The following is a 72,089-nucleotide window of genomic DNA, read 5'->3' as shown; positions in this document are numbered from 1 at the left end:
CTCAGTGATTATATACTGAGCCTGGTGCTGATGCTGGGAAAGCTGGGTTACAGCTCAGTGATTATATACTGAGTCTGCTGCTGATGCTGGGAAAGCTGGGTTACAGCTCAGTGATTATATACTGAGCCTGGTGCTGATGCTGGGAAAGCTGAGTTACAGCTCAGTGATTATATACTGAGCCTGGTGCTGATGCTGGGAAAGCTGGGTTATAGCTCAGTGATTATATACTGAGCCTGGTGCTGATGCTGGGAAAGCTGGGTTACAGCTCAGTGATTATATACTGAGCCTGGTGCTGATGCTGGGAAAGCTGGGTTACAGCTCAGTGATTATATACTGAGCCTGGTGCTGATGCTGGGAAAGCTGGGTTACAGCTCAGTGATTATATACTGAGCCTGGTGCTGATGCTGGGAAAGCTGGGTTACAGCTCAGTGATTATATACTGAGCCTGATGCTGATGCTGGGAAAGCTGGGTTATAGCTCAGTGATTATATACTGAGCCTGGTGCTGATGCTGGGAAAGCTGGGTTACAGCTCAGTGATTATATACTGAGCCTGGTGCTGATGCTGGGAAAGCTGGGTTACAGCTCAGTGATTATATACTGAGCCTGGTGCTGATGCTGGGAAAGCTGGGTTACAGCTCAGTGATTATATACTGAGCCTGGTGCTGATGCTGGGAAAGCTGGGTTAAAGCTCAGTGATTATATACTGAGCCTGGTGCTGATGCTGGGAAAGCTGGGTTACAGCTCAGTGATTATATACTGAGCCTGCTGCTGATGCTGGGAAAGCTGGGTTATAGCTCAGTGATTATATACTGAGCCTGGTGCTGATGCTGGGAAAGCTGGGTTACAGCTCAGTGATTATATACTGAGCCTGGTGCTGATGCTGGGAAAGCTGGGTTATAGCTCAGTGATTATATACTGAGCCTGGTGCTGATGCTGGGAAAGCTGGGTTATAGCTCAGTGATTATATACTGAGCCTGGTGCTGATGCTGGGAAAGCTGGGTTATAGCTCAGTGATTATATACTGAGCCTGGTGCTGATGCTGGGAAAGCTGGGTTACAGCTCAGTGATTATATACTGAGCCTGGTGCTGATGCTGGGAAAGCTGGGTTACAGCTCAGTGATTATATAATGAGCCTGGTGCTGATGCTGGGAAAGCTGGGTTACAGCTCAGTGATTATATACTGAGCCTGGTGCTGATGCTGGGAAAGCTGGGTTATAGCTCAGTGATTATATACTGAGGCTGGTGCTGATGCTGGGAAAGCTGGGTTATAGCTCAGTGATTATATACTGAGCCTGGTGCTGATGCTGGGAAAGCTGGGTTATAGCTCAGTGATTATATACTGAGCCTGGTGCTGATGCTGGGAAAGCTGGGTTATAGCTCAGTGATTATATACTGAGACTGCTGCTGATGCTGGGAAAGCTGGGTTACAGCTCAGTGATTATATACTGAGCCTGCTGCTGATGCTGGGAAAGCTTGGTTACAGCTCAGTGATTATATAGTGAGCCTGGTGCTGATGCTGGGAAAGCTGGGTTATAGCTCAGTGATTATATACTGAGACTGCTGCTGATGCTGGGAAAGCTGGGTTATAGCTCAGTGATTATATACTGAGCCTGCTGCTGATGCTGGGAAAGCTGGGTTACAGCTCAGTGATTATATACTGAGCCTGGTGCTGATGCTGGGAAAGCTGGGTTACAGCTCAGTTATTATATACTGAGCCTGGTGCTGATGCTGGGAAAGCTGGGTTACAGCTCTGTGATTATATACTGAGGCTGCTGCTGATGCTGGGAAAGCTGGGTTACAGCTCAGTGATTATATACTGAGCCTGGTGCTGGTGCTGGGAAAGCTGGGTTATAGCTCAGTGATTATATACTGAGTCTGGTGCTGATGCTGGGAAAGCTGGGTTATAGCTCAGTGATTATATACTGAGACTGCTGCTGATGCTGGGAAAGCTGGGTTACAGCTCAGTGATTATATACTGAGCCTGCTGCTGATGCTGGGAAAGCTGGGTTATAGCTCAGTGATTATATACTGAGACCGCTGCTGATGCTAGGAAAGCTGGGTTACAGCTCAGTGATTATATACTGAGCCTGGTGCTGATGCTGGGAAAGCTGGGTTACAGCTCAGTGATTATATACTGAGCCTGGTGCTGATGCTGGGAAAGCTGGGTTACAGCTCAGTGATTATATACTGAGTCTGCTGCTGATGCTGGGAAAGCTGGGTTACAGCTCAGTGATTATATACTGAGTCTGCTGCTGATGCTGGGAAAGCTGGGTTACAGCTCAGTGATTATATACTGAGCCTGGTGCTGATGCTGGGAAAGCTGGGTTACAGCTCAGTGATTATATACTGAGTCTGCTGCTGATGCTGGGAAAGATGGGTTACAGCTCAGTGATTATATACTGAGCCTGGTGCTGATGCTGGGAAAGCTGGGTTACAGCTCAGTGATTATATACTGAGCCTGGTGCTGATGCTGGGAAAGCTGGGTTATAGCTCAGTGATTATATACTGAGCCTGGTGCTGATGCTGGGAAAGCTGGGTTACAGCTCAGTGATTATATACTGAGCCTGGTGCTGATGCTGGGAAAGCTGGGTTACAGCTCAGTGATTATATACTGAGCCTGGTGCTGATGCTGGGAAAGCTGGGTTACAGCTCAGTGATTATATACTGAGCCTGGTGCTGATGCTGGGAAAGCTGGGTTACAGCTCAGTGATTATATACTGAGCCTGATGCTGATGCTGGGAAAGCTGGGTTATAGCTCAGTGATTATATACTGAGCCTGGAGCTGATGCTGGGAAAGCTGGGTTACAGCTCAGTGATTATATACTGAGCCTGGTGCTGATGCTGGGAAAGCTGGGTTACAGCTCAGTGATTATATACTGAGCCTGGTGCTGATGCTGGGAAAGCTGGGTTACAGCTCAGTGATTATATACTGAGCCTGGTGCTGATGCTGGGAAAGCTGGGTTACAGCTCAGTGATTATATACTGAGCCTGGTGCTGATGCTGGGAAAGCTGGGTTACAGCTCAGTGATTATATACTGAGCCTGCTGCTGATGCTGGGAAAGCTGGGTTATAGCTCAGTGATTATATACTGAGCCTGGTGCTGATGCTGGGAAAGCTGGGTTACAGCTCAGTGATTATATACTGAGCCTGGTGCTGATGCTGGGAAAGCTGGGTTATAGCTCAGTGATTATATACTGAGCCTGGTGCTGATGCTGGGAAAGCTGGGTTATAGCTCAGTGATTATATACTGAGCCTGGTGCTGATGCTGGGAAAGCTGGGTTATAGCTCAGTGATTATATACTGAGCCTGGTGCTGATGCTGGGAAAGCTGGGTTACAGCTCAGTGATTATATACTGAGCCTGGTGCTGATGCTGGGAAAGCTGGGTTACAGCTCAGTGATTATATAATGAGCCTGGTGCTGATGCTGGGAAAGCTGGGTTACAGCTCAGTGATTATATACTGAGCCTGGTGCTGATGCTGGGAAAGCTGGGTTATAGCTCAGTGATTATATACTGAGGCTGGTGCTGATGCTGGGAAAGCTGGGTTATAGCTCAGTGATTATATACTGAGCCTGGTGCTGATGCTGGGAAAGCTGGGTTATAGCTCAGTGATTATATACTGAGCCTGGTGCTGATGCTGGGAAAGCTGGGTTATAGCTCAGTGATTATATACTGAGACTGCTGCTGATGCTGGGAAAGCTGGGTTACAGCTCAGTGATTATATACTGAGCCTGCTGCTGATGCTGGGAAAGCTGGGTTACAGCTCAGTGATTATATAGTGAGCCTGGTGCTGATGCTGGGAAAGCTGGGTTATAGCTCAGTGATTATATACTGAGACTGCTGCTGATGCTGGGAAAGCTGGGTTATAGCTCAGTGATTATATACTGAGCCTGCTGCTGATGCTGGGAAAGCTGGGTTACAGCTCAGTGATTATATACTGAGCCTGGTGCTGATGCTGGGAAAGCTGGGTTACAGCTCAGTTATTATATACTGAGCCTGGTGCTGATGCTGGGAAAGCTGGGTTACAGCTCTGTGATTATATACTGAGGCTGCTGCTGATGCTGGGAAAGCTGGGTTACAGCTCAGTGATTATATACTGAGCCTGCTGCTGATGCTGGGAAAGCTGGGTTATAGCTCAGTGATTATATACTGAGACTGCTGCTGATGCTGGGAAAGCTGGGTTACAGCTCAGTGATTATATACTGAGCCTGCTGCTGATGCTGGGAAAGCTGGGTTATAGCTCAGTGATTATATACTGAGACCGCTGCTGATGCTGGGAAAGCTGGGTTACAGCTCAGTGATTATATACTGAGCCTGGTGCTGATGCTGGGAAAGCTGGGTTACAGCTCAGTGATTATATACTGAGCCTGGTGCTGATGCTGGGAAAGCTGGGTTACAGCTCAGTGATTATATACTGAGTCTGCTGCTGATGCTGGGAAAGCTGGGTTACAGCTCAGTGATTATATACTGAGTCTGCTGCTGATGCTGGGAAAGCTGGGTTACAGCTCAGTGATTATATACTGAGCCTGGTGCTGATGCTGGGAAAGCTGGGTTACAGCTCAGTGATTATATACTGAGTCTGCTGCTGATGCTGGGAAAGCTGGGTTACAGCTCAGTGATTATATACTGAGCCTGGTGCTGATGCTGGGAAAGCTGGGTTACAGCTCAGTGATTATATACTGAGCCTGGTGCTGATGCTGGGAAAGCTGGGTTATAGCTCAGTGATTATATACTGAGCCTGGTGCTGATGCTGGGAAAGCTGGGTTACAGCTCAGTGATTATATACTGAGCCTGGTGCTGATGCTGGGAAAGCTGGGTTACAGCTCAGTGATTATATACTGAGCCTGGTGCTGATGCTGGGAAAGCTGGGTTACAGCTCAGTGATTATATACTGAGCCTGGTGCTGATGCTGGGAAAGCTGGGTTACAGCTCAGTGATTATATACTGAGCCTGATGCTGATGCTGGGAAAGCTGGGTTATAGCTCAGTGATTATATACTGAGCCTGGTGCTGATGCTGGGAAAGCTGGGTTACAGCTCAGTGATTATATACTGAGCCTGGTGCTGATGCTGGGAAAGCTGGGTTACAGCTCAGTGATTATATACTGAGCCTGGTGCTGATGCTGGGAAAGCTGGGTTACAGCTCAGTGATTATATACTGAGCCTGGTGCTGATGCTGGGAAAGCTGGGTTACAGCTCAGTGATTATATACTGAGCCTGGTGCTGATGCTGGGAAAGCTGGGTTACAGCTCAGTGATTATATACTGAGCCTGCTGCTGATGCTGGGAAAGCTGGGTTATAGCTCAGTGATTATATACTGAGCCTGGTGCTGATGCTGGGAAAGCTGGGTTACAGCTCAGTGATTATATACTGAGCCTGGTGCTGATGCTGGGAAAGCTGGGTTATAGCTCAGTGATTATATACTGAGCCTGGTGCTGATGCTGGGAAAGCTGGGTTATAGCGCAGTGATTATACACTGAGCCTGGTGCTGATGCTGGGAAAGCTGGGTTATAGCTCAGTGATTATATACTGAGCCTGGTGCTGATGCTGGGAAAGCTGGGTTACAGCTCAGTGATTATATACTGAGCCTGGTGCTGATGCTGGGAAAGCTGGGTTACAGCTCAGTGATTATATAATGAGCCTGGTGCTGATGCTGGGAAAGCTGGGTTACAGCTCAGTGATTATATACTGAGCCTGGTGCTGATGCTGGGAAAGCTGGGTTATAGCTCAGTGATTATATACTGAGGCTGGTGCTGATGCTGGGAAAGCTGGGTTATAGCTCAGTGATTATATACTGAGCCTGGTGCTGATGCTGGGAAAGCTGGGTTATAGCTCAGTGATTATATACTGAGCCTGGTGCTGATGCTGGGAAAGCTGGGTTATAGCTCAGTGATTATATACTGAGACTGCTGCTGATGCTGGGAAAGCTGGGTTACAGCTCAGTGATTATATACTGAGCCTGCTGCTGATGCTGGGAAAGCTGGGTTACAGCTCAGTGATTATATAGTGAGCCTGGTGCTGATGCTGGGAAAGCTGGGTTATAGCTCAGTGATTATATACTGAGACTGCTGCTGATGCTGGGAAAGCTGGGTTATAGCTCAGTGATTATATACTGAGCCTGCTGCTGATGCTGGGAAAGCTGGGTTACAGCTCAGTGATTATATACTGAGCCTGGTGCTGATGCTGGGAAAGCTGGGTTACAGCTCAGTTATTATATACTGAGCCTGGTGCTGATGCTGGGAAAGCTGGGTTACAGCTCTGTGATTATATACTGAGGCTGCTGCTGATGCTGGGAAAGCTGGGTTACAGCTCAGTGATTATATACTGAGCCTGGTGCTGGTGCTGGGAAAGCTGGGTTATAGCTCAGTGATTATATACTGAGTCTGGTGCTGATGCTGGGAAAGCTGGGTTATAGCTCAGTGATTATATACTGAGACTGCTGCTGATGCTGGGAAAGCTGGGTTACAGCTCAGTGATTATATACTGAGCCTGCTGCTGATGCTGGGAAAGCTGGGTTATAGCTCAGTGATTATATACTGAGACCGCTGCTGATGCTGGGAAAGCTGGGTTACAGCTCAGTGATTATATACTGAGCCTGGTGCTGATGCTGGGAAAGCTGGGTTACAGCTCAGTGATTATATACTGAGCCTGGTGCTGATGCTGGGAAAGCTGGGTTACAGCTCAGTGATTATATACTGAGCCTGGTGCTGATGCTGGGAAAGCTGGGTTATAGCTCAGTGATTATATACTGAGCCTGGTGCTGATGCTGGGAAAGCTGGGTTACAGCTCAGTGATTATATACTGAGCCTGGTGCTGATGCTGGGAAAGCTGGGTTACAGCTCAGTGATTATATAATGAGCCTGGTGCTGATGCTGGGAAAGCTGGGTTACAGCTCAGTGATTATATACTGAGCCTGGTGCTGATGCTGGGAAAGCTGGGTTATAGCTCAGTGATTATATACTGAGCCTGGTGCTGATGCTGGGAAAGCTGGGTTATAGCTCAGTGATTATATACTGAGCCTGGTGCTGATGCTGGGAAAGCTGGGTTATACCTCAGTGATTATATACTGAGACTGCTGCTGATGCTGGGAAAGCTGGGTTACAGCTCAGTGATTATATACTGAGCCTGCTGCTGATGCTGGGAAAGCTGGGTTACAGCTCAGTGATTATATAGTGAGCCTGGTGCTGATGCTGGGAAAGCTGGGTTATAGCTCAGTGATTATATACTGAGACTGCTGCTGATGCTGGGAAAGCTGGGTTATAGCTCAGTGATTATATACTGAGCCTGCTGCTGATGCTGGGAAAGCTGGGTTACAGCTCAGTGATTATATACTGAGCCTGGTGCTGATGCTGGGAAAGCTGGGTTACAGCTCAGTTATTATATACTGAGCCTGGTGCTGATGCTGGGAAAGCTGGGTTACAGCTCTGTGATTATATACTGAGGCTGCTGCTGATGCTGGGAAAGCTGGGTTACAGCTCAGTGATTATATACTGAGCCTGGTGCCAATGCTGGGAAAGCTGGGTTACAGCTCAGTGATTATATACTGAGCCTGGTGCTGATGCTGGGAAAGCTGGGTTATAGCTCAGTGATTATATACTGAGCCTGGTGCTGATGCTGGGAAAGCTGGGTTACAGCTCTGTGATTATATACTGAGGCTGCTGCTGATGCTGGGAAAGCTGGGTTACAGCTCAGTGATTATATACTGAGCCTGGTGCTGGTGCTGGGAAAGCTGGGTTATAGCTCAGTGATTATATACTGAGACTGGTGCTGATGCTGGGAAAGCTGGGTTACAGCTCAGTGATTATATACTGAGACTGCTGCTGATGCTGGGAAAGCTGGGTTATAGCTCAGTGATTATATACTGAGACCGCTGCTGATGCTGGGAAAGCTGGGTTACAGCTCAGTGATTATATACTGAGCCTGGTGCTGATGCTGGGAAAGCTGGGTTATAGCTCAGTGATTATATACTGAGTCTGCTGCTGATGCTGGGAAAGCTGGGTTACAGCTCAGTGATTATATACTGAGCCTGGTGCTGATGCTGGGAAAGCTAGGTTACAGCTCAGTGATTATATACTGAGCCTGGTGCTGATGCTGGGAAAGCTGGGTTATAGCTCAGTGATTATATACTGAGTCTGCTGCTGATGCTGGGAAAGCTGGGTTACAGCTCAGTGATTATATACTGAGCCTGGTGCTGATGCTGGGAAAGCTGGGTTACAGCTCAGTGATTATATACTGAGTCTGCTGCTGATGCTGGGAAAGCTGGGTTACAGCTCAGTGATTATATACTGAGTCTGCTGCTGATGCTGGGAAAGCTGGGTTACAGCTCAGTGATTATATACTGAGCCTGGTGCTGATGCTGGGAAAGCTGGGTTACAGCTCAGTGATTATATACTGAGTCTGCTGCTGATGCTGGGAAAGCTGGGTTACAGCTCAGTGATTATATACTGAGCCTGGTGCTGATGCTGGGAAAGCTGGGTTACAGCTCAGTGATTATATACTGAGCCTGGTGCTGATGCTGGGAAAGCTGGGTTATAGCTCAGTGATTATATACTGAGCCTGGTGCTGATGCTGGGAAAGCTGGGTTACAGCTCAGTGATTATATACTGAGCCTGGTGCTGATGCTGGGAAAGCTGGGTTACAGCTCAGTGATTATATACTGAGCCTGGTGCTGATGCTGGGAAAGCTGGGTTACAGCTCAGTGATTATATACTGAGCCTGGTGCTGATGCTGGGAAAGCTGGGTTACAGCTCAGTGATTATATACTGAGCCTGATAATGATGCTGGGAAAGCTGGGTTATAGCTCAGTGATTATATACTGAGCCTGGTGCTGATGCTGGGAAAGCTGGGTTACAGCTCAGTGATTATATACTGAGCCTGGTGCTGATGCTGGGAAAGCTGGGTTACAGCTCAGTGATTATATACTGAGCCTGGTGCTGATGCTGGGAAAGCTGGGTTACAGCTCAGTGATTATATACTGAGCCTGGTGCTGATGCTGGGAAAGCTGGGTTACAGCTCAGTGATTATATACTGAGCCTGGTGCTGATGCTGGGAAAGCTGGGTTACAGCTCAGTGATTATATACTGAGCCTGCTGCTGATGCTGGGAAAGCTGGGTTATAGCTCAGTGATTATATACTGAGCCTGGTGCTGATGCTGGGAAAGCTGGGTTACAGCTCAGTGATTATATACTGAGCCTGGTGCTGATGCTGGGAAAGCTGGGTTATAGCTCAGTGATTATATACTGAGCCTGGTGCTGATGCTGGGAAAGCTGGGTTATAGCTCAGTGATTATATACTGAGCCTGGTGCTGATGCTGGGAAAGCTGGGTTATAGCTCAGTGATTATATACTGAGCCTGGTGCTGATGCTGGGAAAGCTGGGTTACAGCTCAGTGATTATATACTGAGCCTGGTGCTGATGCTGGGAAAGCTGGGTTACAGCTCAGTGATTATATAATGAGCCTGGTGCTGATGCTGGGAAAGCTGGGTTACAGCTCAGTGATTATATACTGAGCCTGGTGCTGATGCTGGGAAAGCTGGGTTATAGCTCAGTGATTATATACTGAGGCTGGTGCTGATGCTGGGAAAGCTGGGTTATAGCTCAGTGATTATATACTGAGCCTGGTGCTGATGCTGGGAAAGCTGGGTTATAGCTCAGTGATTATATACTGAGCCTGGTGCTGATGCTGGGAAAGCTGGGTTATAGCTCAGTGATTATATACTGAGACTGCTGCTGATGCTGGGAAAGCTGGGTTACAGCTCAGTGATTATATACTGAGCCTGCTGCTGATGCTGGGAAAGCTTGGTTACAGCTCAGTGATTATATAGTGAGCCTGGTGCTGATGCTGGGAAAGCTGGGTTATAGCTCAGTGATTATATACTGAGACTGCTGCTGATGCTGGGAAAGCTGGGTTATAGCTCAGTGATTATATACTGAGCCTGCTGCTGATGCTGGGAAAGCTGGGTTACAGCTCAGTGATTATATACTGAGCCTGGTGCTGATGCTGGGAAAGCTGGGTTACAGCTCAGTTATTATATACTGAGCCTGGTGCTGATGCTGGGAAAGCTGGGTTACAGCTCTGTGATTATATACTGAGGCTGCTGCTGATGCTGGGAAAGCTGGGTTACAGCTCAGTGATTATATACTGAGCCTGGTGCTGGTGCTGGGAAAGCTGGGTTATAGCTCAGTGATTATATACTGAGTCTGGTGCTGATGCTGGGAAAGCTGGGTTATAGCTCAGTGATTATATACTGAGACTGCTGCTGATGCTGGGAAAGCTGGGTTACAGCTCAGTGATTATATACTGAGCCTGCTGCTGATGCTGGGAAAGCTGGGTTATAGCTCAGTGATTATATACTGAGACCGCTGCTGATGCTGGGAAAGCTGGGTTACAGCTCAGTGATTATATACTGAGCCTGGTGCTGATGCTGGGAAAGCTGGGTTACAGCTCAGTGATTATATACTGAGCCTGGTGCTGATGCTGGGAAAGCTGGGTTACAGCTCAGTGATTATATACTGAGTCTGCTGCTGATGCTGGGAAAGCTGGGTTACAGCTCAGTGATTATATACTGAGTCTGCTGCTGATGCTGGGAAAGCTGGGTTACAGCTCAGTGATTATATACTGAGCCTGGTGCTGATGCTGGGAAAGCTGGGTTACAGCTCAGTGATTATATACTGAGTCTGCTGCTGATGCTGGGAAAGCTGGGTTACAGCTCAGTGATTATATACTGAGCCTGGTGCTGATGCTGGGAAAGCTGGGTTACAGCTCAGTGATTATATACTGAGCCTGGTGCTGATGCTGGGAAAGCTGGGTTATAGCTCAGTGATTATATACTGAGCCTGGTGCTGATGCTGGGAAAGCTGGGTTACAGCTCAGTGATTATATACTGAGCCTGGTGCTGATGCTGGGAAAGCTGGGTTACAGCTCAGTGATTATATACTGAGCCTGGTGCTGATGCTGGGAAAGCTGGGTTACAGCTCAGTGATTATATACTGAGCCTGGTGCTGATGCTGGGAAAGCTGGGTTACAGCTCAGTGATTATATACTGAGCCTGATGCTGGGAAAGCTGGGTTATAGCTCAGTGATTATATACTGAGCCTGGTGCTGATGCTGGGAAAGCTGGGTTACAGCTCAGTGATTATATACTGAGCCTGGTGCTGATGCTGGGAAAGCTGGGTTACAGCTCAGTGATTATATACTGAGCCTGGTGCTGATGCTGGGAAAGCTGGGTTACAGCTCAGTGATTATATACTGAGCCTGGTGCTGATGCTGGGAAAGCTGGGTTACAGCTCAGTGATAATATACTGAGCCTGGTGCTGATGCTGGGAAAGCTGGGTTACAGCTCAGTGATTATATACTGAGCCTGCTGCTGATGCTGGGAAAGCTGGGTTATAGCTCAGTGATTATATACTGAGCCTGGTGCTGATGCTGGGAAAGCTGGGTTACAGCTCAGTGATTATATACTGAGCCTGGTGCTGATGCTGGGAAAGCTGGGTTATAGCTCAGTGATTATATACTGAGCCTGGTGCTGATGCTGGGAAAGCTGGGTTATAGCTCAGTGATTATATACTGAGCCTGGTGCTGATGCTGGGAAAGCTGGGTTATAGCTCAGTGATTATATACTGAGCCTGGTGCTGATGCTGGGAAAGCTGGGTTACAGCTCAGTGATTATATACTGAGCCTGGTGCTGATGCTGGGAAAGCTGGGTTACAGCTCAGTGATTATATAATGAGCCTGGTGCTGATGCTGGGAAAGCTGGGTTACAGCTCAGTGATTATATACTGAGCCTGGTGCTGATGCTGGGAAAGCTGGGTTATAGCTCAGTGATTATATACTGAGGCTGGTGCTGATGCTGGGAAAGCTGGGTTATAGCTCAGTGATTATATACTGAGCCTGGTGCTGATGCTGGGAAAGCTGGGTTATAGCTCAGTGATTATATACTGAGCCTGGTGCTGATGCTGGGAAAGCTGGGTTATAGCTCAGTGATTATATACTGAGACTGCTGCTGATGCTGGGAAAGCTGGGTTACAGCTCAGTGATTATATACTGAGCCTGCTGCTGATGCTGGGAAAGCTGGGTTACAGCTCAGTGATTATATAGTGAGCCTGGTGCTGATGCTGGGAAAGCTGGGTTATAGCTCTGTGATTATATACTGAGCCTGGTGCTGATGCTGGGAAAGCTGGGTTATAGCTCAGTGATTATATACTGAGACTGCTGCTGATGCTGGGAAAGCTGGGTTATAGCTCAGTGATTATATACTGAGCCTGCTGCTGATGCTGGGAAAGCTGGGTTACAGCTCAGTGATTATATACTGAGCCTGGTGCTGATGCTGGGAAAGCTGGGTTACAGCTCAGTTATTATATACTGAGCCTGGTGCTGATGCTGGGAAAGCTGGGTTACAGCTCTGTGATTATATACTGAGGCTGCTGCTGATGCTGGGAAAGCTGGGTTACAGCTCAGTGATTATATACTGAGCCTGCTGCTGATGCTGGGAAAGCTGGGTTATAGCTCAGTGATTATATACTGAGACTGCTGCTGATGCTGGGAAAGCTGGGTTACAGCTCAGTGATTATATACTGAGCCTGCTGCTGATGCTGGGAAAGCTGGGTTATAGCTCAGTGATTATATACTGAGACCGCTGCTGATGCTGGGAAAGCTGGGTTACAGCTCAGTGATTATATACTGAGCCTGGTGCTGATGCTGGGAAAGCTGGGTTACAGCTCAGTGATTATATACTGAGCCTGGTGCTGATGCTGGGAAAGCTGGGTTACAGCTCAGTGATTATATACTGAGTCTGCTGCTGATGCTGGGAAAGCTGGGTTACAGCTCAGTGATTATATACTGAGTCTGCTGCTGATGCTGGGAAAGCTGGGTTACAGCTCAGTGATTATATACTGAGCCTGGTGCTGATGCTGGGAAAGCTGGGTTACAGCTCAGTGATTATATACTGAGTCTGCTGCTGATGCTGGGAAAGCTGGGTTACAGCTCAGTGATTATATACTGAGCCTGGTGCTGATGCTGGGAAAGCTGGGTTACAGCTCAGTGATTATATACTGAGCCTGGTGCTGATGCTGGGAAAGCTGGGTTATAGCTCAGTGATTATATACTGAGCCTGGTGCTGATGCTGGGAAAGCTGGGTTACAGCTCAGTGATTATATACTGAGCCTGGTGCTGATGCTGGGAAAGCTGGGTTACAGCTCAGTGATTATATACTGAGCCTGGTGCTGATGCTGGGAAAGCTGGGTTACAGCTCAGTGATTATATACTGAGCCTGGTGCTGATGCTGGGAAAGCTGGGTTACAGCTCAGTGATTATATACTGAGCCTGATGCTGATGCTGGGAAAGCTGGGTTATAGCTCAGTGATTATATACTGAGCCTGGTGCTGATGCTGGGAAAGCTGGGTTACAGCTCAGTGATTATATACTGAGCCTGGTGCTGATGCTGGGAAAGCTGGGTTACAGCTCAGTGATTATATACTGAGCCTGGTGCTGATGCTGGGAAAGCTGGGTTACAGCTCAGTGATTATATACTGAGCCTGGTGCTGATGCTGGGAAAGCTGGGTTACAGCTCAGTGATTATATACTGAGCCTGGTGCTGATGCTGGGAAAGCTGGGTTACAGCTCAGTGATTATATACTGAGCCTGCTGCTGATGCTGGGAAAGCTGGGTTATAGCTCAGTGATTATATACTGAGCCTGGTGCTGATGCTGGGAAAGCTGGGTTACAGCTCAGTGATTATATACTGAGCCTGGTGCTGATGCTGGGAAAGCTGGGTTATAGCTCAGTGATTATATACTGAGCCTGGTGCTGATGCTGGGAAAGCTGGGTTATAGCTCAGTGATTATATACTGAGCCTGGTGCTGATGCTGGGAAAGCTGGGTTATAGCTCAGTGATTATATACTGAGCCTGGTGCTGATGCTGGGAAAGCTGGGTTACAGCTCAGTGATTATATACTGAGCCTGGTGCTGATGCTGGGAAAGCTGGGTTACAGCTCAGTGATTATATAATGAGCCTGGTGCTGATGCTGGGAAAGCTGGGTTACAGCTCAGTGATTATATACTGAGCCTGGTGCTGATGCTGGGAAAGCTGGGTTATAGCTCAGTGATTATATACTGAGGCTGGTGCTGATGCTGGGAAAGCTGGGTTATAGCTCAGTGATTATATACTGAGCCTGGTGCTGATGCTGGGAAAGCTGGGTTATAGCTCAGTGATTATATACTGAGCCTGGTGCTGATGCTGGGAAAGCTGGGTTATAGCTCAGTGATTATATACTGAGACTGCTGCTGATGCTGGGAAAGCTGGGTTACAGCTCAGTGATTATATACTGAGCCTGCTGCTGATGCTGGGAAAGCTGGGTTACAGCTCAGTGATTATATAGTGAGCCTGGTGCTGATGCTGGGAAAGCTGGGTTATAGCTCAGTGATTATATACTGAGACTGCTGCTGATGCTGGGAAAGCTGGGTTATAGCTCAGTGATTATATACTGAGCCTGCTGCTGATGCTGGGAAAGCTGGGTTACAGCTCAGTGATTATATACTGAGCCTGGTGCTGATGCTGGGAAAGCTGGGTTACAGCTCAGTTATTATATACTGAGCCTGGTGCTGATGCTGGGAAAGCTGGGTTACAGCTCTGTGATTATATACTGAGGCTGCTGCTGATGCTGGGAAAGCTGGGTTACAGCTCAGTGATTATATACTGAGCCTGGTGCTGGTGCTGGGAAAGCTGGGTTATAGCTCAGTGATTATATACTGAGTCTGGTGCTGATGCTGGGAAAGCTGGGTTATAGCTCAGTGATTATATACTGAGACTGCTGCTGATGCTGGGAAAGCTGGGTTACAGCTCAGTGATTATATACTGAGCCTGCTGCTGATGCTGGGAAAGCTGGGTTATAGCTCAGTGATTATATACTGAGACCGCTGCTGATGCTGGGAAAGCTGGGTTACAGCTCAGTGATTATATACTGAGCCTGGTGCTGATGCTGGGAAAGCTGGGTTACAGCTCAGTGATTATATACTGAGCCTGGTGCTGATGCTGGGAAAGCTGGGTTACAGCTCAGTGATTATATACTGAGCCTGGTGCTGATGCTGGGAAAGCTGGGTTATAGCTCAGTGATTATATACTGAGCCTGGTGCTGATGCTGGGAAAGCTGGGTTACAGCTCAGTGATTATATACTGAGCCTGGTGCTGATGCTGGGAAAGCTGGGTTACAGCTCAGTGATTATATAATGAGCCTGGTGCTGATGCTGGGAAAGCTGGGTTACAGCTCAGTGATTATATACTGAGCCTGGTGCTGATGCTGGGAAAGCTGGGTTATAGCTCAGTGATTATATACTGAGCCTGGTGCTGATGCTGGGAAAGCTGGGTTATAGCTCAGTGATTATATACTGAGCCTGGTGCTGATGCTGGGAAAGCTGGGTTATAGCTCAGTGATTATATACTGAGACTGCTGCTGATGCTGGGAAAGCTGGGTTACAGCTCAGTGATTATATACTGAGCCTGCTGCTGATGCTGGGAAAGCTGGGTTACAGCTCAGTGATTATATAGTGAGCTTGGTGCTGATGCTGGGAAAGCTGGGTTATAGCTCAGTGATTATATACTGAGACTGCTGCTGATGCTGGGAAAGCTGGGTTATAGCTCAGTGATTATATACTGAGCCTGCTGCTGATGCTGGGAAAGCTGGGTTACAGCTCAGTGATTATATACTGAGCCTGGTGCTGATGCTGGGAAAGCTGGGTTACAGCTCAGTTATTATATACTGAGCCTGGTGCTGATGCTGGGAAAGCTGGGTTACAGCTCTGTGATTATATACTGAGGCTGCTGCTGATGCTGGGAAACCTGGGTTACAGCTCAGTGATTATATACTGAGCCTGGTGCTGGTGCTGGGAAAGCTGGGTTATAGCTCAGTGATTATATACTGAGTCTGGTGCTGATGCTGGGAAAGCTGGGTTATAGCTCAGTGATTATATACTGAGACTGCTGCTGATGCTGGGAAAGCTGGGTTACAGCTCAGTGATTATATACTGAGCCTGCTGCTGATGCTGAGAAAGCTGGGTTACAGCTCAGTGATTATATACTGAGCCTGGTGCTGATGCTGGGAAAGCTGGGTTACAGCTCTGTGATTATATACTGAGCCTGGTGCTGATGCTGGGAAAGCTGGGTTACAGCTCTGTGATTATATACTGAGACTGCTGCTGATGCTGGGAAAGCTGGGTTATAGCTCAGTGATTATATACTGAGCCTGGTGCTGATGCTGGGAAAGCTGGGTTATAGCTCAGTGATTATATACTGAGTCTGGTGCTGATGCTGGGAAAGCTGGGTTATAGCTCAGTGATTATATACTGAGCCTGGTGCTGATGCTGGGAAAGCTGGGTTACAGCTCAGTGATTGTATACTGTGCCTGGTGCTGATGCTGGGAAAGCTGGGTTACAGCTCAGTGATTATATACTGAGCCTGGTGCTGATGCTGGGAAAGCTGGGTTATAGCTCAGTGATTATATACTGAGCCTGGTGCTGATGCTGGGAAAGCTGGGTTACAGCTCAGTGATTGTATACTGTGCCTGGTGCTGATGCTGGGAAAGCTGGGTTACAGCTCAGTGATTGTATACTGTGCCTGGTGCTGATGCTGGGAAAGCTGGGTTACAGCTCAGTGATTATATACTGAGCCTGGTGCTGATGCTGGGAAAGCTGGGTTACAGCTCAGTGATTGTATACTGTGCCTGGTGCTGATGCTGGGAAAGCTGGGTTACAGCTCAGTGATTATATACTGAGCCTGGTGCTGATGCTGGGAAAGCTGGGTTATAGCTCAGTGATTATATACTGAGCCTGGTGCTGATGCTGGGAAAGCTGGGTTACAGCTCAGTGATTATATACTGAGACTGCTGCTGATGCTGGGAAAGCTGGGTTACAGCTCAGTGATTATATACTGAGCCTGGTGCTGATGCTGGGAAAGCTGGGTTATAGCTCAGTGATTATATACTGAGACTGCAGCTGATGCTGGGAAAGCTGGACTACAGCTCAGTGATTATATACTGAGCCTGGTGCTGATGCTGGGAAAGCTGGGTTACAGCTCAGTGATTATATACTGAGCCTGGTGCTGATGCTGGGAAAGCTGGGTTACAGCTCAGTGATTATATACTGAGCCTGGTGCTGATGCTGGGAAAGCTGGGTTACAGCTCAGTGATTATATACTGAGCTTGGTGCTGATGCTGGGAAAGCTGGGTTACAGCTCAGTGATTATATACTGAGCCTGCTGCTGATGCTGGGAAAGCTGGGTTATAGCTCAGTGATTATATACGGAGACTGCTGCTGATGCTGGGAAAGCTGGGTTATAGCTCAGTGATTATATACTAAGCCTGCTGCTGATGCTGGGAAAGCTGGGTTACAGCTCAGTGATTGTATGTACTGAGACTGCAGCTGATGCTGGGAAAGCTGGGTTATAGCTCAGTGATTATATACTGAGCCTGGTGCTGATGCTGGGAAAGCTGGGTTATAGCTCAGTGATTATATACTGAGCCTGGTGCTGATGCTGGGAAAGCTGGGTTACAGCTCAGTGATTATATACTGAGCCTGGTGCTGATGCTGGGAAAGCTGGGTTATAGCTCAGTGATTATATACTGGGCCTGGTGCTGATGCTGGGAAAGCTGGGTTATAGCTCAGTGATTATATACTGAGCCTGGTGCTGATGCTGGGAAAGCTGGGTTACAGCTCAGCGATTATATACTGAGCCTGGTGCTGATGCTGGGAAAGCTGGGTTACAGCTCAGTGATTATATACTGAGCCTGCTGCTGATGCTGGGAAATCTGGGTTATAGCTCAGTGATTATATCCTGAGCCTGGTGCTGATGCTGGGAAAGCTGGGTTATAGCTCAGTGATTATATACTGAGCCTGGTGCTGATGCTGGGAAAGCTGGGTTATAGCTCAGTGATTATATACTGAGCCTGGTGCTGATGCTGGGAAAGCTGGGTTACAGCTCAGTGATTATATACTGAGCCTGGTGCTGATGCTGGGAAAGCTGGGTTATAGCTTAGTGATTATATACTGAGACTGCTGCTGATGCTGGGAAGGCTGGGTTACAGCTCAGTGATTATATACTGAGCCTGCTGCTGATGCTGGGAAAGCTGGGTTATAGCTCAGTGATTATATACTGAGCCTGGTGCTGATGCTGGGAAAGCTGGGTTACAGCTCAGTGATTATATACTGAGCCTGGTGCTGATGCTGGGAAAGCTGGGTTACAGCTCAGTGATTATATACTGAGCCTGGTGCTGATGCTGGGAAAGCTGGGTTACAGCTCAGTGATTATATACTGAGCCTGGTGCTGATGCTGGGAAAGCTGGGTTACAGCTCAGTGATTATATACTGAGTCTGCTGCTGATGCTGGGAAAGCTGGGTTACAGCTCAGTGATTATATCCTGAGCCTGGTGCCGATGCTGGGAAAGCTGGGTTACAGCTCAGTGATTATATACTGAGACTGCTGCTGATGCTGGGAAAGCTGGGTTATAGCTTAGTGATTATATACTGAGCCTGGTGCTGGTGCTGGGAAAGCTGGGTTATAGCTCAGTGATTATATACTGAGCCTGGTGCTGATGCTGGGAAAGCTGGGTTATAGCTCAGTGATTATATACTGAGCCTGGTGCTGATGCTGGGAAAGCTGGGTTACAGCTCAGTGATTATATACTGAGCCTGGTGCCGATGCTGGGAAAGCTGGGTTACAGCTCAGTGATTATATACTGAGCCTGGTGCTGATGCTGGGAAAGCTGGGTTATAGCTCAGTGATTATATACTGAGCCTGGTGCTGATGCTGGGAAAGCTGGGTTACAGCTCAGTGATTATATACTGAGTCTGGTGCTGATGCTGGGAAAGCTGGGTTACAGCTCAGTGATTATATACTGAGCCTGCTGCTGATGCTGGGAAAGCTGGGTTATAGCTCAGTGATTATATACTGAGCCTGGTGCTGATGCTGGGAAAGCTGGGTTATAGCTCAGTGATTATATACTGAGCCTGGTGCTGATGCTGGGAAAGCTGGGTTACAGCTCAGTGATTATATACTGAGTCTGGTGCTGATGCTGGGAAAGCTGGGTTATAGCTCAGTGATTATATACTGAGCCTGGTGCTGATGCTGGGAAAGCTGGGTTACAGCTCAGTGATTATATACTGAGCCTGGTGCTGATGCTGGGAAAGCTGGGTTACAGCTCAGTGATTATATACTGAGCCTGGTGCTGATGCTGGGAAAGCTGGGTTACAGCTCAGTGATTATATACTGAGTCTGGTGCTGATGCTGGGAAAGCTGGGTTATATCTCAGTGATTATATACTGAGCCTGGTGCCGATGCTGGGAAAGCTGGGTTACAGCTCAGTGATTATATACTGAGCCTGGTGCTGATGCTGGGAAAGCTGGGTTACAGCTCAGTGATTATATACTGAGCCTGGTGCTGATGCTGGGAAAGCTGGGTTACAGCTCAGTGATTATATACTGAGCCTGGTGCCGATGCTGGGAAAGCTGGGTTACAGCTCAGTGATTATATACTGAGCCTGGTGCTGATGCTGGGAAAGCTGGGTTACAGCTCAGTGATTATATACTGAGCCTGGTGCTGATGCTGGGAAAGCTGGGTTACAGCTCAGTGATTATATACTGAGCCTGGTGCTGATGCTGGGAAAGCTAGGTTACAGCTCAGTGATTATATACTGAGCCTGGTGCTGATGCTGGGAAAGCTGGGTTACAGCTCAGTGATTATATACTGAGCCTGGTGCTGATGCTGGGAAAGCTGGGTTACAGCTCAGTGATTATATACTGAGCCTGGTGCTGATGCTGGGAAAGCTGGGTTACAGCTCGATAGTGATATGTCCTGTAGCTGCTGTGGACAGTGGAGAAGCTGTGCTGCTGCTCGGTGGGGATATGCTCTGGCTATTGCTGGGCCGCAGCTCAGTGCAGATACTTTCTGAGACTATATGGCAATAATATATATGTGATATACAGTATATGGCTTCATTGCTTGCACTCACATTGAAGCCCTAGGTGTGATATGACCCAGGCCCTAATGACGTGTCCAGGCCGCAGCAGCTCAGACACAGCAGAGCCGGTCATAGACGCTCTACTGAGATGATTTTATGTGAGCACTCTGTGGCAGTATTATTTAGCAGCCATATGACAGTGTTGCTTGCATCCAACCTTGATTGGGGCTAACAGTCAACAGCCAATCAAAACGTAAAGGGCCTTAATTTTGTCAATGCGGACGTGTATACATCATTCATTATGCGTCCACTAGATGGCAGTCTTTCTTAGGATTTTGCCACACATGGCGGCTTTTCTTTTTACCTATAGTGAAGTCTCATTGCTGGGTAATGTCATCATTGTATGGTCACTGGGGGTATATTACCTGGGACACCGCTTTTTACCTTGTTTCACCTCCGCCGCGGCGCCACCACAGGAAGAATGAAGCATTGCACAGTTCCCATTGGAATTAACGGACTGGAATTAGTGGACTGCAATTAATATACTGGAATTAGAGGACTGGAATTAGAGGACTGGAATTAGAGGCCTGGAATTAGAGGCCTGGAATTAGAGGCCTGGAATTAGAGGCCTGGATTTGGAGGACTGGAATTAGCAGACTGGAATTAGCGGACTGGAATTAGCGGACTGGAATTAGAGGATTGGGATTAGAGGACTGGAATTAGAGGACTGGAATTAGAGGACTTGAATTAGCGGACTGGAATTAGCGGACTGGAATTAGAGGATTGGGATTAGAGGACTGGAATTAGAGGACTGGAATTAGAGGACTTGAATTAGCGGACTGGAATTAGAGGACTTGATTTAGCAGACCGGAATTAGAGGATTGGGATTAGAGGATTGGAATTAGAGCCCTGGAATTAGAGGACTGGAATTATAGGACTGGAATTAGAGTACTGGAATTAATGTACTGAAATTAGCGGACTGAAATTAGCGGACTGGAATTAGCGGACTGGATTTAGCGGACTGGAATTAGAGGACTGGAATTAGAGGACTGGCATTAGAGGACTGGCATTAAAAGCCCTGGAATTAGCGGACTGGAATTAGCGGACTGGAATTAGCGGACTGGAATTAGAGGACTGGAATTAGAGGACTTGAATTAGCGGACTGGAATTAGCAGACTGGAATTAGCGGACTGGAATTAGAGGACTGGAATTAGAGGACTTGAATTAGCGGACTGGAATTAGCGGACTGGAATTAGCGGACTGGAATTAGCGGACTGGATTTAGCGGACTGGAATTAGAGGACTGGAATTAGAGGACTGGCATTAAAGCCCTGGAATTAGCGGACTGGAATTAGCGGACTGGAATTAGAGGACTGGAATTAGAGGACTTGAATTAGAGGACTTGAATTAGCGGACTGGAATTAGCGGACTGGAATTAGCGGACTGGAATTAGCGGACTGAAATTAGCAGACTGGAATTAGCGGACTGGAATTAGAGGACTGGAATTAGCGGACTGGAATTAGCGGACTGGAATTAGAGGACTGGAATTAGAGGACTGGAATTAGCACTAGAACTACTGGACTCGTGACACCTATATAGAAATACATGGTGCAAAGTAGTCAAAATGACTACCTCAGTAGTTCTAGTGTTAATGGACTGGAATTAGTGGACTGGAATTAGAGGACTTCAGTTAGAGGACTGTCTGATTGAAGAGAATCACGTCCGCTAGGTTGATGATTTTGCAATATGGGCAGCTGAAAAGGATCAGTCAGGGAGACTGAACTGTGATCACCTACATAATATCTGTGTGACTGGCACTGTGCAGTCATCATCAGTATCTGTTATAGATGTTTCTGTCGTACCCCTGTGGAGTACTAGATGGATTTCACCTATTAAATCAGGTAACGTCTTCTTGGATTGGAGATGTTAACGTCTCTTTCTATATGTTCTTCATTCGGCCCAGACCATGATACTTCTTTCAGCCACAACTCTTTTTTTTTTTTTTTTTTTTGCAACTCTTCGTTTTTCCATCATTCTCCTCATCCTCTCTACCCAAACTCCTCAATACTGGTGCTCTATAATAGTCACCCCACTTCTACCGTAATACTGTGCTTTCGGTGTAGCTCAGTACCACTCAGCTATTGGGATGAACAAGTTTTAGTGCCATATGGCTAGAGGCACAGTGTATTTAAGGCACCCTCCTATTAGGGAAGGTGCCAGTGCAATTCCTCTAGTTAGTCAGTCTCCAGTCTTCTACCTAGTCAGGTCCTGAGCTCCTATCCCGTGTCCCGTTATCCCTGTGTTCATCTCCAGTACTCGCCTTTCTGGTGATCCCTGCCATGCCCACCATTCCTATTCATACCTACCTGTCCAGCCTGCCTCTGTCACCCCGCCTGTACCCGCCTATTCCTGAGTCCATCACCTGTGGAAGGGGTCAGCTGCCACAGTCCTAGTCACTGCCCTGGGAGTGGTACCTGGCGTCCGCCTTGCAGTGGGTGCTTAGTTATGCCCCTCCCACTAAAGGGTAAGCCCCCAGGTCCCACCTGTGGTCCAGTGGGTCAACTATTCCCACTTGCTGCCTCTACACCGGCCGTGATTATTACAAAAACTACTCATCTCACAGATTCACCACTACTTTTCCATAACCATTCTATCTCCTCTGTTTTCTACTTCCTGTTGCATCGATGATGTTGTCAATTAGTGATTGGCTGCAGTGGTCACATGTTAAAAGTAAACAGGGCTCTTTGAGGGACTAGAAAGCTTTGGAACAGAACACGTGGAGTATTAGGGAAGTAATTATTGCCTTTTTGTATAAAAAAAACTTTAACCCACCAGACAACCCCTTTAAAAACTCAGCATGTGATAAATGACCAGTTTTTCCTCTTATGCATTCATACCCGTTGCCACCCTGAGTGGCCTTTGTTGCCCTTATTTTTTCTCACCGCTTCTCTAAGTATTCCGCTTTTTGTTTTTTTAAAATCCGTCATACGGTTACAGAGATAAAAGCCTCTTTATTTAGTGCTAGGTGCGGCTCACAGGCTCCTCTGGGGCGTGGCTCCGCATAATTACCCTGTGAGCACCTCCTTCTTGGCAAAAAAACAAATAGTATTAAATAAAAATGCCTGTATCTCTGGATCCGTAGGGCGGATTTAAAAAAAACAAAAAGCATATTACTCAGAGGAGCGGTGAGAATACACGAGGACACACAATGGCCACTTTTGAGATGGCGACAGCCCCTCTTTAAACTCATATATACATTTTTTGGGGGGTGGGGACCCTCCAATGGTGATATTTAACTCAATGTTTCCTCCTGAGGGGTTTCCAGGTACCAGAAGAATGAACCACTGTATTTTTGCCTTTTATACATTTGCTGAGTGTTCCACTTCACTCAGTAATGTTTTCATCCGGGTGAAGAAGGCCACCGGCGAGGCATCGGCTAATTAACTCAATGAGTATAATTGATAGCTTCAGCAGACATCTGAGGAGGCTGCTGACGTCAGGCCATTCTCAATAACAGACTGCCTGAACATTGTGTCCTGGCCTCCTCTGTGTATACAGATACACAAAGACTTCAGTCATTGATGGCGGCATCAGTGTGTACACAGACTTCATTCATTCTCAAAAAGCCTCTTTCTGTCTATTGTAGATGAGAGCCGGGCCGGACTGGACCGGAAAATTTTCATGGACATCTATTACCTACGTAATTAGGAGAATTTGTTTTATCCTATCCTAAAATAACCTATATACTTGACTTCATTTTTTATGTTACTTTATTTTTAGTCTCCCTAGGTTGATATTGCAGCATATAGTGTAAATGATGGTCTCTTTTAAAAGCTGGGTCTCAAAGGAGTACCAAGATGGCAGTGACTAAGCCTTCGGCACACCATGATCATGTTGCAGGGGCCATTGGGCACCCGAATCTGAATCAAATGCCATTGTTAGACTTTATACATCCGGTTCATTCAAAAAGTGCTTTTTAAACTGTAAATTCCGGTTGTTTCAGGATATAGCACTTGTACATTAGCAGCCATAAACTGACTCCACCCCGAAGCATCTAATGAGCGTGTGCAAAGCTATTGTGATTGATGTATCCTGTGTTTCCAGCGGAATTTAGAGGTGTTACCTATCTGTGATGATAATGAGGCTGCTGAAAAGTCTCATGCAAAGAACAAGAAGTAGCCTCAGTTTTAAAGTTGCAAGATTACGATTTAACCAATAGATCATTTTCTGATGACGCATTTCCTTTAAGGCTAAATATTGATATCACCAGGCCACGCCTAAGGATAATTTTACTCTTATCCGTATATGGAGCAATTCTGTAAATTAATCTGCTATCTCGCCATGGGAACCATTGTTTTCCAGCTAATTCTGTGGCATGAATCACTATTAAGGCTGAACTCATTAAATTTGCTTATAATGAATGTTTAGTGTGTGACGTCTGAGTCACGTATCCTGAATTCATTTTTATTTGCCATATGAAATATATATTAGTCTAATGGAAGATAAATAAGGGTACAAGTGTGTAGACAGGAATATCCTGCGCTAAACCAGTTTTGGAGAGACTACATTTCCTCCTCATTTTGGTTGACACAAAGGATTAGTGTTATCTCAGAAGACCAAGGAACTATTATAAGCTAACATGGTAGCATCAGAACAGCGGAGGCGATTCACTATTAAGTAACAAGACACAGCTGAGTTGTAGATGTGGTAGCATCAGAAGAGCAGAGATGAGTTCATGTTGCAGCAGAGTTGTAGGTGTGAACAGCACCAGTAAAGCAGAGTTCATGTTGCAGCAGAGTTCATCTTGCAGCAGAGTTCATGTTGCAGCAGAGTTGTAGGTGTGAACAGCACCAGTAAAGCAGAGATGAATTCATGATACAGTAGAGTTAGAGGTGTAAACAGTACCAGTATAGCAGAGATGAGGTCAGGTCATGTTGCAGCAGAATTGTAGGTGTAAACAGTACCAGTATAGCACAGATTAATTTATCTAGTACAGAGTTGCAGGTGTGAACCACACCAGTATAACAGACATTATTTCATGTTGCAGCAGAGTTGTAGGTGTGAACAGCACCAGTAAAGCAGAGATGAATTCATGATACAGTAGAGTTAGAGGTGTAAACAGTACCAGTATAGCAGAGATGAGGTCAGGTCATGTTGCAGCAGAATTGTAGGTGTAAACAGTACCAGTATAGCACAGATTAATTTATCTAGTACAGAGTTGCAGGTGTGAACCACACCAGTATAACAGACATTATTTCATGTTGCAGCAGAGTTCATGTTGCAGCAGAGTTGTAGGTGTGAACAGCACCAGTAAAGCAGAGATGAATTCATGATACAGTAGAGTTAGAGGTGTAAACAGTACCAGTATAGCAGAGATGAGGTCAGGTCATGTTGCAGCAGAATTGTAGGTGTAAACAGTACCAGTATAGCATAGATTAATTTATCTAGTACAGAGTTGCAGGTGTGAACCACACCAGTATACCAGACATTATTTCATGTTGAAGCAGAGTTGAAAGTGTGAACAGCCCCAGTTTAGCAGAGATGAGTTCATATTGCAGCAGAGTTGTGTGAACATCAGGGTAAGGCCAGAATCACACTTGCGAGTGCCTCTCGTGTAACTCGCGCGAGTCTCTCATGGTATAACCCGGCTGGGCCGCACACTCTCCTGACAGGAGCGGGTTGATTGCATGTATCTCTATGCAGCTCAGACGCCCCTGTATGCAGAGTGAGCGGCCGTGCCGGGTGATTCAATGAGAGACTCGCGCGAGTTACACGCGAGGCACTGGCAAGTGTGACTCCATCCTAAGGGTATGCTTACATGAGCGTATGAATCGGACGAGTGCAATGTGAGAAAATCTCGCATTGCACTCTGACGAATGTTATTCAATGAGGGAGAGGAGATGGTGCAGTTTTTTCATCCAGATTCTTGATGAGCGAAAAGTCGCAGCATGCGGCGTTTATGAGAGACGTGTCACTTGCGCACATACAAGTCTATAGGTGCAAGTGAAACATCGGACTGCACTCAGATTATATCTGAGTGCAGTGCGACATACGCACAGGCTTATAATGGAGAAGATTGGGATATTAATACCTCTCTCTTCTCTGCGCAGCGCCTGTCCTCTCCTCCACAGCTGTGATCCGATCACAGTTGTATGACACTCAGCTCATGCTGGTAGCACAGCGGAAGCCGAGGGTCATTAGCATATCACATTCAATGCGCGCACGTCGGATGCCATACTATTGTGTGAATCAAGTCTAAAAGAGATGAGTTCATGTTGCAGCAAAGTTGTAGGTGTGCACACACAGCACCAGAAATTAGTTCATGTTGCAGCAGAGTTTGCAGGGTTAACAACATCAGTATAGCAGAGATGAGTTCATGTTGCAGCAGAGTTGTACGTGTGAACAACACCAGTATAGCAGAGATGGGTTCATGTTGCAGCAGAGTTGTAGGTGTAAACAGCACCAGTACAGCAGAGATGAGTTCATGTTGTAGGTGTGAACAGCACCAGTATAGCAGAGATGAGTTCATGTTGCAGCGGAGTTGTAGGTGTGAACAGCACCAGTACAGCAGAGATGAGTTAATGTTGCAGCAGAGTTGGAGGTGTGATCAGCACCAGTATAGCAGAGATGAGTTCATGTTGTAGGTGTGAACAGCACCAGTATAGCAGAGATGAGTTCATGTTGTAGGTGTGAACAGCACCAGTATAGCAGAGATGAGTTCATGTTGCAGCAGAGTTGTAGGTGTGAACAGCACCAGTACAGCAGAGATGAGTTAATGTTGCAGCAGAGTTGGAGGTGTGATCAGCACCAGTATAGCAGAGATGAGTTCATGTTGTAGGTGTGAACAGCACCAGTATAGCAGAGATGAGTTCATGTTGTAGGTGTGAACAGCACCAGTATAGCAGAGATGAGTTCATGTTGTAGGTGTGAACAGCACCAGTACAGCAGAGATGAGTTCATGTTGTAGGTGTGAACAGCACCAGTATAGCAGAGATGAGTTCATGTTGCAGCAGAGTTGTACATGTGAACAACACCAGTATAGCAGAGATGAGTTCATGTTGCAGCAGAGTTGTAGGTGTGAACAGCACCAGTATAGCAGAGATGAGTTCATGTTGCAGCAGAGTTGTAGATGTGAACAGCACTAGTACAGCAGAGATGAGTTCATGTTGTAGGTGTGAACAGCACCAGTACAGCAGAGATGAGTTCATGTTGTAGCAGAGTTGTACATGTGAACAGCACCAGTATAGCAGAGATGAGTTCATGTTGCAGCAGAGTTGTAGGTGTGAACAGCACCAGTACAGCAGAGATGAGTTCATGTTGCAGCAGAGTTGTAGGTGTGAACAGCACTAGTACAGCAGAGATGAGTTCATGTTGTAGGTGTGAACAGCACAAGTACAGCAGAGATGAGTTCATGATGTAGGTGTGATCAGCACCAGTATAGCAGAGATGAGTTCATGTTGTAGGTGTGATCAGCACCAGTACAGCAGAGATGAGTTCATGTTGTAGGTGTGAACAGCACCAGTACAGCAGAGATGAGTTCATGTTGTAGGTGTGAACAGCACCAGTATAGCAGAGATGAGTTCATGTTGCAGCAGAGTTGTAGGTGTGAACAGCACCAGTACAGCAGAGATGAGTTCATGTTGCAGCAGAGTTGTAGGTGTGAGCAGCACCAGTACAGCAGAGATGAGTTCATGTTGTAGGTGTGAACAGCACCAGTATAGCAGAGATGAGTTCATGTTGTAGGTGTGAACAGCACCAGTACAGCAGAGATGAGTTCATGTTGTAGGTGTGAACAGCACCAGTATAGCAGAGATGAGTTCATGTTGCAGCAGAGTTGTAGGTGTGAACAGCACCAGTATAGCAGAGATGAGTTCATGTTGCAGCAGAGTTGTAGGTGTGAACAGCACCAGTACAGCAGAGATGAGTTCATGTTGCAGCAGAGTTGTAGGTGTGAGCAGCACCAGTACAGCAGAGATGAGTTCATTTTGCAGCAGAGTTGTAGGTGTGAACAGCACCAGTACAGCAGAGATTAGTTCATGTTGTAGGTGTGAACAGCACCAGTACAGCAGAGATGAGTTCATGTTGCAGGAGAGTTGGAGGTGTGATCAGCACCAGTATAGCAGAGATGCGTTCATGTTGTAGGTGTGAACAGCACCAGTATAGCAGGGATGAGTTCATGTTGCAGCAGAGTTGTAGGTGTGAACAGCACCAGTACAGCAGAGATGAATTCATGTTGTAGGTGTGAACAGCACCAGTACAGCAGAGATGAGTTCATGTTGCAGGAGAGTTGGAGGTGTGATCAGCACCAGTACAGCAGAGATGAGTTCATGTTGTAGGTGTGAACAGCACCAGTATAGCAGGGATGAGTTCATGTTGCAGCAGAGTTGTAGGTGTGAACAGCACCGGTATAGCAGAGATGAGTTCATGTTGCAGCACAGTTGTAGGTGTGAACAGCACCAGTACAGCAGAGATAAGTTCATGTTGCAGCAGAGTTGGAGGTGTGATCAGCACCAGTATAGCAGAGATGAGTTCATGTTGTAGGTGTGAACAGCACCAGTACAGCAGAGATGAGTTCATGTTGTAGGTATGAACAGCACCAGTACAGCAGAGATGAGTTCATGTTGTAGGTATGAACAGCACCAGTACAGCAGAGATGAGTTCATGTTGCAGCAGAGTTGTAGGTGTGAACAGCACCAGTATAGCAGAGATGAGTTCATGTTGCAGCAAAAAAATGAAGGTGTGAACAGCACCAGTACAGCAGAGATGAGTTCATGTTGTAAGTGTGAACAGCACCAGTATAGGAGAGATTAGTTAATCAGCGTTGCAGGTGTCAACCACACAAGTATAGCAGAGATGAGTTCAGGTTGCAGCAAAAAAATGAAGGTGTGAACAGCACCAGTATAGCAGAGATTAGTTCATGTTGTAGGTGTGAACAGCACCAGTATAGCAGAGATGAGTTGATGTTGCAGCAGAGTTGTAGGTGTGAACAGCACCAGTATAGCAGAGATGAGTTCATGTTGCAGCAGAGTTGTAGGTGTGAACAGCACCAGTATAGCAGAGATGAGTTCATGTTGCAGCGGAGTTGTAGGTGTGAACAGCACCAGTACAGCAGAGATGAGTTCATGTTGCAGCAGAATTGGAGGTGTGAACAGCACCAGTATAGCAGAGATGAGTTCATGTTGCAGCAGAGTTGTAGGTGTGAACAGCACCAGTACAGCAGAGATGAGTTCATGTTGCATCAGAGTTGGAGGTGTGAACAGCACCAGTATAGCAGAGATGAGTTCATGTTGCTGCAGAGTTGGAGGTGTGAACAGCACCAGTATAGGAGAGATTAGTTAATCAGCGTTGCAGGTGTGAACCACACAAGTATAGCAGAGATGAGTTCAGGTTGCAGCAAATAAATGAAGGTGTGAACAGCACCAGTATAGCAGAAATGAGTTCATGTTGCAGCAGAGTTGGAGGTGTGAACAGCACCAGTATAGCAGAAATGAGTTCCTGTTGCAGCAGAGTTGGAGGTGTGAACAGCACCAGTATAGCAGAGATGAGTTCATGTTGCTGCAGAGTTGGAGGTGTGAACAGCACCAGTATAGCAGAGATGAATTCATGTTGCTGCAGAGTTGTAGGTGTGAACAGTACCAGTACAGCAGAGATGAGTTCATGTTGCATCAGAGTTGGAGGTGGGAAAAGCACCAGTACAGCAGAGATGAGTTCATGTTATAGGTGTGAACAGCACCAGTACAGCAGAGATGAGTTCATGTTGTAGGTGTGAACAGCACCAGTACAGCAGAGATGAGTTCATGTTGTAGGTGTGAACAGCACCAGTACAGCAGAGATGAGTTCATGTTATAGATGTGAACAGCACCAGTACAGCAGAGATGAGTTCATGTTGTAGGTGTGAACAGCACCAGTATAGCAGAGATTAGTTCATGTCGTAGGTGTGAACAGCACCAGTATAGCAGAGATGAGTTCATGTTGCAGCAGAGTTGTATGTGTGAACACACAGCACCAGTACAGCAGAGATGAGTTCATGTTGCAGTAGAGTTGGAGGTGTGAACAGCACCAGTATAGAAGAGATTAGTTAATCAGCGTTGCAGGTGTTAACCACAAAAGTATAGCAGAGATGAGTTCAGGTTGCAGCAAAAAAATGAAGGTGTGAACAGCACCAGTATAGCAGAAATGAGTTCATGTTGCAGCAGAGTTGTAGGTATGAACAGCACCAGTACAGCAGAGATGAGTTCATGTTGCAGCAGAGTTGTAGGTGTGATCAGCACCAGTATAGCAGAAATGAGTTCATGTTGCTGCAGAGTTGTAGGTGTGAACAGCACCAGTACAGCAGAGATGAGTTCATGTTGCAGCAGAGTTGGAGGTGGGAACAGCACCAGTACAGCAGAGATGAGTTCATGTTATAGGAGGTGTGAACAGCACCAGTACAGCAGAGATGAGTTCATGTTGTAGGTGTGAACAGCACCAGTACAGCAGAGATGAGTTCATGTTATAGGAGGTGTGAACAGCACCAGTACAGCAGAGATGAGTTCATGTTGTAGGTGTGAACAGCACCAGTACAGCAGAGATGAGTTCATGTTGTAGGTGTGAACAGCACCAGTACAGCAGAGATGAGTTCATGTTATAGATGTGAACAGCACCAGTATAGCAGAGATGAGTTCATGTTGCAGCAGAGTTGTAGGTGTGATCAGCACCAGTATAGCAGTAATGAGTTCATGTTGCAGCAGAGTTGTAGGTGTGATCAGCACCAGTATAGCAGTAATGAGTTCATGTTGCAGCAGAGTTGTAGGTGTGAACAGCACCAGTACAGCAGAGATGAGTTCATGTTGCAGCAGAGTTGTAGGTGTGAACAGCACCAGTACAGCAGAGATGAGTTCATCTTGCAGCAGAGTTGTAGGTGTGAACAGCACCAGTACAGCAGAGATGAGTTCATGTTGCAGCAGAGTTGGAGGTATGAGCAGCACCAATATAGCAGAGATACATTCATGTGCAGCAGAGTTGTGTGAACAGCACCAGTATAGGAGAGATTAGTTAATCAGAGTTGCAGGTGTGAACCACACCAGTACAGCAAGAGATGAGTTCATGTTGCAGCAGGGTTGTTAGTGCGAACAGTGTTAGTATAGCAGAAATTAGATTGTTATCAAGTACCCTGTTGCAGGCGAGCTGTAGGTGTGAACTTGCAGACTTGTATTACAGTAATTCTTACTTTGCTCTTGTGGTGGCAGTGGCACTTATTGCCAGATTTCTCCAAAGGTTATATCTGATTGCAGCCAGTCTTAACAGAGAGGCTATTTCTTAGGCCGGAGTCACACTTGCGAGTGTCTCGCATGAGTCTCTCATTGAATCTCCCGGCACGGCTGCACAGTCTCTGGACAGGAGCGTCTCAGCTACATAGAGATACATGCAGCTGACCCGCTCCTGTCCGGAGAGTGAGTGTGCAGCCGTTCCGGGTGATTCATTGAGACTCGTGCGAGTTACACGCGAGACACTCACAAGTGTGACTCCGGCCTTACCAACTTATCGGCAAGAAACCTTTAAATCATTATTAAGAGCAGATCTCTGTAAAGGAATTATCTGCTTAAGGATCTTTAAAAATTCCCATCAGGCCCTGGTGGCATCAAAACACAGGTACAGTGCAGAACAAAGCGGTCCAAAATAGTGGAGAAAAAGCCTTGACATCAGATGACGAGCATGAAGATAGCCTTGGGCACTCTTCTCTAGGCTCGGAGAGCCCCTATAACCTTGTTTTGGTTTCCCGTTTTTGTTGGTTTGTATCCAGATTATCCAAGGTCATTGGGGGTCATCTGGGTAAATGACGTCATCTTGCCACTTGATGCATCAGTTTGTACAAATACCGCCGTTACCTATGGAAAATATAGTATTTCTCAAGCTGCAACATTAACTATGAATAATTTAATTTGCATGGTTAGGTAAGAAAAACAAAGTCTTGAGACATATTACATAACTGTAAAACCAGGGAGGGTGTGTAACAGGTGAAGTCACAACCGTGCATGAAACGCCAAAAACAGAGAAATATTCTATGTGTTACCCGATTGGCGATTGTGAGAGTGTAGCAGTGTGTTTAACCCCTTTCCGACATGTATAATCACATATTTGGTGCTTCTATAAGTAGTGTAATTTGTTGCTGCAGCAATCAGAGCTAGTTCCAGTCGCTGCACACCTTCTATCTTGTGGCAATAGCATCCAAGTAGTTAGGCAGGGGCTTTGTCACGGGTGACAGATAGTCATGTGGTTTCTGGCAATAGAAGGTCACAGCGTGTGGCTGGCTGCACAAAATGCACTCTGACTTCCTATTGTTCTTGCTGTCAGTATTTATTGTACTAGGTAGCTTTCCTGTTGGATTTTTATCTTTTCCCCTTTAGGACCCAGTGAAGCTCTCCTTCCATCCAGCTGCTGATCATCAGTATTCCCCTTGTTCTTAAATACCTCCATCTTCCCTGGACTGGTGCTGGTGATATTATTCAGTTCATTCAAGCTCTGGTTGCAAGCAGTTGACTTGTACTCCTCTGTGGTATAGTTGCTGCAGCTTTGCTGAACTTCTGCCTGAGTCATCTGTAGATAAGTAGTTCATGCATTTTCTCTCTGTGTGTCCTCCTTGTGTCATACTTTTAGTGGGTTGATGAAGAGCTCATCCTGCCCGTTCCCTATTTAGGGCCCATCACCTGGGTCACCCTAGAGTCAGGTATCCTGCTTGGCGTTTAGTGGAGTTGACAAAGAGCTCATGCCACCTTTTCCCTATTTAGGGTCCAGCACTAGGGATACCTAGGGTCAGGTATCCGGCTTGGTGCATAGGTGCAGGACCTAACTAGGGTGGTGAGGGAACCCAGGGACCAGCAGTAGGTTTGGTCAGGGGTCACCATCTCCCCCTAGACACAGGGTTCCTCTTCCCTTTCCCCGTTTGCTTGGTACTTCCCCGTACCTAGCGCAACAAGCTTCGATTCCAAAGAGCCATAATTAATACTGCCATGTCCAAAATACCTGAAATTCTAACATATATAATTCTCTGCCCTGTTCCGGTGTAACACATCATGTCTCTTATCTTCTCCCCTCCCTGAGTCCACCCTATTCCAGCCTGTAGAAAGATTGTGTTTCACATGCTTGTCAGCAGATGCAGCAATTACTGCACACCATCAATCCTGTGCTCAATAGCATCCAAGCAGCTATCCATGGCCATAGGCTGAAAAATAAAACATGTTTCACACTGCCAAATCCAAAACACCTGAGCTTCTAAAATATATCATTCTATAACCTGCACTGTGTCAAAGTCACATATCATGCCAGAATAACCTTGCAGGGCTCCTAAGCTGTCCTTCAGACTTGGGGACCCTACGTTATCCCTAATCTTAGGGATACTCCTGATGGTGGAGAGGCCTGAGTCTTCTTCCTAGCCCTGCTCCTGACCAGTCCTGATATAATTCCCTCTCCCCCAGGGAAGGAGAAGACAAGAGTGTGCTGAAATCACAGAAAAAAATCAGACAAGGGGAAAACCAAAACTCTGTCAAACAGCATTCACTAACTTCAGGGATACTCCTGATGGTGGAGAGGCCTGACTCTCCTTCCTGGCCCTGCACCTGACCAGTCCTGATATAATTCCCCCTCCTGCAAGGGAAGGATGAGACAAGAGTGTGCTGAAATCACAGAAATAAAAACAGACAAGGGGAAAACCAAAACTCTGTCACACATCATGCACTAACTTCAGGGATATTCCTGATGGTGGAGATGCCTGAGTCTCCTTCCTGGCCCTGCTCCTGATCAGTCCTGATCTAATTCCCACTCCCCCAGGGAAGGAGGAGACAAGAGTGTGCTGAAATCACAGAAAAAAATCAGACAAGGGGAAAACCAAAACTCTGTCAAACAGCATTCACTAACTTCAGAGATACTCCTGATGGTGGAGATGCCTGAGTTTCCTTCCTGGCCCTGCTCCTGACCAGTCCTGATCTAATTCCCACTCCCTCAGGGAAGGAGGAGACAAGAGTGTGCTGAAATCACAGAAAAAAAATCAGACAAGGGGAAAACCAAAACTCTGTCACACATCATTCACTAACTTCATAGATACTCCTGATCATGGAGATGCCCAAGTCTCCTTCCTGGCCCTGCTCCTGACCAGTCTTGATCCGATTCCCCCTCCCCCTAAGGAGGAACAGAACAGGAGTGTGATGTAACCAACAGACAAAATACAGACAAGGGAAAACTGAAACTCTGTCTCACAGACACACACACATAGGTAAAGACAATAAGAGATTCATGAGAAAAAAGAAGAGCAGGAAGGAAGCTCCAAAACAACCGCTCTAAGCAATAAGCACAACTTTCACCAGCAAATCTGGGACACCACACCTCACAGACCAACATAGAATAAACTATAGCTGGCATGGATAGAAGGATTCCACCAGCATAAATAGTAGGGGAGCAGATGTGATAGGTCTCCTCACAACAGGTGATGAAAAGATCAAGAAGACTAGCAGAGGTTAACTCTTGCTAGCCTGCCCATGAGTCAGCACACAGCAGGTCGATGCCTGAGTCTGCCTGTGTTGATCCCAGACAACAAAGAGTGTCAGAATCTGCAATGTGACCAGAGTCCAATGCCGCCATGACAGTTGCCGAAGTTTGTGCAAAATTCCATGTGACACATATGCCTCTTATCGCCTGTGCTCCCATCTCTACCACAAGATCTGACTATTGTCCACAGAAAAACAAGAAAAAAGTTATTTTGAAGACGAGGACAAAAAAAAGAAAAGCGAAAAATGGGCTCAGCGTTAAAGGGTAATTTCATGCATCTATACATAACTGATCCTATGTGGCTTGTCAGCAGCTGCCTGACACTGGTCACTACGGTTAAGGTATTAGTAAGTAGCTGGGTTGTAGCACCCAGAGATATGGGTTACTTGGTTCCGGGCAGTGTCTCTATTGGGAATGTCATGGTGGTGGCCGTTACCCGGTTCCGTGCCATGGGCCCTTTTTGTAAATGGGGATATTTACAGGGGAGTTGTGAATAGTTATTCGTGACGCCACTTGCGGTGTTGCGGCTAAGTGTAGGGAGCTGCAGCTGCAGAATGTCTCTACTGGGGCTGATGGAATGTGCAGCTAGTATGGTAGTCCCTCCGCAAGTAGGGTATTACCCCAGCGGGTGTATGGTGCGGTGGACGTCGGAAGAAGGAGTCCAGACAGGTATTCAGTGCAACTGGTTTACTCACTTGAGATGTTAACTGGTTGCCCCAGGCTGGCTGGTTTCGCCTCCAGGTCCCGTCGTCCCAGTGCCAGTCTGGTTCTCTGGTACATTCTTCCCCTGCACCTGTCTCTGGTAAGTGGGTCTCCGTGGTATAGAACACTGGGAGTCCCCGGTCTGTGGTTTGTCCACCTCTGTCCGCCTGACAGTAGCGTGAACCCTGTGGCGTTGGAGTCTCTGGTCCTGTCCCTGGTTCTCCCTTTGCTACTGAGTCTTCGTATTCTTTAGGGTCGGCAAGGTCCTTGATGGTGCCCCTTTGCTGTGCAGGTGTTAACAGGTCGGCTTGAAGCTCTTTCCTGTCCTAGGGTCCTGTACCCCGTCGGTGCGTAGTTCCAGTAGTACTCCACCGTACTCCACTGGCAACCACCTCTCCTGGGTACCAGGTCACCGTCAACCCGAGTCCGGACGACTCCTCACAGTCACTACTGTTCTCCTTCAGACTGACTACCTGTGCTCCCGACCACTCTCCACAATCTGCCCCTCCCACCTAGTTAACTAGTGGACTGGAGTGCCTCCACCTATAGGCGGCCATCCATGGTCCCACCCTAGCTTGGTACCATTGTGTGATTGTTGGGGAAAACTGGGATTACCTGGGTTTTTGTTGGTACCGGCACTGGGGTTCTGGGTCCGTAAGCGGGTAGGCCCTGCATCCTGGTGGGGATGGAGAACCTTGTAGCACCCTGGTGGGTTCAGGGGCGCTACATCTTCATACGTGATACCTTCTGAGGTTTTCATGTGTTTATTGATTTTTATCTTTCCTAAAAAAATATATTTATGCATTTAATTTTACATTGTGGGAACTTTCTCATACCAGGACCTTAATCTCCACTGCCAAGAACCCTGAAGAATGTGAACAGGTGAGCATGGGGAAAATGAAAATGTGCGCTGGCTTCTAATCGCCCACCTACGTGCCTCTGCAGATTCATATATCTGACGAACACGCGGTCTCCATGCCCGTCTGGCGCCCACAGCTCCGCATGGAAAATGAGTGGAAAAACACCGCCATGTGTATCCTGCAGCATCATGTGTCCTCTGTACTGCTGCCAATATCTGATCGCACAGGAATGGCAGCATATTAGGTTATTACTGCCCCGCCACTGCGTGCCATCTGCTTATCAGTAACTGGCAATGCATAAAGGCATGGAGGACTCTCCTATTAAAGTCTTTTATGTGTAGTTCCCGGAATATCCCATTACACTCTGCATTCACAACTATGTATATACATGCACCAGGTGGCTCTGGATGTACAGTATGAAGACAGGACATATGCCATAGTACTGTGCTCACACACAGCACTGCCTAATACAGTGCCAACCATAATGGTATTATACAGCACCATCCACAGTAAGCCCTAATACAGTGCCAACCATAATGGTCCCATACAGCACTATCCACAGTAAGCCCTAATACAGTGCCAACCATAATGGTATTATACAGCACCATCCACAGTAAGCCCTAATACAGTGCCAACCATAATGGTCCCATACAGCACTATCCACAGTAAGCCTTAATACAGTGGCAACCATAATGGTATTATACAGTACCATCCACAGTAAGCCCTAATACAGTGCCAACCATAATGGTCCCATACAGCAGCATCCACAGTAAGCCCTAATACAGTGCCAACCATAATGGTATTATACAGCACCATCCACAGTAAGCCCTAATACAGTGCCAACCATAATGGTATTATACAGCACCATCCACAGTAAGCCCTAATACAGTGCCAACCATAATGGTCCCATACAGCAGCATCCACAGTAAACCCTAATACAGTGCCAACCATAATGGTATTATACAGCACCGTCCACAGTAAGCCCTAATACAGTGCCAACCATAATGGTCCCATACAATGCCATCCACAGTAAACCCTAATACAGTGCCAACCATAATGCTCCCATACAGCACTATCCACAGTAAACCCTAATACAGTGCCAACCATAATGGTCCCATACAGCACTATCCACAGTAAGCCCTAATACAGTGCCAACCATAATGGTCCCATACAATGCCATCCACAGTAAACCCTAATACAGTGCCAACCATAATGCTCCCATACAGCACTATCCACAGTAAGCCCTAATACAGTGCCAACCATAATGGTCCCATACAGCACTATCCACAGTAAGCCCTAATACAGTGCCAACCATAATGGTCCCATACAGCACTATCCACAGTAAGCCCTAATACAGTGCCAACCATAATGGTCCCATACAGCACTATCCACAGTAAGCCCTAATACAGTGCCAACCATAATGGTCCCATACAGCGCCATCCACAGTAAGCCCTAATACAGTGCCAACCATAATGGTCCCATACAGCACCATCCACAGTAAGCCCTAATACAGTGCCAACCATAATGGTCCCATACAGCACCATCCACAGTAAGCCCTAATACAGTGCCAACCATAATGGTCCCATACAGCACTATCCACAGTAAGCCTTAATACAGTGGCAACCATAATGGTATTATACAGTACCATCCACAGTAAGCCCTAATACAGTGCCAACCATAATGGTCCCATACAGCAGCATCCACAGTAAACCCTAATACAGTGCCAACCATAATGGTCCCATACAATGCCATCCACAGTAAACCCTAATACAGTGCCAACCATAATGCTCCCATACAGCACTATCCACAGTAAACCCTAATACAGTGCCAACCATAATGCTCCCATACAGCACTATCCACAGTAAACCCTAATACAGTGCCAACCATAATGCTCCCATACAGCTCTATCCACAGTAAGCCCTAATACAGTGCCAACCATAATGGTCCCATACAGCACCATCCACAGTAAGCCCTAATACAGTGCCAACCATAATGGTCCCATACAGTGCCATAAACAGTAAGCCCTAATACAGTGCCAACCATAATGGTCCTATACAATGCCATAAACAGTAAGCCCTAATACAGTGCCAACCATAATGGTCCCATACAGCAGCATCCACAGTAAACCCTAATACAGTGCCAACCATAATGGTCCCATACAGCACCATCCACAGTAAGCCCTAATACAGTGCCAACCATAATGGTCCCATACAATGCCATCCACAGTAAACCCTAATACAGTGCCAACCATAATGCTCCCATACAGCACTATCCACAGTAAGCCCTAATACAGTGCCAACCATAATGGTCCCATACAATGCCATCCACAGTAAGCCCTAATACAGTGCCAACCATAATGGTCCCATACAGTGCCATAAACAGTAAGCCCTAATACAGTGCCAACCATAATGGTCCCATACAATGCCATCCACAGTAAGCCTTAATACAGTCTGTCACGAGTGGGTCACATCCGCAGGTTACAAGTGAATTTACTTCCTTTTGATGCTGAAGGGGTTAAGGACTTTTTCCCTGCTGGCTGAGATTACTTTTAGAATTTTGACCGCATAGGGACATTAGGATTGCTTGTTGTTGTGTCTTTTCCCACCCGTTTGTCTTATCTTCCTCGTGTTTTTTTATGGTAGAAGTAGGACCAGTGTCTCGCTGACCTACTCACTAGCCAGTGGGATTTCAGGGTCAGCGAGGGCCTAGGCACGTGATTGCGCACAGGGAAAGGACCCGCCTAGGGACATTAAGGGAGGTCAGGGATCAGTCACAGGTGAGTGTGAGGTGGTGACCCCTTTCTCTAATGCCAGGGCCTTCCTTAACATCTTCCCTGGTTTTCTCTCTGTGTTGCGCCAGGCATTCCCTCATCCCGGTGTTACATTATCTTCTGCCCAAATTTCTTTTCCCAGGATTCAATATGAATCCACTTGTGGCTCTTTCACAACAGATGCAGAGTTTATCTCTGGAAGTGACAACTGTGGTCACAGGTTGTGCAGCTGCTGCAGCAGATTGAGGGCCTGCTGCTCTTGTCTCTCAGCCAGACTTCCCAGAATCCAAGGTAACCCTCCCAAAAAGGTTTTCTAGGAGAAGGATACATTTGTGGTTTTCAGGGAAGCTTGTAAACTTTATTTCGAGTGTGGCGCCCTGGACTAGCCAGGTCGTCACAGATAACACTCACACACCCCCACCCCCACTAGACAGTGACACCAGCCAAACACAAAACCCTTGTTGCCTCCCTCCAGAGTCTGATGTCCACACCAGGTGGGGCGGAGCCAAGCGGTTGGCCCCACCCACCGAGGAGTTCACAGGCCTGGAGGCGGGAAAAGTGACAGAACAGTTTAGGAGTTTGAAGTGTGAGGAGTAAGCACTTGGGTGTCTGGGTTTGTGGCCCAGGCACTGACAGCAAGGTTGGCAGACGGTGGTGGCCGTCTGCAGGAGTGGTGAAGCAACGCGGAACCGTAGGACCGGGATCGGGCGTTGGCCCGCCGGTACCGACCGGGGAGCGAAGTGAAGCCAGCACACACAGGCAGGGCCATCGGCCCCCGACCAGGCTTGGAGCCGCCGACAATAGTCAAATCCGAGTGTGACCGGAACCCCAGGGGTTTCCTAACAGCCAAAGACCCGATAGAAGGCAACCGCCCACACCGTGAGGGTATACAGCTAACGCCTAAGGCTAGAGACCCAAGGGCCAGCGCCTGCGGGCAAACGGGCTCCTCCGGCATCCATGCACCGGGGAGCGGACTACCGTTGGGGATCCATAGTAGTCAAATAAGTACATCAAGGTGCAGGGAAAGACAGATGCCATCACCTGTCCGGGGAGAGACACTGCAGCCGGCTGCGGGACCCGTCCATCCAGCCGTTTGGTTTACCGAGGACTTTGTGCATCTCTTACTGAATGAGTACACCCGTGCCATCCAGCACCACGCCGCGCTGTCCCTGCAACCCTGCACCTCACCAACCCAGCCTCCCCGTCACATCACCGGGCCCCGGGACCACCGACCCCTACCCACGGAGAGGTAAAACAACATCCCAGCTGCTCCCTACCATCGCTCCCGGGATCCCCATCACCAGCAGCGGTGGTGCCCATCTTCACCACGACCGTGGGTGGCGTCACGGACTAAATCCCCCAAACCAACCACCCCTTTCACTCACGGGCGAGGAGCGCCGCTCGAGTCCCCGGATCCGGCCCACCGCTTGAGCCACCGAGCAGCAGCAGCCGCAGCAGCGCCGGACCTGAGCGTTAGCGAACGCGCAGCAGCGGCGGCGTCCTCCCCGCCCGCAACAACTTGGCGTCACGAACAAGATTGAGCCCATCTACTTACCAGTAGAAGTGCGCCTTGTGATCTCCGCCGGCGGTGTCCGGCCGAAAATTTTGAAGCGCCGCCATCTTGGCGCGAAGATCTCCTGCTCGAGCGTCTTCTCCGAGCAGGGAAGGCGCAAAAGCGAAGCCCCGCCCCCAACAAACGGAAGTGCTGAAGAGAACCAAGGGGGGGCGGGTGTGTGTCTGCCTAATGTAGCTGAGGCCATAAAAGCGGGGACGCCAGGACTCTGCAAACAATTGGTTCCTGGAATACGGCCACGCACGATGTCCCGTCCGTCCGGCACCGCGGAGATCCCCGAGCCCATGCCAGGAACAGCGGCGTGGGTGGAAGCCCGGACCGCACAAATGTGCTGCCGCCTTCAAGCCCAGGTCCGGTTCTTGATGGAGCGCTGGGTGGCCAAGATGGAGGAAGTGGTGGCGGCCGTGCGGAGACACGAGGTGGAGACAGAGTTGGAGGAGCGGGTAAGCGACCCACGCCCCTGTGTCCGAGAAGGACCGGCCGCTGTGGCTGAGGGGCCCGGCCTGCGCCTGCTCACCCTCCTGCCTCCCCCGCCATCCGTACCGGTTGCTGTTGCCCCTCCGCTCGGTTCGCTACCCCCAACACCGGTAGCGGAATCCAACCCGTCCGCCCTAGAGGACCGGCCTGGGGGCGTTGTTCGGGAACGGCCTGTGTGCCTCCCGCTGCCATGGAAGGCCCCGCGGGAAGTAGCCGTGCGTGACGAGAAGCCGTCGGCCCCGGAAATGGCTGCACCTGAGCCCGTCCCGGCTCCGGCAGTCCGCCCGGCCGTGGAAGAACTGGCCGCTGCCGGCCCGAAGGCCCAACCGGTGAGGCCAACTGACCCTGTATCCCCCGCCTCGGCTGAGGCTGCGCCGGGCCGCCACTGCGAAGCAGCAGAACAGGCCACGTCACCGCAGGACCCCCACGAAAGAGTACCGGTAGTGGCCGGTGTGGGCGTGGTCCAGCGGGGCCCGACCCGGGCGCAGGGGTCTGCCAACACCCCTTATTGGGACAGGGAACCAAACCCGTTGGGCCGGGAGATTGCCGCCAGGGAGCAGCAGAGGGCCGAAGTAATGGCGCGGGTGATTAAAGAAAAAGATGCACTCCGCCATGCCACTTTTCGGGTGTGGGGCCCGGTGTACGAAGGCCAAGTCCGACAGTTCGACACGCGGAGGGGGTTCGGATTCATATACGAGCCAGGCCTGGAGGCCGAAGTATTTGTGGCCCGCCGCGATGTCAACTCGCATCTTCCAACGGGCCACCCAGGTCGTGATCTATTGCCGGGCGACCTGGTGACTTACACCGGCCACTGCGGGGGCTGGTTCGCCCTGGACGTTAAGCAGAGGAAAAGCCGTGGTGAGCAGATGCGGCCCCAGCCCCCTCCTCCCCCGCCAAGCTGTCCGGATGTGGAGCTGGAAGAGGTCCTGGAGGAGTATGACCTCAAGTAGTGGCAGCGGTCCTCCGTTGCAAGCAAGTTGTCCCATTGGGACCCTCAGCAGTTTAAATGAATGACAAAAATCATCTGAAAGACACGCAGTGATTCTAGAGCAATGCCCCCTGGGAAATATTCAAAACAAGAATGCCGCGGAGACACCATCACATGTTTCTCAATGCTGGCAGGAAACTAGCCAGGTCTTTCACCGGGAAGGAACAACCGGGCATGGCAGATACAGCTGGTAAGGATATGTGCCACAGCGGGTACGGCAGATATATCTGGTACGGATAGGTACAGCAGCGGATACGGTAGGTACTGGAACACAGAAAGGTATTCGTGATACAGCACACAGCAATACAGCAGCAGTGGCACAAGTCTCTAAACAATAGACCACGTTGCCTAGGCACCTCCCATAAGGGGAGAGTGCTCTAAATACCTAGTGCCTCTCAGCCACAGGCTGGCCCTCTAAGAATAGGTGCACGCCCGTGCCCTAAGTGTGCTCCTAGAAGGCCTGTGCGGCGTGAACAGGCCCTGCGTGACAAAATTCCTAATACAGTGCCAGTCATACAGTACTATCCACAGTAAGCCTCCAATACAGTGCCAGTCACTGTGGTCCCATACAGTACCACTATGCTATCTGCTATATGCCCTCATACTTTGCCAGCTACCTGTGCTGTCATTTAGTGGCTTCTCCCCAGACACACCAATTCATACTGTGCTGCCATACACTGCCAATAACAGCACTTGCCCCCAACAATGTGCCCCAAAAAGAGACAATTCCCCCTTGTACCAACCACAACTGGCCACCTACATTTAGTCATGGCCCCTGATCTGTGAGTTCATACTAAGAGGACTTTATCGTTGATGGTCTATCCTGGTGGCTGGTGGGTGGAGGTGTGACTTCCTCGGGTGCTCCTGCTCGGCAGCTCGGCCTTATTGCCCTCAGCATATTGACTTGGGGCTGAATTCTTGTTTTTAGATTATTTGTTCTGTCTTTAAAACGAGACCAGAAAAGAGGAAAGTCCACATTTTTTTGACGGGTCATTGAACTAGTTTTGGTGAAATTTCCCCACCTACATGTAGACGAGTAGGAACGTTCACATTCTCACATAAGACTGCTCATGTGATACACCACGAAGTGAGGAGGAACAGTCACAGGTTATTCACAAGTGACGCCGAGGGTGGGAGTCCGACCTCTGAAGGGGGAAATAACACAGATTCCATAATTAGGCACATACTGTATGTATTGTACTTAGTGGACACTCGATTCGGGGGGTGGAGGGTTCTGGGAAGTCCAGACGGCGGGAATTGAATGTTCTAAATTTGAAGGTGGCATTTTGTTAGGTATGGGAACAGACATCGTACAATAAGATCGAGAAAACCTGATAATGACGTGTTAGGAAAGAACCTACATACCCCATAGGCACAATTACAGAACCTACATACCCCATAGGCACAATTACAGAACCTACATACCCCATAGGCACAATTACAGAACCTACATACCCCATAGGCACAATTACAGAACCTACATACCCCATAGACACAATTACAGAACCTACATACCCCATAGGCACAATTACAGTACCTACATACCCCATAGACACAATTACAGAACCTACATACTCCATAGGCACAATTACAGACTCTACACACCCCATAGACACAATTACAGTACCTACATACCCCATAGGCACAATTACAGTACCTACATACCCCATAGGCACAATTACAGAACCTACATACCCCATAGGCACAATTACAGTACCTATATACCCCATAGGCACAATTACAGAACCTACATACCCCATAGGCACAATTACAGACTCTACACACCCCATAGACACAATTACAGTACCTACATACCCCATAGACACAATTACAGTACCTTCATACCCCATAGACACAATTACAGACCCTACATACCCCATAGGCACAATTACAGTACCTACATACCCCATAGGCACAATTACAGTACCTACATACCCCATAGACACAATTACAGTACCTACATACCCCATAGGCACAATTACAGTACCTACACACCCCATAGGCACAATTACAGTACCTACATACCCCATAGACACAATTACAGTACCTACATACCCCATAGGCACAATTACAGAACCTACATACCCCATAGGCACAATTACAGAACCTACATACCCCATAGGCACAATTACAGTACCTACATACCCCATAGGCACAATTACAGAACCTACATACCCCATAGGCACAATTACAGACTCTACACACCCCATAGACACAATTACAGTACCTACATACCCCATAGACACAATTACAGACCCTACATACCCCATAGGCACAATTACAGTACCTACATACCCCATAGGCACAATTACAGTACCTACATACCCCATAGACACAATTACAGTACCTACATACCCCATAGGCACAATTACAGTACCTACATACCCCATAGGCACAATTACAGAACCTACATACCCCATAGGCACAATTACAGTACCTACATACCCCATAGGCACAATTACAGTACTTAGATACCCCATAGACACAATTACAGTACCTACATACCCCATAGGCACAATTACAGTACCTACATACCCCATAGGCACAATTACAGACCCTACACACCCCATAGGCACAATTACAGTACCTACATACCCCATAGGCACAATTACAGTACCTACATACCCCATAGGCACAATTACAGACTCTACACACCCCATAGACACAATTACAGTACCTACATACCCCATAGACACAATTACAGTACCTTCATACCCCATAGACACAATTACAGACCCTACATACCCCATAGGCACAATTACAGTACCTACATACCCCATAGGCACAATTACAGAACCTACATACCCCATAGGCACAATTACAGAACCTACATACCCCATAGGCACAATTACAGTACCTATATACCCCATAGGCACAATTACAGAACCTACATACCCCATAGGCACAATTACAGACTCTACACACCCCATAGACACAATTACAGTACCTACATACCCCATAGACACAATTACAGTACCTTCATACCCCATAGACACAATTACAGACCCTACATACCCCATAGGCACAATTACAGTACCTACATACCCCATAGGCACAATTACAGTACCTACATACCCCATAGACACAATTACAGTACCTACATACCCCATAGGCACAATTACAGTACCTACATACCCCATAGGCACAATTACAGTACCTACATACCCCATAGACACAATTACAGTACCTACATACCCCATAGGCACAATTACAGAACCTACATACCCCATAGGCACAATTACAGAACCTACATACCCCATAGGCACAATTACAGTACCTACATACCCCATAGGCACAATTACAGAACCTACATACCCCATAGGCACAATTACAGACTCTACACACCCCATAGACACAATTACAGTACCTACATACCCCATAGACACAATTACAGACCCTACATACCCCATAGGCACAATTACAGTACCTACATACCCCATAGGCACAATTACAGTACCTACATACCCCATAGACACAATTACAGTACCTACATACCCCATAGGCACAATTACAGTACCTACACACCCCATAGGCACAATTACAGTACCTACATACCCCATAGACACAATTACAGTACCTACATACCCCATAGGCACAATTACAGTACCTACATACCCCATAGGCACAATTACAGTACCTGCATACCCCATAGGCACAATTACAGTACCTACATACCCCATAGGCACAATTACAGAACCTACATACCCCATAGGCACAATTACAGTACCTACATACCCCATAGGCACAATTACAGTACTTAGATACCCCATAGACACAATTACAGTACCTACATACCCCATAGGCACAATTACAGTACCTACATACCCCATAGGCACAATTACAGACCCTACACACCCCATAGGCACAATTACAGTACCTACATACCCCATAGGCACAATTACAGTACCTACATACCCCATAGGCACAATTACAGACCCTACATACCCCATAGGCACAATTACAGTACCTACATACCCCATAGGCACAATTACAGTACCTACATACCCCATAGGCACAATTACAGTACCTACATACCCCATAGGCACAATTACAGTACCTACATACCCCATAGGCACAATTACAGTACCTACATACCCCATAGGCACAATTACAGTACCTACATACCCCATAGGCACAATTACAGACCCTACATACCCCATAGGCACAATTACAGTACCTACATACCCCATAGGCACAATTACAGTACCTACATACCCCATAGGCACAATTACAGAACCTACATACCCCATAGGCACAATTACAGACTCTACACACCCCATAGACACAATTACAGTACCTACATACCCCATAGACACAATTACAGACCCTACATACCCCATAGGCACAATTACAGTACCTACACACCCCATAGGCACAATTACAGTACCTACATACCCCATAGACACAATTACAGTACCTACATACCCCATAGGCACAATTACAGAACCTACATACCCCATAGGCACAATTACAGAACCTACATACCCCATAGGCACAATTACAGTACCTACATACCCCATAGGCACAATTACAGAACCTACATACCCCATAGGCACAATTACAGACTCTACACACCCCATAGACACAATTACAGTACCTACATACCCCATAGACACAATTACAGACCCTACATACCCCATAGGCACAATTACAGTACCTACATACCCCATAGGCACAATTACAGTACCTACATACCCCATAGACACAATTACAGTACCTACATACCCCATAGGCACAATTACAGTACCTACACACCCCATAGGCACAATTACAGTACCTACATACCCCATAGACACAATTACAGTACCTACATACCCCATAGGCACAATTACAGTACCTACATACCCCATAGGCACAATTACAGTACCTACATACCCCATAGGCACAATTACAGTACCTACATACCCCATAGGCACAATTACAGAACCTACATACCCCATAGGCACAATTACAGTACCTACATACCCCATAGGCACAATTACAGTACTTAGATACCCCATAGACACAATTACAGTACCTACATACCCCATAGGCACAATTACAGTACCTACATACCCCATAGGCACAATTACAGACCCTACACACCCCATAGGCACAATTACAGTACCTACATACCCCATAGGCACAATTACAGTACCTACATACCCCATAGGCACAATTACAGACTCTACACACCCCATAGACACAATTACAGTACCTACATACCCCATAGACACAATTACAGTACCTTCATACCCCATAGACACAATTACAGACCCTACATACCCCATAGGCACAATTACAGTACCTACATACCCCATAGGCACAATTACAGAACCTACATACCCCATAGGCACAATTACAGAACCTACATACCCCATAGGCACAATTACAGTACCTATATACCCCATAGGCACAATTACAGAACCTACATACCCCATAGGCACAATTACAGACTCTACACACCCCATAGACACAATTACAGTACCTACATACCCCATAGACACAATTACAGTACCTTCATACCCCATAGACACAATTACAGACCCTACATACCCCATAGGCACAATTACAGTACCTACATACCCCATAGGCACAATTACAGTACCTACATACCCCATAGACACGATTACAGTACCTACATACCCCATAGGCACAATTACAGTACCTACACACCCCATAGGCACAATTACAGTACCTACATACCCCATAGACACAATTACAGTACCTACATACCCCATAGGCACAATTACAGAACCTACATACCCCATAGGCACAATTACAGAACCTACATACCCCATAGGCACAATTACAGTACCTACATACCCCATAGGCACAATTACAGAACCTACATACCCCATAGGCACAATTACAGACTCTACACACCCCATAGACACAATTACAGTACCTACATACCCCATAGACACAATTACAGACCCTACATACCCCATAGGCACAATTACAGTACCTACATACCCCATAGGCACAATTACAGTACCTACATACCCCATAGACACAATTACAGTACCTACATACCCCATAGGCACAATTACAGTACCTACACACCCCATAGGCACAATTACAGTACCTACATACCCCATAGACACAATTACAGTACCTACATACCCCATAGGCACAATTACAGTACCTACATACCCCATAGGCACAATTACAGTACCTACATACCCCATAGGCACAATTACAGTACCTACATACCCCATAGGCACAATTACAGAACCTACATACCCCATAGGCACAATTACAGTACCTACATACCCCATAGGCACAATTACAGTACTTAGATACCCCATAGACACAATTACAGTACCTACATACCCCATAGGCACAATTACAGTACCTACATACCCCATAGGCACAATTACAGACCCTACACACCCCATAGGCACAATTACAGTACCTACATACCCCATAGGCACAATTACAGTACCTACATACCCCATAGGCACAATTACAGACCCTACATACCCCATAGGCACAATTACAGTACCTACATACCCCATAGGCACAATTACAGTACCTACATACCCCATAGGCACAATTACAGTACCTACATACCCCATAGGCACAATTACAGTACCTACATACCCCATAGGCACAATTACAGTACCTACATACCCCATAGGCACAATTACAGTACCTACATACCCCATAGGCACAATTACAGACCCTACACACCCCATAGGCACAATTACAGTACCTACATACCCCATAGGCACAATTACAGTACCTACATACCCCATAGGCACAATTACAGACCCTACATACCCCATAGGCACAATTACAGTACCTACATACCCCATAGGCACAATTACAGTACCTTCATACCCCATAGGCACAATTACAGTACCTACATACCCCATAGGCACAATTACAGTACCTACATACCCCATAGGCACAATTACAGTACCTACATACCCCATAGGCACAATTACAGACCCTACATACCCCATAGGCACAATTATAGTACCTTCATACCCCATAGGCACAATTACAGTACCTACATACCCCATAGGCACAATTACAGTACCTACATACCCCATAGGCACAATTACAGTACCTACATACCCCATAGGCACAATTACAGTACCTACATACCCCATAGACACAATAACAGTACCTACATACCCCATAGGCACAATTACAGTACCTACATACCCCATAGGTACAATTACAGTACCTACATACCCCATAGACACAATTACAGACCCTACACACCCCATAGACACAATTACAGTACCTACATACCCCATAGGCACAATTACAGTACCTACATACCCCATAGGCACAATTACAGTATCTACATACCCCATAGGCACAATTACAGTACCTACATACCCCATAGGCACAATTACAGTACCTACATACCCCATAGGCACAATTACAGTACCTACATACCCCATAGGCACAATTACAGACCCTACATACCCCATAGGCACAATTACAGTACCTACATACCCCATAGGCACAATTACAGTACCTACATACCCCATAGGCACAATTACAGTACCTACATACCCCATAGGCACAATTACAGTACCTACATACCCCATAGACACAATAACAGTACCTACATACCCCATAGGCACAATTACAGTACCTACATACCCCATAGGCACAATTACAGTACCTACATACCCCATAGACACAATTACAGACCCTACACACCCCATAGACACAATTACAGTACCTACATACCCCATAGGCACAATTACAGTACCTACATACCCCATAGGCACAATTACAGTACCTACATACCCCATAGGCACAATTACAGTACCTACATACCCCATAGACACAATTACAGTACCTACATACTCCATAGGCACAATTACAGTACCTACATACCCCATAGGCACAATTACAGTACCTACATACCCCATAGGCACAATTACAGTACCTACATACCCCATAGACACAATTACAGTACCTAGATACCCCATAGACACAATTACAGTACCTACATACCCCATAGACACAATTACAGTACCTACATACCCCATAGACACAATTACAGTACCTAGATACCCCATAGACACAATTACAGACCCTACATACCCCATAGGCACAATTACAGACCCTACATACCCCATAGACACAATTACAGTACCTACATACCCCATAGACACAATTACAGTACCTACATACCCCATAGACACAATTACAGTACCTAGATACCCCATAGACACAATTACAGACCCTACATACCCCATAGGCACAATTACAGACCCTACATACCCCATAGGCACAATTACAGACCCTACATACCCCATAGGCACAATTACAGACCCTACATACCCCATAGGCACAAATACAGACCCTACATACCCCATAGGCACAATTACAGACCCTACATACCCCATAGGCACAAATACAGAACCTACATAAACCCATAGACACAATTACAGAACCTACACACCCCATAGGCACAATTACAGTACCTACATACCCCATAGACACAATTACAGTACCTAGATACCCCATAGACACAATTACAGTACCTAGATACCCCATAGACACAATTACAGACCCTACATACCCCATAGGCACAATTACAGACCCTACATACCCCATAGGCACAATTACAGACCCTACATACCCCATAGGCACAATTACAGACCCTACATACCCCATAGGCACAAATACAGAACCTACATAAACCCATAGACACAATTACAGAACCTACACACCCCATAGGCACAATTACAGAACCTACACACCCCATAGGCACAATTACAGTCCCTACATACCCCATAGGTACAATTACTGAACCAACATAAACCCATAGGCACAATTACAGAACCTACACACCGCATAGGCACAATTACAGACCCTACATACCCCATAGGCACAATTACAGACCCTAGATACCCCATAGACATAATTACAGAACATACATACCCCATAGGCACAAATCTTCCATGACCTCTGGTTACTCTTTGCAGTTGTCCAGGACCTCTTCTACTTATTCCTAGTCTTGCAGGACCTCTGCTACCTGTCTGCGGTCTCCAGGACCTCTGCTACCTATCTGCGGTCTCCAGGACCTCTGCTACCTGTCTGCGGTCTCCGGGACCTCTGCTACCTGTCTGCGGTCTCCAGGACCTCTGCTACCTGTCTGCGGTCTCCAGGATCTCTGCTACCTGTCTGCGGTTTACGGCACCTCTGCTACCTGTCTGCGGTCTCCAGGATCTCTGCTACCTGTCTGCGGTTTACGACACCTCTGCTACCTGTCTGCAGTCTCCAGGACCTCTGCTCCCTGTCTGTGGTCTCCAGGACCTTTGCTACCTGTCGGCGGTCTCCAGGACCTCTGCTACCTGTCTGTGGTCTCCAGGACCTCTGCTACCTGTCGGTGGTCTCCAGACCTCTGCTGCCTGTTGGTGGTCTCCAGTACCTCTGCTACCCGTCGGTGGTCTCCAGGACCTCTGCTACCTGTCGGTGGTCTCCAGGACCTCTGCTGCCTGTTGGTGGTCTCCAGGACCTCTGCTACCTGTCTGTGGTCTCCAGGACCTCTGCTACCTGTCTGTGGTCTCCAGGACCTCTGCTACCTGTCTGTGGTCTCCAGACCTCTGCTACCTGTCTGCGGTCTCCAGGACCTCTGCTACCTGCCTGTGGTCTCCGGGACCTCTGCTACCTGTCGGTGGTCTCCAGGACCTCTGCTACCTGTCTGTGGTCTCCAGGACCTCTGCTACCTGTCTGTGGTCTCCAGACCTCTGCTACCTGTCTGCGGTCTCCAGACATCTGCTACCTGTCTGTGGTCTCCAGGACCTCTGCTACCTGTCTGTGGTCTCCAGGACCTCTGCTACCTGTCTGTGGTGTCCAGACCTCTGCTACCTGTCTGCGGTCTCCAGGACCTCTGCTACCTGTCTGCGGTCTCCAGGACCTCTGCTACCTGCCTGTGGTCTCCGGGACCTCTGCTACCTGTCGGTGGTCTCCAGGACCTCTGCTGTCGGTGGTCTCCAGGACCTCTGCTACCTGTCGGTGGTCTCCAGGACCTCTGCTACCTGTTGGTGGTCTCTGGGACCTCTGCTACCTGTCGGTGGTCTCTGGGACCTCTGCTAGGGTGATGTGGGGGATTGTATTATCCAGGGGGCCATTATTTCTTTGTGGAGTTTATACCTGATTACGGTTAACAATTAGCAGTAAGAAGTGAAAACTCCTGCCCTGACGTCACACATGCTGCAGGGGCCGTGACGTCACGTATGTACGGAGCGCTATACAACCCCAGGTTTCCGTAAATTCCGAGGATTTTTTGTCCTTTCCGTTTTATGACGTCCGCCTCATACGAAAGGAACTTCCGCGTCCATATAAGGCGTGGAGGGCGTGGCTTCCAGTGCTCTCACGCGCTCAGTGGGCGTGGTTTCCGCTCTTTTCCGTCCTCCCTGGGCCTGAGCGTCGCTCATTGCGGACAGGCGTCGGTAGAGGAAGGATCTAGGGCGTCGTAATCGGCCAGACTCCATTGTAAGATGATGAACCCCGCCATGATTCGGAAGCCGGCCGCAGGCATCATTCCGTTCCTGTATACGCCCGGAGGGGGGAGTCTGCTGGGCAAGGATGGCGCGGTGGTGCCGTACCCGGAGCTGGAGAAGGGGGAATGGCGGGGCTACAACGCGAGCGGCTCGTTACCGTCCTCACAGTCCGAGCTGGACGAGGACGAAGACATGGATTTACAGTCTGACTCCCGGGGCTCCACGTCCCCCCCGCTCACACCGACCACCGACTGCCCCCGCGACCCCCTGTACATGGACACTCGCAGCCTGCTGCACAGCTACTACCGGGAGTGGGCCGGGGACAAGAAAATGGACAACGGCAGCCCTAAAGCGCTGCCCACCCTGCGGAGGGTGGGGACGGAGATCAACGAGAAGCACCAGCGCGTCTTCCAGGGTGAGACCCGCAGCCGCCATGTTTATAACCACATTTAACACTCTTTGTGCACGATGTGCTTAACCCCCCTCTGTTTCTGCATTTGGTATGCTCCGCACAACTTTGTAATGTGGCTGCCGGTTTATTCCAATGTTTAAAAAGGGGGATACAAAGTGCATTTTAATTGCGTCAAACTCCCCTCCTTTTATGGATTTGGTATACTCCGCACAACTATTCTTTATTGTCGGTTCATTTTTGAAAAGGGGGTTGGGGGGGTGCTTTTGGTATGCTCTATGGCTGTTTTGCCATTTTTAAAAAGGGTGCAAAGCATTTTTTTTTTTCTGTGTAACCCACCTTAGGATGTATTTGAGAAATCGGTGTAGCTTTTAATTGTTAAACCTCCCCTTTTTTCACGCATTTGGTATGTGCTTAGAATTCGTTATGGTTGTAGGCCTAATCCAAATTTGCAAAATAGGGGTGCAAAATGTTTAATTGTAAAACTCCCCTATTGTGCTGCACTTGGTAGGTTCCCACAACTATGCTTCAAGCTGGAGGTCTATACCAAATTTGTAAAATGGGGGTGGCAATAGGTTTGAATGGGTTTTAACTGGAAATTTCTTTCTGCTGTTTGGTATGCTCCCACAATTTGTTTTTATGGCTGCAGGTCTAATGTAACCATAATATAAATGGGTTTTATTGCAATAAACTCCCCCCATTATAGGTAAGATTTAGTACAATCTTACAATTATGCTTTATGGCGGTTGGTATAGTCCACTGCAACAATGGGGGTGTGCAAAAATGTATTTATATTGTATGGTAGGGCTGCTGCTTTGCATGTTGTATTGTATATAGTAATGGCTGCCAGCGCTGCACTGTGCACGGCAATGTATACGTGGTGCTCTGCACGTATGACGGCTCCACCTCCTGCTTACAATTGAATGAAGGGTTAAACCATTTTTTTTTTGTCTTGAATGCTATAGCTTTATTAGATGTGGACATTTTTTGACACTAGCTGCATCTTTTTGAATGCTTTGTATTTTTGGAAGCTTTATTTAATGACTGTACATCATATGGTTTTTGAATTTTGGTAGCTTTATTCATATTGATAAGTGAGGAAATATTGTTAAACTTTCAGTCCCTATTAAAGCCGTGGTTGGCGTCTAACCCTGGTCCCGTCACTATGACCTTTTGTATGTCTGACACCAGGGCTTATCGCAGCTGGAATGTGGTCCGATAAGTGCTTGGTTCCTGCCTGACTGGAATTTTCCATGGTTTTTTTACATGACGTTTCGCCCTTTTGCCCCCTCTGGTGCTCTTGTAGACCGGCGAAACATTCCCCCATAGGTGCAGCCCTGACCGCCAGTAACCTCCCCCTCCGTCTGTTCTGCAAGCTGCATCCTGTTTGGATTCCTTGTATAATTTATGAGCGACTCCACTGAATAATGTATTACCCCCTCCCCCCCACGCTCCACATTCCTATTGATTTCTGGTATTTTTCCAGAGCCGTTAAAAGCGAAACTCGACATCTCCGCTTACATCCTGTTTGGTCACCGCCACAGATGGCTCAGAACGTTACCAAAAAATCCATAAATTGCTAATAATTGGGCATTGCATCTGCCACCGCCTTCCGGAAAGCTCCATGGACCTCACATATAAATCAAGTGGTGCCCAAATTGGATATATAATTTTATTTTTTTTTTAAAAAAACAGCGCCTACCTTAATCACAGGCTGACTCTGGTATTGCAGTGTGGCCAAGTTATTTTGAGTAAGGCTGCAGCCAAAATTGCAGCTTAACCAAACAAGAAAAGTACTTTTGTTTTTTTTGGAGAGCAGAAATTTAATTTTTTTTATATTTTTATTTCTAAATTATAAAAAATTAGAAAGTTAATTAAAAATTTCACATATTGTAAAGAAAATTCTAGTTGTATATAAAAGTACAGACAAATTAGACTTACTATATACTAGAAATATATAAATATATTTATTTATTTATTTATTTATTTTCCTTCTTTGGAGTGTTGCTTGCAAAAAAAGAAAATTCTAGATTTTTATCTAGTTTATTTTTCCCTCCTACCAGTGTACTTAGTTTATATTTCATCCCTACATCTCTTGTGCACAGTGATGAGAGGGGGAAAAAAAACTGTCCCAGAGCTGCATTCCCAATTCTGAAGGCTTCAAGGCTGAGGTCTATTAAAGCATGCTGATACCTTGCTGGCAGAGATGGTTGTGTTTTTTTTTTTTGTTTTTTTTTTTTGTTTTGGAAAAAATATTTGTCACCTTTTGTGAATCAAGGAATTTGGATACTTGGATGATGTTAATATGTTGAGGTTGGTGTTCTTTGCGCAGACCAGGTCTTGTTGTGGACCTCTGAAAGCCCTATAGATGAAGCATCTCCTAGTTATGGCTTTGTAGTTGTCAGCCTCTTCTGGTTTGTCTGCTTTCGAGTATCTCCATCTGGTCTGGGGGCTTTGTAGCCTGAGTCTCTGTTCTACACTAAAACCTACAAAAAGAAACCCAAACCTGTTACTCACCTGGCTTCTTTCTCCCCTCCAGGCATGTTGCAGAAGTTGTCTATACAACATCCTGAAGACATCCAGAAACTTTCCGAAGTCCCATCCATGGTCTTCAGTGATGGAATAACGAACTGGGGCCGGATTGTCACCCTGATAAGCTTCGGGGCCTTCGTTGCAAAACACCTTAAAAGCCTACACCTAGAAAACAGCATCGATACACTTGCCGACAATTTCACCGACTATCTCATGTCCCAAAAAAGAGAATGGATATTGGCGCACAATGGCTGGGTGAGTCATTGATTTTTGGGTTCTTCTAAGACTTTTCCAAAAAGTTTCCTTCTAGAAGAGCCATGATTGGTCAAAGTTTATAGGCCCATAATTTTGACTTGCCCTGGTCAAGAAAAAAAACATTGCGTTGTGATCTTTATACCAGGACTCCTAACTTAGGAGTCCAAGGGGTGGGGCATTGATCATAAGATTTTAGATTTGCCAAATATGGGAAAACCCTCTCAAATTGCTCCTCTAAAGCTGAAAATTCACCAGCCACCTTGGTAGTCTAGTCGTGAACCCTGAGGACCTGATTCTATAACACTTTTGATTAGTTGTCAGGATGTTGCATCGGGCCAGCCAATCTGTAGAGTTTAGGAAGTAATCCTCCAGGGCTCGAAATCCAAAGAAGTGATCTCTTCCTTCAAAAGTTGGTCGTGAACCCTGAGGCTCTGTTTCAGCATCTACATCTCTTGTTTGGGTTGAGCCCTGAGGGCCACCTTTAAAATCAAGAGCTGTAGACTCTTGTAAGGGGCAGGTCCTCAGGGTTTATGACCAACTTTTGAAGGAAGAGATCACTTGTTTGGGTTGTGAGCCCTGAGGACAAACTTCTAATCAAGTGATCTTACTTCAAAAGTTGGTCATAAACCCTGAGGACCTACCTCTTACCAGCATCTACAGTTCTTGATTAGAACGTGGTCCTCAGGGCTTCATACCCAAACAATTGATGTCCTCTTTTACTGACCCAATGATTGTTTTTTGAGCTCAATATTAAGGTTTCCTTCACTTTTATCTCTTTCCAGGACGGTTGTGTTGAGTTCTTCCATGTCGAGGACTATGAAGGCGGCCTAAGAACTGTATTGATGGCCTTCGCTGGTGTAGCTGGTCTCGGAGCAAGCTTGGCATACATGATTCGGTGAAAGTTGTCTTTTCCTTCATCATTTTAAGAACTTCTGGTGATTTTAATGTTACGTAAAATTGCCAACTTTTTCCTTGACTCGACTTTGTAGTCAGTTTGGGGAAAAATAAAACAAAAACAGGCCCTCTCCCCACCGTTCAAGTTCAGCAACAGAGGGCCAGGAAGCTTGGGCTTGCCCATGTTACGAGGAAGATAAGGTGTACGTGGCTTTTTTTTTTTTCTTTTTTGTTAAACAATATGTAAATTGTTTAAAATCTTTATTTTCCTACAAATAAATTAATATATTTTCACAAAGTGTGAAAATTTTGTGTTTAAATGAAAAAAAAAATGGTCCACTCAGAAGTGTATAAAGTTCCAAACTGGCGCCCGTAGTCGTGTCCAGACCCAGTTCTCAATTCTTATTCTAACCTTGCCCCTCGAAATAAATGTAAATATATACATATATTTTTTTTTCTTTGTAAATGTTGTACAAATGTATAATAGAGCAGTGTACAAAAACAAAAAAAGCACAAAAAACATCTTTAATGGCCGAAATTGAGAAGGCAGGAGCCCACGGGCGTTGGGCGGAAAGCACTTTTGAGTTCTTGTCTGAATGTTGACTAATCTTAAGTCAAATACTTCTCGAAAACCTATTGAAACCTCCTTAACTTTAACCTAAACAAATCTCAGTTTAACCTTTTTGTTATTTTCTTTGTATTAATTAAAATAGTCCCCCTTTTTTGGGTTGCGTTAACCCTTTGTTTTGTTTGGTCGCACGGAATGCACCTGTTTGACATTGATGTTCAACCGTATTTTACGCCATGCTCGGTGCTACCTTTTTCGTTTACATTAAGGAATAAAAAAAGTATTTTCAGTATGTCTGTCTATTTTCTTTATTGTGTGAAATCTTGTATTAAAGCTTATTTTTAATGTGTAGTTGACCCATTTCAATGTCAAATGAATTTGGGTTTGATGTAGAAAACCATATTGGAAAAATTTGGGGTCTTGCCGCACTTGAAAGTGACAAGGAAGCCTTGGAACAAGAATGAGGGGGGAAGTGAAAATTGGTTGTTCTTCCTTGTTCTCCTTTCACTCAACTGTTCTGAATCAATCGTATAGATTTTCTGAGTTAAAGTTATAAAGTATGGAGAAACAAAGTACAGATTTTAGAATCCCGTTAAAGAAACCAAAAGGTCTCATTTGTTTCGTGCCTATTTTTCTCTCGATTTTTAGTCACAAGTTTCCGCTACCCTGTTTATGCTTTTCTTTAAAACCTGACTTTCCGGTAGGGGAGGATGGAAATATCCTGCAGGTAGTTGGATGAAGCGGTGAAATGAGCGGCTGCCTGTACTGTGTGGATGTTTGCTGACTTGGCGAATTAGAGGTGCAGTTTGTGCTGGCAGGAGGGACATTTCTGTCTACAAAACAGAAGAGTTTACATAGTAAATATGTTATGGTGATGGCTATAAATTCAGCTCATAAAGGTTTAAAACATTAGCTCTGTGACATAAATGTTTAAGTGTAATAGGTAGATGAGGGATATATGAGGGGGATAGGTGGTGGATGGGTGACTTTGAAAGACCTGAGGTGAACGTGGAACTTTTAAGGAAGCAAAGACAGATGGGAGGCATTTGAGGTGGATGCTGAATGTTTGAGGGAGCCAAGATGGACTTGGGACGTTTGAGGGAGCCAAGATGGACTTGGGACGTTTGAGGGAGCCAAGATGGACTTGGGACGTTTGAGGGAGCCAAGATGGACTTGGGACGTTTGAGGGAGCCAAGATGGACTTGGGACGTTTGAGGGAGCCAAGATGGACTTGGGACGTTTGAGGGAGCCAAGATGGACTTGGGACGTTTGAGGGAGCCAAGATGGACTTGGGACGTTTGAGGGAGCCAAGATGGACTTGGGACGTTTGAGGGAGCCAAGATGGACTTGGGACGTTTGAGGGAGCCAAGATGGACTTGGGACGTTTGAGGGAGCCAAGATGGACTTGGGACGTTTGAGGGAGCCAAGATGGACTTGGGACGTTTGAGGGAGCCAAGATGGATACGGGACGTTTGAGGGAGCCAAGATGGGTACGGGACGTTTGAGGGAGCCAAGATGGGTACGGGACGTTTGAGGGAGCCAAGATGGGTACTTGATGATGATTGAGGATGCTGAGGTGGACACAGGGCTTTTGAGGGGAGCTGAGGTAGATGCCAGACCGGAGACAAATGTGGGATTTAAGTGAGACCTGAGAGGACTTAAGGTGAAATTGTGGGGGAGCTGAGATGGCTGTGAGACTTCATGAGGCTTTGGGGGTGGGCACATTATTAATTGTATTCTCAAGTGGCCAAGATCCTCTGGACTTCACCATTTGAGTGGGCTGAGACTGGTAGCTATTTTGTAAGGAGACAAAGAGTGACTTTGCACTAAAGGCGACAGAATCTAATTTTATATACTTTGGGGTAACTATAGCCAAACTCTGGTACCAGGAACAGCCCGTTGATTGAGGGGGTGATATTTCAAGTGACCATGTGTTAGGGAATGGATAGGATTCCTTCCGGTGCAGCCTGCACAATGGCTGCGTAGGCGACAGGTGTGCTTTGATACACCCATCCTCCACCACTTCGATCTAAGGCTCAGTTGCAGTGTTGAACAGCTTTATCGGATGGCTTTTGAAGACTATATTTGCTTTTCTATCTCGTTTGATTCCACATCAAAGCCGGCCTGTGCAGCTGGCTGCTTCTCATGTTACGTGAACGCCTATTTCCTGCTGTCTGCCTCGTTACGCTTACGAGTCCCTCGCTGGAGCCTGTATGTGACGCCGTTCCATCTGCTGCCATACGTCATGTCACCCAACAAACATCAAGGATCTGAAGGCCTGTTCGGTGTCTTGACTGGATGAGACCCCCTAAAAAGGCCCCTGTGTAACACCAAGCAGAGAGACTATGGGAAATCAAACTGGCCACCAAATTGTATGTTCACTATCCAGGCAAAGTACCCTTCTTCATGGTAGGAGTATTCCCTAATGTCAATAGTCTTTCAGCAAGGTCATGTTTCTGCCACTCCACCACTGTCCAGGAATTATTTGATTAATCTGACAAAGTATATGGTGATGACTCTATGACCAAATTTACCAGTTTTCAATGTGATCTTTTGGATGTGCTAGAAAAACTAGTCCGGGTTTTTGAAGGCTCTTTGATTTCAAGGCCTTTAATCCCTTAAAATCTTGATGCCCAACATCACAGGAACCTACAGAGATATTACAAAGTCCATACCTTGATGGATTAGAGTTTTTGGCTGCACAAGGAGTACCCACACAATATTAATGTAATGTGGTTGATAACAGGAACCACTAACATTTGCGAAAGGAAGAAAGTTTACATGCATCATTAAAAGAACCACATCTTCTTTGTTTTGTCACAAAAGCTGCGCCTTGTCCTGCCCACACATGACGTAGGGTGATGCAACCGATCTATGTTGTTCGCCCTTAGGTTTTGGTGCTTTCACCAAGTTTTGAAGTTGCGTGTGAAAGGAGAACATAATTTCTTCAGCGCTCTATTGGGAGACCCAGACGATTGGGGTATAGCTACTGCCCTCTGGAGGCCACACAAAGCACTACATCAAAAGTGCAAGGCCCCTCCCCCTCTGGCTATACCCCCCCGTGGTATCACGGGTTCTCCAGTTTTAGCTTTGTGTGCGAAGGAGGTCAGACATTCCATGCATAGCTCCACAGATTTTAGTCAGCAGTAGCTGCTGACTATTTCGGATGGAAGAAAAGAGGACACATTTAGTGTCCCCAGCATGCTCCCTTCTCACCCCTGGATGGTGTTGTAAGGTTGAGGTACCTATTGCTGGTACGGAGGCTGGAGCCCACATGCTGCTTTCCTTCCACATCCCCCTGAGGGGCTCTGTGGAAGTGGGATCCTGCCGGCCTCAAAGCTCTGACGCCGGGCTCCATCCACAGACCCATTTGAACCTGCTGGATACGGAGCTGGAGTACCGTTCAGGGACATGGCCCTGCACCATTCAGGTACTCTGTGTCCCCGTACACACAGGCACAGCACACTCCAGACTTGCTGGGTGTGCTAGTGCGCCGGGGACAGTAAAGGGTTACAGTCACTGCAGCTTTGCTGAGTGACTTTGTGTTTTGGGAACTACCGCGCCGGACGCTCCGGGAGCGGCGGCGCGGCTGGGACTTGTAGTTCGCCGGGGACTGGGCGCCGACCGCGCTTTTACGGTGGCGGCGCTTATAAATCCAGTCCCCGGCTTCTGCGGCCTAGTGCCGCTTCGTTCCCGCCCCCTCCCTGTCACTCAGGGAAGGGGACAGGCGCTGAGCAATCAGCAGCGCCGAGGGCTGGAGCCTTTTTACATGCTCCAGCCCTCTCACTGCACTCTGTCGGACGCCGGATTCCCGCTCTGCCTTGGGGGCACGCCCACGGCCCGCCCCTACTCACAGGAGCTGGGGAAGAAGCCGGCAGCCATTACTGAAGTCGGACTTTCGACCAGGCAGGACGGTGGCGATCATACACCCGCTTATAGGCGGGCGGTAAGCGGCACACATAGTGCTGACCACAGATAACTGCAGTGTGTACATGTGTTGTTTTTAACTGCACAGGTCGCTATATGCCCGCTTGGGGAGCGACAAATTAGCAGCAGGAAAGCAGGTGTGCTAAGGCACAGGCTTTCTAGGCTGCTTGTATTGCACGACTGAGGTGTTCATTTGTGTTTATGTGTTATACATTGCACTGTACAGTCGCTAGTCTTAGCTATATTCTCCTGGAATGGCTAGACTACAGCAGCAGAAAATCAAGGGTGCTGGGGCACAGGTTTTTTTCTATGCTGCTTGTATTGCATGGGCTGCAGTGTGCATTTGTACTTGTGCTTGTATGCTATACATTGCACTGTATGGTCACTCTTCTGGGCTATATTCTCCTGGATGACCAGTCTACAGCAGCAGAAGAGCTGGGGTGCCAGGGCACAGGCTTCTATGCTGCTTGTATTGCATGTGCTGCAGTGTTCTTTTGTACTTGTGCTTGTATGCTATACATTGCACTGTATGGTCACTCTTCTGGGCTATATTCCCCTAGATGACCAGTCTACAGCAGCAGAAGAGCAGAGGTGCCAGGGCACAGGCTTCTATGCTGCTTGGATTGCATGTGCTGCAGTGTTCATTTGTACTTGTGCTTGTATGCTATACATTGCACTGTAGGGTCACTCTTCTGGGCTATATTCCCCTAGATGACTAGTATACAGCAGCAGAAGAGCAGGGGTGCCAGGGCACAGGCTTCTATGCTGCTTGTATTGCTTGTGCTGCAGTGGTCATTTGTACTTTATGCCTGTATGCTATACATTGCACTGTACGGTCACCAATCTTGGCTATATAATTCTAGATAGCTAGTCGGCAGCGGCAAAACAGCAACACAGATTTTCAGTGCTGTTTTTACTACATGGGATGCTGTTCATGACACCGTCCCATTGTGTGCATGCTCCCCTGTAGCACGTCGTCTGCCGGGGTCTCTAGCACTTCGTCTGCCTGGGTCTCTACTAGTTGTGGCCAAAGAAACCATCTGTCAACCCTGTCCATGGACAGGGACGGAGTAGTCATAATATAGAGACTTGCAGTCCAGACAGGCCATGGGCAATCTACTTGACCAAAAGGCAGCTCTGCAGGGCTTTGATACTGACATAGCTATCGATCCGGATACACCGGGTGGTAACGCCATACGGAATGATCCTATACCGTCCATCAATGGAAGGTTGGTTCTTTCTCCCTCAGCTCCCCCAGTGGAGATAGGAGACGAACAGGAGAAGTCCCTTTTCAGTATCTCACACAGATATTGAGTATTTTTCTGGCCGCGCTGACTTCAGAGAGGCAGTCCAGGAACACCACGCTTACCAGATAAGCGTCTTCTCCAAACGTTTTTTAAGGATACACGTTATCCCTTTTCACCTGACGCGGTCTGCGCTGGACCCAGGGTCCAAAGGTGGATTCTCCAATCTCCAGGCTTGCGTCTAGAGACATAGTTGCACTGGAGATGGGGGCTTCACTTAAAGATGCCAGTCACAGACAGATGGACTCTGGTTGAAATCTGTCTAGGAAGCTATCGGCGTGTCGGTTGCTCCGGCATCCACAGCCGTATAGGCAACCTAACCTTTTCAGCTGTTCTTACGCAGCTGGCCTTGAGCACAGGGACATCTGTACCGCAGAGGCGTCCGTAACCCGCAATGCCTGCACTGCGACTTACCCTGTTAATACTGTCCTAAAAGTACAGTCGAGGTTTCGGTCCTTCCCAAGCTCCGGTAGGTCCCAATTGTCCTCGGGCAAAAGGGCTGCTAAACCTCAGACGGGCTCAGATTCCGGCCGGGCTCAATCACGCCCAAGGAAGGCAGTCGGAGGAACCGCTACCAAGGCGGTCTCCTCAGGACTCTCAGCTCTCTCTCTCTCTCCGCATCCGCGGTTGATGGCAGACTCCCCCGCCTTTGGCGACATTTAGCTGCCACAGGTCACAGACCGGTGGGTGACGGACATTGTGCTCACGTGCACAGGACAGTGTTCTATTCTCGTCCTCCGACTCCATTTCCCTGCTGCAGGCGGTGGATGCTCTAAGAGCAGAAGGAGTGGTGATCCCTGTCCCCCCTCAGGAACGAGGGCGAGGGTTTGTACTCCAATCTTTTGTGGCTCCAAAAAAGGACGGGTCCTTCCGTCCCGTTCTGGGCCTGACACTGCTCAACGAGCATGCGAACTCCAGGCGGTTCCGGATGGGATCCCTCCGATCCGTCATTACCTCAATGTCTCGAGGAGACTTCCTTCCCTCAATAGACATCAAAGATGCCTATCCCCACGTGCCAATTGCTATGGAGCACCAACGTTTTTCTACGTTTTGTGATAGGAGACGAACATCTTCAGTTCGTAGCTTTGCCATTCAGTCTGGCGACACCCCCACGGGTGTTCACCAAGGTCATGGCAGCAGTGGTAGCAGTCTTGCACTTTCAGGGACACCCGGTGATCCCATACTTGGACGATCTACTCGTCAAAGCACCCTCCCTCGAGGCATGCCAACGCAGCCTGAATGTTACGCTGGAGACTCTCCAGACTTTCGGGTGGTTCATCAATTTGGCAAGGTCAAATCTGTCTCCGACTCAATCACTAACGTATCTCGGCATGGAGTTTCATACTCTATCAGCAATAGTGAAGCTTCCGCTGAACAAGCAGCGTTCACTGCAGACAGAGGTGCAGTCTCTCCTTCAAGGCCAGTCGCACCCCTTAAGGCGCCTCATGCACTTCCTAAGGAAGATGGTGGCAGCCATCGAGGCAGTTCTCTTTGCGCAGTTTCATCTGCGCCAACGGCAATGGGACATTCTCCGCCAATGGGACGGGCAGTTAACCTCCCTGGACAGGGAAGTCTCCCTTTCCCAGACGGCCGAGGACTCTCTGCTATAGTGGCCATAGCCCCCATCCTGGGCACTGGTCACGACAGATACGAGTCTGTCAGGGTGGGGAGCAGTTTGTCTCCGCCACATGGCTCAGGGGACGTGGACTCAGCAGGAGTCCACCCTTCAGATCGATGTTCAAATCGGGGCAGGGTATCTTACCCTATTGACCTTCCAGAAGTGGCTGAAAGAGAGCAGATCCGAATCCAGTCGGACATCTCCACAGCGGTGGCATGCATCAACCACCAAGAAGGGGCGCGCAGTCAGCAAGCCTTCAAGGAAGTCCGGCGAATCCTCATGTGGGTGGAGGACACAGCATCCACCATATCCGCAGTTCACATCCAGGGCGTAGAAAACTGGGAAGCAGACTTCCTCAGTCGCCAGGGTATGGACGCGGGGGAATGGTCCCTTCACTCGGACGTGTTTCAGGAAATCTGTTGCCGCTGGGGGGTGCCGGACGTCGACCTAATGGCGTCTCGGCACACCAACAAGGTCCCGGCATTTATGGCACGATCGCGCGATCACAGAGCTCTGGCGGCAGACGCCTTAGTGCAAGATTGGTCGCAGTTCCGGCTCACATATGTGTTTCCACCTCTGGCACTCTTGCCCAGAGTACTGCGCAAAAATCAGATCCGATTGCAGCCGCGTCATACTCGTCGCACCAGACTGGCCGAGGAGATCGTGGTACCCGGATCTGTGGCATCTCACGGTCGGCCGACCGTGGTCACTACCAGACCGACCAGACTTACTGTCCCAGGGGCCGTTTTCTCCATCGGAATTCTGCGGCCCTGAACCTGACTGGGTGGCTTTTGTGTCCTGGATCCTAGCGTCTTCAGGATTATCCCAAGGGGTCGTTGCCACCATGAGACAGGCTAGGAAGCCCACGTCTGCTAAGATATACCACAGAACGTGGAAGATTTTCTTATTCTGGTGCTCTACTCAGGGAGTGTCTCCCTGGCCATTTGCATTGCCTACTTTTCTTTCCTTCCTACAATAGGAGTCAGAAAAGGGCTTGTCGCTCGACTCCCTCAAAGGGCAAGTCTCAGCACTATCCGTGTTTTTTCAGAAGCGTCTAGCACGTCTTTCTAAGGTGTGCACGTTCCCGCAGGGGGTTTGTCATATCGTACCCCCGTACAAGCGGCCGTTAGATCCATGGGATCTGAACAGGGTTCTAGTTGCTCTCCAGCAGCCGCCTTTCGAGCCTCTGAAGGAAGTTTCTTTTTCTCGCCTGTCACAGAAGGTGGCGTTTCTCGTTGCGATCACATCGCTTCGGCGAGTGTCTGAGCTGGCAGCTCTGTCATCCAAGGCTCCCTTCCTGGTGTTTCACCAGGACAAGGTAGTGCTGCGCCCCATTCCGGAGTTTCTCCCTAAGGTCGTATCCTCGTTTCATCTTAATCAGGATATCTCCTTACCGTTTTTTTGCACTCATCCGGTTCACCGGTATGAGAATGATTTACGTTTGCTAGATCTGGTGAGAGCACTCAGAATCTACATTCCCCGCACGGCGCCCATGCGCCGTGCCGGTGCACTTTTTGTCCTTGTCGCTGGTCCGCGCAAGGGGTTGCAGGCTTCTAAAGCCACCCTGGCTCGATGGATCAAAGAACCAATTCTAGAGGCCTACCGTTCTGCGGGGCTTCCGGTTCCTTCAGGGCTAAAAGCCCACTCAACCAGAGCCGTGGGTGCGTCCTGGGCATTACGTCACCAGACTTCGGCTCAACAGGTGTGCCAGGCAGCTACCTGGTCCAGTCTACACATTTTCACAAGCATTATCAGGTGCATACCTATGCTTCGGCGGATGCCAGCTTAGGTAGAAGAGTCCTGCAGGCGGCAGTGACACCCCCGTAGGGGAGGGCTGTTTTGCAGCTCTAACATGAGGTATTTCTTTACCCACCCAGGGACAGCTTTTGGACGTCCCAATCGTCTGGGTCTCCCAATAGAGCGCTGAAGAAGAAGGGAATTTTGTTACTTACCGTAAATTCCTTTTCTTCTAGCTCTTATTGGGAGACCCAGCACCCGCCCTGTTGTCCTTCGGGATGTTTTTTTGTTGTTTGCGGGTACACATGTTGTTCATGTTGAACGGTTTTTCAGTTCTCCGATGTTATTCGGAGTTAATTTGTTTAAACCAGTTATTGGCTTCCTCCTTCTTGCTTTGGCACTAAAACTGGAGAACCCGTGATACCACGGGGGGGTATAGCCAGAGGGGGAGGGGCCTTGCACTTTTGATGTAGTGCTTTGTGTGGCCTCCAGAGGGCAGTAGCTATACCCCAATCGTCTGGGTCTCCCAATAAGAGCTAGAAGAAAAGGAATTTACGGTAAGTAACAAAATTCCCTTCTTATTACTCCACGTTTGACTGGAACTGTCCATTGCCTATGTTTTACCCACGCCAAGAAAATGTAATGAGTCCTCAACCATTCACAGCCCCCACCCACCCAAAAGTATTCATAGTGCTTAAACTCGTTGGTATCCACCTGGTCTCTTCATCTCCTCCAACATTTAACCTTGGTTTCAACACCATGTTCTCTTTTTATGACTGTCTCAGTATGTCGTTCCACTGATATTCCTCATTCTGCATTTCTTCATGGTGTCAAGACCATGCCCAGTTCATGGTTGAGCAGTACCTTCCATTGTATAGGAGCCATAAGGGTCAAAGCTCCTTAAGGGAACCGTCATGCTAGCTTATATATAAACTGGTCCTTGGGAAATGTAAATTTAAGCCTAGCTTTCTTCATAGAGAAGATGAATCTGGTTCCTACTGACAATTTTTGGGAGTAGAAATTGAAGATGAGCAGTGACTTATAATTCCCCCCCCCTTCTGTGGGGGACCTAGCAAGAGGATCTCAGTTTCACCATAAGGCCCAGTGCCTACGCTGCATATTTTGCCGCGTATTTTCAGAAATCTGCGGCAAAAAGCAAAGTTATGAGACTTCATAAGTGCTGTGCCAACGTTGAGTATTTTGCCCTTGCGTATTTGGCGCAGATTTCTTCATTTTTCTGCACAAAATCTGCACCAAATATGCAAGGGAAAAATAAGCAACATGGGCACAGCACTTCTGAATTCTCAGACTTTGCTGGTTTCACAATGGACATGCAGATTTCTGAAAATACACATCAAAACTACACAACATACTTCTACTTTTATACAGGCTATAATAAGAAATAATGTTTTATAAATAACATGAACATATTCCACAGGACTTAACAATCGAGGGGGGGACATGTACAGAAAGCATAACATCTAGTTCATCACTTCGAGTCCTCGAAAGCCTACAAGCTATAGAAAATATGGGGGGACACAATAGGTACAACATGCTTGTTAAAAAAACAAAACGGATGTCACTAGGGTGGTCTGTGTCGCATCCAATTCTTTTTCTCATACCCATAGACTTGAGTAGTTGAGTCTTCTATGATTTACGCATCCACTTGTACCATGCTCCCATTTATTGGGGTCACGCTGAATACAGTTGAAAAATATACAGTATCTCGGAACTCTACTGCCTCATTGAATAACATTGGTCCGAGGGCTATACCTTTTTCGCTTTTCCTCTTGAGTTGCCCTACTCAAAGTTATACGTTAGTTACCATGTGCTATTGAGTCCATGGAGAATGAGGACGCCTGAATTGCAGGGAGCAGAGTCTGAGCAAAAATTAAGAGGAACGGGAGCGTTAGGTCAGTGAAGTGAGGTGATAGGCTTTTCTAAAGAGATTTGGTTTCAAAGCACTCTTAAAGATGTGTGGGTTCGGTATTAATTGGATTATCCGGGGTAGTGCATTCTAGAAAACTATGTTCAGCACGAGAGAAATCTTGGAGATGGAAGTGGGAGGTTTGAATTATGAAGGATGTTAATCTTCGGGTACGGTCCGGCTTCCCATGCAAGAGCATCGGAAGTGATATGCTAATGACCCTTTGCTGTGAGTGTCAGCCGAGGTTCATGCGACTGTGATCCGATCTTCTAATTGTATCAGCTGCCGAGAAGAGGCAAGGAGCACTTTCTCACCATCTCCTCCGCTGCCTGTCTCTGCATACATCGCACTGTACTCAGATGACGTGTGCAGTGCGATGTTTAACACGCTCCCATAGACTTGTAAGGGGGTGCGTAAGCCGAGAATCGCTGTCACAACGCAGCATGCTTCGATTCATTTCTCAGGCCGATATGGCGTGAGAAATCAATCGCAGATGCACACTGCTCCATAATTTTGCACTGCTGCGAGTGCAGTCCGATGGTTTATCGGATTGCATTCGTACATGCAAAAAGCAAGTGAAACCGAGGCCTTCAATCAATTGTAGAATGGAGGGCACGAGTATGGGGATGTGTAGAGAGGAGGGATGTGCTATAAGGTGGGGCCGTACTGTGGACGACTTTGCGGGTGCGCGAGATTAGTTTGTATTGTATTCTGTAGTTAATGGGTAACCAGTGCAATGACTGGCACAACGTGGAGGAGGCATCTGTGCAGCGGCTGGACAGAAATACGATCCTGGCTGCCACATTCAGGATGGGTTGTAGAAGTCCTTCCTATTTAAATGTGCAAACCATTATGGCAAAATGCATCTGAGGCTATCTAATCCTTTTGATAATGCAATGTGCACCTATTCATCGACCCTTAAAGGAGCTTTGATTCATAACTTAGAATAGAAAGTCATAATATTGCATGCAGCTGTTTCAGGGTATTTTTTTTGCCCTTCATCAGTGTGAAATAGGAGACTGGTTGTTTGTCGTGGAGACAATGCCCCATCAATACACGGGAATGAAGCTTTATTCTGTGCAGCTGCTTTACCAAGTGTTGGATTGGCCACAGATGGCCGAGTTGGAAGGGGTAGCTGGGAAGGGGTCTCTGAAGAGTCAGTCCGTACAACCTTAAGGCCAATAATCCTGGTATTTGACATTGCTTTGATTGTCCAATGACCTCTTTCACCAGTATTTTTATATTGTGGCATAGAAAGTATTAGTTTTCCGATAAACAGGAGAAAGTTTGCATATGTTTGACGACTGTGTCTGAGCGATCGCCCTTTGGTCTCTTTGACAGTCACCACCTCACATCAGCATCTGGTGATTTGCGAAAACTCGGATCCTGGTTGATTTAACCCTTGAAATAGAAATCATGGCTCTCTCTCTCCCCCCCACCCCCCAAATAGAAACATATTTTGTATCCTGAAGATCCTTAGTGAGAAAATAATGAAAAATTGCACCATGCGTGCAAAATGTGAAGACCGTCACACTACTCGCTCTGTCTATTAAGCTGTTATATTTTACACCTTCCCTAATTATATTCTTTGTACCAAAATATCCGCAGTGTCTGGGTTATTTGGTGCCACGGCATTTACAGTGCATTGTTCGTGCAGGAATGAGGTGTATGCGCCACTCCTTACTTTTGTGACGCTCTGTCGTTTGTTGGCTGCGAACACAAAGCACCGTTCCTGTGTTATAAATCACAGCATATGTATTTTTTTATGCAAGATGGAGTCAATGCAGTGGAAAAGAGTTGGAGGGATATCATTTGTACACTATATGAAGAAAAGTATGTGCACCCCTCCACATTGCACCCACAGGAGCTTTTCTCCTCTCCCATTCTATAGCCATAGATCTTAATATTGAGTTGGAGTTATATGTCTGAAGAGACTTTCTACAAGATTTTGGAGGGGTCTCGGAATCTCTCCATTCATCCTAAAGAGTATTTGTGAGGTCACACAGATCTGGGAGGAGAGGGCTCACCATCTACCAGTTTTTGGATGAGGTTGAGGTTCTTCCAAACCAAACTCCCCCAACCATGTTATTATGGATTTTGTGCACTGGGACAATAAAAAAGGGCCTTCCCAAAAGTTGTCTAAATTACTTATATGCTAAAGTATTAAGATTTCCCTTAACTGGAACTAAGGGGCAAAGGCCCCTCTAACATTGTCCTTCCTCCAGCAGTCACCCACTGTAGGCCATAATGTTCTCCTGGCATCTACCAAACAAACTCATCCATCGAGAAAGTGTGATCCATCACCGCACAGAACTTATTTGTTCACAGGTATTTCACACTTTGCAGACAGCCCTGTGGTGTCTGGCTGTAGAAGGTCACTGTGTTTGGCTGCACAATCTTCTCCTGGATATTCAATTCTTTCTTCCTTGGTGTGAATGGAGTTCTATGTATTATCTCTGTTAGGCTACTTTCACACATCCGGTTTGAGCCCTGCGGCTCAATCCGGCTGTGAAAACTATGCAACGGATGCGGTGAAAACACCGCATCCTTTGCATCAGTTTTTACATGCGGCCGGTCCGGTTTTTTCCGGTTGCGGCATGCTACTGAGCATGCGCAGTGGAAAATACCGCATGCGGCGACCGGATGCGTTTTTTTTTCCGCATCGCGCCGCATCCGGCCTCCATAGGGATGCATTGAAAAATGCGCCGCAGCGGCCGGATGCGGCGCGATGCGGTGTTTTTTGCCGGAGCAAAAAACGTTGCAGGGTACGTTCGATCCGGCCGCCGCATCGGCTAAATCTGCCGCATGCGGCAAAAACCGGACCGAACGCAAGCCCCTACGGCACAATGCGGCACTAATGTAAGTCAATGCAAAAAAAAACCGCAATCGGCGTTACAAAAGCCGGTTGCGGTTTTTCTGCAGAACGCCGTATTGTGCCGCAGAGCAAAAATCCGGATGTGTGAAAGTACCCTTAAGGGTCCCTGCAGATACAGTGCCTTGCGAAAGTATTCGGCCCCTTGAATTTTTCAACCTTTTTCCACATTTCAGGCTTCAAACATAAAGATAAAAAATAAAAATTTTATGGTGAAGAATCAACAACAAGTGGGACACAATTGTGAAGTTGAACGGAATTTATTGCTTATTTTAAACGTTTAGAAAAAATAATAAACTGAAAAAATCGGATGTTACTAGGATGGTCCGTGTCGCATCCAATTCTTTTATTCGTACCCATAGAGTTGAGTAGTTGAGACTTCTATGATTTAAGCATCTACTTGTACGATGCTGCAATTCATTGGGGTCACGCTGAATACAGTTGAAAAATATACAGTATCTTCGATCTCCACTGCCTCATTGAATAACATGGGTCCGAGGGCTATATTTTTTTTTTCTCTTGAGTAACCTGTAATCTCCCATGGAAACACATTATGGTGTGTTGCGGTCTTTCTCCCAAAGTCATCTTGGAGATAAGTGTCCGTTTTGCATTCCCTCGTTTATCTCCCTTGCGTGTTGTTTAGGACTTAGAGGGGTTGACTAGTGCTCGGTCACTACCCAGGGTTTATTGGAGAGCCAGCTAGGATCTAGGTATCCAGACCGGCGCATAGGTGCGAAAGTTATCTAGGGACATCAGGGGAGCAAGGGGCCAGTAGTAGGCTTTATCCAGGGGTCTCCATCTTTTCCTTCCCTAGTGTTCCCCCATACCAATTAGACAACGTCTCCTCCAAAGTCCAATAGTGGTGACTTAACACTACTCCATCCGACACTCGGCATTGTACTTGGTGATGTACGGCTGCATGAAGCTTCCGAAGGGGAGCGCAGTGTTCGTGCTGATGTTAACACCAAAGGAGGTCTGGACTCTGCCGTTATGGGGTCAGCAGGGCGTTGGTGACTTTTAAGCACTCTGTGACCCTGCTCAGTAACATCGGGCAAAAATCTTTAGACCTCACCCACTACTGTAAGGAAGCGAGTCCCCCCTCTGTAGACTAAATAGCTTCCATTCTGAATTTGTACCGTAAATATAAGATACATTAATGAAACCGCCAATTTTCCTATATGTTTATGTGTTCCGGTGCCTTTCAACTCCCAATTTTGTAACTTGATGCGCTCTACATTCAGTTTCCGTCTCAATTCATATTCTTTTATGAGAATCTCCCTGTCCCACGAGTTTAAGATTTCACTCACTTCAATAATGAAGCGTCACGATATTTAAGGCCGTGTAATTTATTTTGTTTTGGCCGTGTCCAAGGACTTTGTTCTCACGATGACATTTTGCAAGTGATTTAATTCTCACCGTGAATCCCTCTTGTTTTTCCCAGATGAATGTCAGAGGCGCTCACAAGGGTTTCGATCTCACGAGTCTCACTGAGGCCAGAATACAATTAGATGAAAGAAGTCCGTCAGTAGCTAGTGGTGGATTTTCTTCCTACTAATGTTTACTGGGGTGCTAATTTGGACTTATTAGTAAAAGAGCCATGATTAACCAGGTGGTGTAGAGCTCAGATAAAAAGAACCATAGAGCCAACCTGCCGAAATTGAAGGACTGTTTTATAGATGGACCTCCAAAGTTGAGACTGTCCCACCAGGGAACCTTTGGCTTTGATGCAGTAGTGGGTCCCAAAGGGTATTTG

At 47.3% G+C, this 72,089-nt stretch overlaps 1 protein-coding gene across 1 annotated transcript; it reads left to right on the top strand.

The window, feature by feature from the left end:
- Window positions 1-52,214: 52,214 nt before the first annotated feature.
- On the top strand, window positions 52,215-57,243 carry MCL1 (MCL1 apoptosis regulator, BCL2 family member). Its single transcript, XM_075331010.1, has 3 exons — window positions 52,215-52,708; window positions 55,242-55,489; window positions 56,272-57,243. Exons 1-3 carry the CDS (start codon window positions 52,291-52,293, stop codon window positions 56,386-56,388), a joined length of 783 nt encoding a protein of 260 aa, XP_075187125.1. The 5' UTR covers window positions 52,215-52,290; the 3' UTR covers window positions 56,389-57,243.
- Window positions 57,244-72,089: the final 14,846 nt, after the last annotated feature.

Source organism: Anomaloglossus baeobatrachus, chromosome 12 (assembly GCF_048569485.1).
Source record: "Anomaloglossus baeobatrachus isolate aAnoBae1 chromosome 12, aAnoBae1.hap1, whole genome shotgun sequence".
Taxonomy (NCBI): domain Eukaryota; kingdom Metazoa; phylum Chordata; class Amphibia; order Anura; family Aromobatidae; genus Anomaloglossus; species Anomaloglossus baeobatrachus.
Note: the sequence above shows the minus strand (reverse complement) of the source record. Positions and strands in the feature narration are given on the sequence as shown.

Bases quoted from the DNA above. Each gene is read 5' to 3' on its own strand.
- MCL1 (XM_075331010.1), top strand. From the start codon at position 52,291: ATGATGAACCCCGCCATGATTCGGAAGCCGGCCGCAGGCATCATTCCG. The intron at 52,709-55,241 runs GTGAGACCCGCA...TCTCCCCTCCAG, and splicing joins GCACCAGCGCGTCTTCCAGG to GCATGTTGCAGAAGTTGTCT. The intron at 55,490-56,271 runs GTGAGTCATTGA...ATCTCTTTCCAG, and splicing joins TATTGGCGCACAATGGCTGG to GACGGTTGTGTTGAGTTCTT.